General features: G+C 32.9%; 5 protein-coding genes across 6 annotated transcripts; 1 reads left to right on the top strand and 4 right to left on the bottom strand.

Annotated features, from left to right (window-relative positions):
• Window positions 1-2,910: 2,910 nt before the first annotated feature.
• On the bottom strand, window positions 2,911-4,034 carry LOC21399027 (protein EMBRYO DEFECTIVE 514). Its single transcript, XM_024162450.1, has 2 exons — window positions 3,500-4,034; window positions 2,911-3,185 (listed from the first exon to the last, which is right to left on the bottom strand). Exons 1-2 carry the CDS (start codon window positions 3,945-3,947, stop codon window positions 2,911-2,913), a joined length of 723 nt encoding a protein of 240 aa, XP_024018218.1. The 5' UTR covers window positions 3,948-4,034.
• Window positions 4,035-12,382: 8,348 nt separating this feature from the next.
• Window positions 12,383-16,830, top strand: LOC21399026. Of its 2 annotated transcripts, none has more exons than XM_024162442.1 (8): window positions 12,383-12,487; window positions 13,483-13,790; window positions 14,214-14,285; window positions 14,813-14,880; window positions 15,136-15,286; window positions 15,603-15,683; window positions 15,775-15,864; window positions 16,446-16,830. In XM_024162442.1, exons 2-8 carry the CDS (start codon window positions 13,512-13,514, stop codon window positions 16,566-16,568), a joined length of 864 nt encoding a protein of 287 aa, XP_024018210.1. In that variant the 5' UTR covers window positions 12,383-12,487; window positions 13,483-13,511; the 3' UTR covers window positions 16,569-16,830. The 2 variants fall into 2 exon arrangements, with proteins under 2 accessions (XP_024018210.1, XP_024018209.1); XM_024162441.1 differs by having other exon boundaries at window positions 13,479-13,790.
• A 6,104-nt stretch (window positions 16,831-22,934) lies between these two features.
• LOC21399024 (probable arabinosyltransferase ARAD1) lies at window positions 22,935-26,188 on the bottom strand. The gene is made up of 3 exons (XM_010093217.2): window positions 26,028-26,188; window positions 24,490-25,828; window positions 22,935-23,892 (listed from the first exon to the last, which is right to left on the bottom strand). The coding sequence occupies exons 2-3, from the start codon at window positions 25,447-25,449 to the stop codon at window positions 23,374-23,376; spliced, it is 1,479 nt and encodes a 492-aa protein (XP_010091519.1). The 5' UTR covers window positions 25,450-25,828; window positions 26,028-26,188; the 3' UTR covers window positions 22,935-23,373.
• A 10,564-nt stretch (window positions 26,189-36,752) lies between these two features.
• Window positions 36,753-38,045, bottom strand: LOC21399023 (gibberellin-regulated protein 6). Its single transcript, XM_024162445.1, has 4 exons — window positions 37,890-38,045; window positions 37,705-37,740; window positions 37,564-37,597; window positions 36,753-37,151 (listed from the first exon to the last, which is right to left on the bottom strand). The coding sequence occupies exons 1-4, from the start codon at window positions 37,950-37,952 to the stop codon at window positions 36,970-36,972; spliced, it is 315 nt and encodes a 104-aa protein (XP_024018213.1). The 5' UTR covers window positions 37,953-38,045; the 3' UTR covers window positions 36,753-36,969.
• Window positions 38,046-53,493: 15,448 nt separating this feature from the next.
• LOC21399022 (mini zinc finger protein 3) lies at window positions 53,494-53,941 on the bottom strand. Its single transcript, XM_010093215.2, has one exon. It carries the CDS (start codon window positions 53,836-53,838, stop codon window positions 53,554-53,556), a length of 285 nt encoding a protein of 94 aa, XP_010091517.1. The 5' UTR covers window positions 53,839-53,941; the 3' UTR covers window positions 53,494-53,553.
• Between the last annotated feature and the right edge of the window lie 18,148 nt (window positions 53,942-72,089).

Here is a 72,089-nt window from a genome sequence, read left to right as displayed (position 1 = left end):
TTTTAGTACCCCATTATTACACTAAATATTTTAATTATGATTAATTTTAATATAATAAGTACACAATATATTTTTTAAATTGAAAATATCAAATTGATTTAAAGGGTATATTAGTATTTTTACACTTTTTTATTCTGATTTTGGGTGTAAGTAAACGTATGAATGAGATTTAGAATGACTCCGATATTGAATCCTATCACTAAGTAAACAGCTTATTCTGACTCTGATTCCTCACTCCGAATCCTACTCACTCTGAATCTTGCCCACTCAAATTCATGCTCATTCCAATTACGCGTAGGTAAACATACCATTAGTGTTTAAAAATGGTTTGTAATAGTTAATAAAATCCGGACTGAGCGTTTATTAGACGCGGATTTGAATTTAGTTCACCACTTGGATAGAAAAATCTAGATTCTAGTTTCTAGTATGAATTAGTGAACCAGGGGCTAAGATCTTCTCATTTTAAAGGTCTTCACTCTGCAAGCTCTGAGCTAATAGGATAACTTTTTTTTCCCTTCTTGTTGTTGTGTTACACCCCAAATAGCAGAGGATGAGACTAATATCTAGGGATGAGCTTTTTACTCATAGAACGGGTTTGGGGGTTATTAATTTGACATCCCAACCCAGTCGGGGCCAACATCATCAATCACAAAAATAATTACTTGGATAGAAAAATCTAGATTCTAGTTTCTAGTATGAATTAGTGAACCAAACAGGGGCTAAGATCTTCTCATTTTAAAGGTCTTCACTCTGCAAGCTCTGAGCTAATAGGATAACTTTTTTTTCCCTTCATGTTGTTGTGTTACACCCCAAATAGCAGAGGATGAGACTAATAGCTAGGGATGAGCTTTTTACTCATAGAACGGGTTTGGGGGTTATTAATTTGACATCCCAACCCAGCCAGGGCCAACATCATCAATCACAAAAACAATTCTTCTAGTCACACTCAACTCCGAAATTTACAACAGTGATTTAAATCCTCTCTTAAACCAAAATGATTTTTTATCACTTAAAATTTTAATTTATTATTATTTACTTCAAATAGTTTTTAAAATTTGTTATTTACTTCATTAGCTAACATGGCCTAAGCCCTTTTGGTGTGAGGTTGTGACTTGTGAAAAGTTTACAAGTTTAATCACCATGTATAAAAAAGAGAAACTCTATTATTGTTTTTTCAAGTTTAACTATTGTTTTTTCCAACTCTATTATTTATGCAATTACACAAAATTTTAATGCCACTACGTAGGGGTGTTCATCCAATCCAATCCAAACTATTTTAGTCATAAAATCAAATCCAATCAAAGGTCGGTTTTTAGAAATTCCACCTAATCCAAATCAATTACTAGTGTATTATCCAATCCAATTGAGATCAGTTTGAATTGGATTGGACCAATTGGTTTTGGGCTTGAGTTTTTTGTACAATTTTTTAATTTTTATTTTCATATTTAACCTATTTGCAACATAGAAAAAAAAACATAGTCTAATAATATAATCTAAATGTGCACGTCTATTATTCTCTTTGATGATGATCCATAATAGAAAGAAAACATAATCCATTTTTTTTATAAAATATATAAAAATTTGGATTGGTAGGTATTTTGGAAGTAAAATTAACATTCAATCCAATCTAAATCGATTTTTGAAGAAATTACACTCAATATAATCCAATTGAGGTCGGTTATCCGTTGAAAGTAGATTAACTTGGATTGGATCGGTTGGTTTGATCGGTTGATTGGATCCTAGGAACACAACTTGTAGGATATGCAGTGATAAAACCGACCGATTGATTGGATCCTATGAACACAACTTGCAAGATACGCAGTGATAACCTACAAGATACAAAGTAATAACCTGCAGGTTACAAATGATAACCTAGACGTTATGAAAAATAACCTGCAGGTTATTAGTAGCATAAGATAAATTAACAACAATGGCTAAAATGAAATAGTATATAGTTTTAGTTTATTGGTGGTATTTTTGAAAATTTCCAAGGGCAACCAAGGTGTGACACAAGCACATTTGCTAAATTTGAAAACCAAGTTTGCGCTTCCTTTGAGCTTCCTTTGAGTTTTGTGCATGTGTTAAGGTGATCTAGGTCAAATCTACACCTTCTTCACCCTGATAACCACGAATTCCTCTCTGAAAAGGTGTCCAACCAATAAAAAACACCCCACACCATTTAAAGACTTTTACAACTTTAGCAGAATTAACAATAGAATATTTCTAGTCTTAGGTGCTTCTGAATAGACATTAAGCGAGTATAAAGCTTGTTTACACGGATAATGATGAGTGCTTTAGGTATTCTAATTCTTTTGAGATGCAACGAAAGGTTTGACAGCAATTTGAAGAGAGACCAATCACACAGTGAGCTGTGACAGAGGGAAACTGTGCTTGACGAACCACAACTCTGTCAACTCCCTTAAATTTTAGCTAAATATTGTGGCATATTTTGTATTGGCAATTTGACTCATGAACCCATTTACCCAATGGGGCCCAATCTAAAACGAGTTAAAATTTAACCCGTGATGGGTTACAGGACAGGGACGGATTTAGGGCTCCCTATCGGGCTTGGACATAGTTTGAGACAAAAAGTTTAGACAGAAATCAAATATGGTTAATCTCCCTCTCTGAAAATAGCTATTATGCCAGAATCAAGAGAATGATTACGTAACTATAGCTTATAGAAGACAACCATCAAAAAAAGAAATTCAGCAACATACAATTATAATTAATAGTTAAGCAAAAGAAATCAAGAGTCAAACTGTCAAAATTTTGCATACTACAGCAGTTTTCACTTGATGTGGAGAACGGAAACAGCTAGCCGAGATTTCTCTTCAAAAAACCTTTGATCACCCAAGGTAATCTCGCAGGCTCTCAGCCTATCAGCCTTGGTGAACTAGAGAAGATGCTTCAGTTCCTCGATTTCCTTCCCCTCCAACTGCCACGGCCACCACCTCTTGCACCGCGGCCCCTGCCATTACCACCACCACCACCTAATGCCCTATTGGCATCGGACTTCACTTTCATGTCTTCTGGCAGGGGCAGTATGCGATCCACACACTTCCTAAAGCTAAAATCATCATACGACTCGTCATTCCGGATGAGGAAGAAGCATCTACTCTTAAACATTGGGTGGTACCGAACTTGAAATGCACGGATCCCTCCACCAATCTTTTTATCTGGCTCTGCATGACGAGCAAAAAACAAAAACTTTAGTTTTTTTTTAAAAAAAAAAAAAAAAAAAAAAAAAAAAAAAAAAAAACCCTGAAGAAAATAAGGGCCAAAAGTTCAGAATTTACTAACAGAACAATCAACAATTGATTATTCAAAGCATAGGGGAAACAAGTAAAATCAATATTCAAAATAGCTGAATTTCTTTAATTACTGAAAATTCGATTATTGCGAATTCGCTAACAAAACAATTTTCACCATTCTTTTCCCCAAAAATCCCTAACTTTCCGAAACAACAACTTCAAAAAGTTTCCATCTTTATAATCACCCACCCTTACTTTCTCAGCAACCAAACAAAAATTGAGAGTCGTGAAAGAGCCAAAAGCCCTTACCTTGTTAACATTGAGATTTGGAGGCCAGTAATGGAGAAACTTGTAAAAGTAATCGAACATCTCCACCGACGACCCGAAGCTCTTCGGACCCAAGCTGACCCGACCCGATTCCTCATCTGCCAGTTTCTTCTCTAATCGCTCTTCTTCAACGGACTTCTCGTCTCCGACCTTCTGCTTCTTCGAAACGCCTTCGTTTTCCTCACTGGAGACGTCGTTTTCCTCGCTGGAGCCGTCGCCTTCCTCTCTGGCGCGCTTCGAGTTCGTTTCTCCGTTGTCGTTCGATTCCTGGACGGGTTCGGTGGCTTCGAGCTCCATGTCCTCCGTGACCGCGTTCTGTTGCTCCGAGTTGGCCTCGGAGAGTTCTGGCGCGTTCTGTTCCGCCATTGTTGAGTGCAGAAAAGTAAAATATTGAAGAAGAAGAATAAGAAGAGTGAGCTTAGTATAGAGAGAGAACCTCAAAACCCTAAAGAATTTTTGTCCCTTTGCTTTTAAACTGGGCCTTTACGCTGTCATTTTACTTGTAACGCCGTATCGTTTTGCTATCGCAAAACGACTTGTCGTTTTTCGTCCTTCCTTTCTTTTCCTTTCAAAAATATTATAGCAAATTATATTATTATTATTATTATTATTATTATTATTATTGTTATTATTATTATTATAGTAAATGATCCATTCAGTAAAACATAAATAGGGTTAGGGCTGTGCATGCTCCGGTTCAAACCGGACCACTAATTTTTTAGACCGTTGATCTAATGGTCTAATTTCACGTGAGAACTGTTAAAAAACGGTTTAACACTGGACTAGACCATTTTCTTAATGGTCTATTCCGGTTTGTAATTTTTTCTAATGGTTGGACCGGATTAGACTGTTAAGAATATATATTTAAAAAAATAAAATTGAAAAGAAAACTTTTTAGCATTTTTATAAAAACTACGTAGTTTTTACTCCTCTTTTTTGCTTAGGACTACACATTATTATTGTTTGTAACTTTTAGAATGCTAATTTTAGAGGATGATATACATTATGTAACATATAATTTTACTAATTTAAAAAAAAAACATGTACTAAGGTTCAAATCGCGATTTAACCAGACCGAACCATTAGTAAACCGTCTAGTTTGGTTCGATCTCATCTTACTAATGGTCTAGTCCAGTTTGAATTTTTAGAAACCGTTATTAATAGCATGGTCTAAAAACCTAATGGCTTGGGACCAAATCAAACCATGAACGTCCCTAGATACTATACACTAATGAGCTCGAATATTAATGAACTCTATAGAAAGAGTTATTTATCAGAATAATATTGTTATTGATTTATTAACAATAAGTAGATTTATGATAAGCGAATTTAGTAATGTGTCGCGAGAAATTAGTGAAGATGAGGAAGGAACGAAAGCAACTATTTTCTTTTTCACCAGGAACATACATGTCATATTGGTTTTAGAAAGTACTCTGATTTTTTATTCTTGTTGTTTGTGATATTTTTTAAGTTAATTCAAACTTTAGGGTCTGTTTGCTTGATGAGTTTAAACTATGGTTCATGATTCTGATTTTTGAAAATTAACTTTTTGGTGAGAGAAAATTTCTATAGCAGATTTAAGAATCATAGTTTGAACTAGTGACGAAGCCATGAATTTATGCCATGAGGCTAAATAACTACATCAAAATTAATTTATTACAACTACCCACGACAAGTTCTCATTCCTTAAAAATATTGCATAATAGTCTCATTATCAATGGCATTTAATAGAAATTGATGGAACTTAGATTGACAAGAACCATTATCAAGATAAGCTCATCGAACTTGATCACGAATGCTTAGATGATACTCTAATATGGGTCTTCACAATCCATGATCAATATCTAATTTTTTAGGATTGAAATCCACCTTACTTGATTTAGTACCACCATCATTTTTTCTAGTAAGACTTTGAAGACTCTTCTAACTTTCTTTTAAAATACTTTTCAATCATTCTTAATCGATTGCCACTTAAATATTAAAAAAAAAAAACTTTACAATCAACAATACATTCTTTTTTTTTTATTTAACAACATGTGAACATAATGATTATTGTTACACCACGGTCGAGGAATTGATCGTTCCTTTGACTGACAAGCGGCGAGGTATCCCAGTTGAGAGTCAGTCGCTGATGTCGAGGAAAAGGTCGTACCTAGGATGCCTTCAAGAAAGCGAGGATTCGTGCAGGAGGATACACATTGAGGACTCGAGAAATTAAACGAGATTAATTAAGGTAATTAAGATTTATTAGTGTGCCTAATCTGGTTGAATTAAATAATTATGTTCAATAAATATTTCTGACGTGTAAATTTAAATAATTACAAGGCACTTAAATGTTTTCAGTAATTATATTTTATTCAGAAGTTTGTGTAGACATATTTTTTGGACTGTCTATTTAAATATTTTGACACCTGTCTTTTAATTTTGTGACACCTGTTTTTCTTTTTCTTCTCTTTTCCTTCTCTTTTCCTTTTTCTTTTTCTTCTTTCCTTTTTCCTTCCCGTGCACCTCACTCTCTCTCTCTTCTCTGTCATTTTTCTCACTCTCACTCTCCCTTTCACTCTTGTTCTCTCTCTCTCTCTTTCTCTCTCTCTCTCTATCTCTCTCTCTCTCTCTCCCGTTTTTGCTTCAAATCAACTAGATTTTGAACCAAAGAAGAATTTTAAGAAGTTTTCAACGTCAAAAGAAGGATTTGAGGTAAGATTTCTGAAAAACCCTCTCTTGAATCTCGGATTTGTTTATTAGAAAACCTATTTTTGGTTCGAAATAGATTTTCATGGATTTTGAGTAAAATCATGGTAGAAATTGGGGATCTTTGGTTCTATAGACTTGATTTAGTAACTAAAACCTAGATTTGGTTGTTTCCCCCTGAAATGTTTTGGATTTGAACTTGAAATTGCAGGGTTTATGCTGATTTTCTTCGGATTGGCCACGTTGGCCATCCTGCACTGATCCCACCGGTCGACCTATGCAGTCGACCGGATTGCACTCCACCAGGTCGACCTATGCGGTTGACCGGATTGCACACCATCAGTCGACCGGTGGTGTTGCACATCTCTGTCACCGGTCGACTGGTGTACACGGGGTTTGACCCTGTTTTACTTGAAAACCTTGTTTTGACCCTGATTTTCGAAGAGAACCCAAATTAGCTTCATTTGGAGATCTAGAGTAAATGGATTAGCATCTTTAATCCATGTTTTGAGATTAAAACTCTTGGAATGATGATTTGAAACATGAAATGGTTTATGAAACTGGTAAATGAATTATGACACACTAATAGGAAATGAAAGAGTATAATTGAGATTGAATTGCTTTAGGAATGAGAATTGGATCCTAAAGTGTTATTTTATGTCAGTGCTAGCTGAGGAGTCGAATTGAAGGCTTTAAGGAAGCAAAAGCCGGAATGATGCAACGCTAGTCACAGGTTTGATGCTTGAGAGGTAGGATTCCTTACCCCTTTCTTTGTTAGCCTGATTTTAAAAGAGTTTTGGTCTTGTAAATGATTTAAAGAAATGGCATGTTTGCGAAAGAAAAACATTTTAAAAACAATAGCTTGATTTTGGCTATTGGAATTATAATGAACTATTTCAGAAAAATTAATGAATGATTTCTTAAGATAAGAGATCTTGCGAATCGGTAAACCAACTGATGGCCTAGATAGGATATGGAGAGTGTATCCTTGGGGGCATAACCCGAAACCCGGACCGGGCCACTATGGTGGTGATAAGGCTTATGCTTGTGGTTGTGTAAGTAATTTATCAGAGGATAAATTACTTGTTGATGCCTATAATATGGAATTTTCAGTTATATTTCCTTTCATAAAAAGGATGTGAGGTTCCGGTTGTTGTGTTGAAGCTTAATGTCTATGTTTATTTATTTATTTATCTATTTACTTGTTCATTAATTTATTTACTTGTTTATAAAGTTATTTCAAAATACATCCTATTGGGCATTTCGCTCACGTTTTCTTTGTTTTATAAATATTAAACCCCTCCCAGGCGACGCGAGGAGTAGTGCGAAGTAGCTGAGTTAGTTGATACCATCCGATTAAGAGAGGATTGTGTTCATCATCCTTGTGCATAAATGTAAGAATCGTAAACTTTGTAAACTCTGAACTTTAGATTTCTAGACTGTGGTTATGTCTGTAATGTTATTTACATGTTCATGTATGTACAATACTGCATATCCTGTGGGTGAAGTCCTGAACAATGTTATAGGCTTAAGTTTAACCTCTTGTAATCAGAAAGTGCGGGCGATCCCGTAACTTTCTTGTCGTTTATTTTCAGCTAAATGTGGGGCTCGTTTGGAAATTTCTTTAATATTTTACAATTCGGTGTACTTCCAATTGTTTAATTACTCTCCTAATCGCGTTTAACTTCTAAACGAGCCTCCACGTCACTAACCCCGGCTTCGGGACATGACAGGATGCCCTCAAGACGGCGAGGATTTGTGCAAGAGGATACACGTTGAGGACTCCGCCTGAGTTGTGAGGGTCACGACGTCGAGAGAGCAGCCCAGTCCAATCCAAACTAAATCTTGTCAACTCGAGGGAAGATACACTGTACCAACTGCCAGGGTTCAGGTCAAGAAATCATGTAACCGGTAAGGGTGGTTAGCCTGACTTGGAAGCTGAAATCATGGAAACGCAACTGCCAAATCCCAGAATTTATGGAAAAGAGATGATCTCCTCAGAAAATGTAGAGGAGGTCTCTCATATGTACAAGTCCTATAAATAGAGCCATGAAATTCATTAAGTTTTTTACACACTGTACTACTACTTCAGAAAGATTGTAATCAACAAAATATTAGTGCATCTACGTGTGGACGTAGGCAAAGAATTCTTGTCGAATCACTATAAATTTATGTCTTCTTTATCTTTTCATGCAACGATAATCCTTGATTAATCTATAAGAATTTACTGTAAGTGTTCCCGGAGAGTTAATCGAGTAAAATTAACCGTCAACAAGTATAATGTATTTAGCTAAGTAATTAGTCAAGCCCAATAGTCTATCATAAAATAAAATAAAAAAAGAAATACAAAAGTTAAAAAACACTAATCAAACCCAATTTATTTATACTCAAATCCCTTAAAAAATTCAACTATGATTCTATGAACTATGTGCTATTACAATGTAGTAAAAAACAGTACAAAACTAAATGAGAAAATAATTAAGATGAGAACAATAAGAATACCAATTGAAAAGAAGAGTCCAATGATTCTAAATATTTGTGATTGTTGTTGATAGGTGGTGGTTTTATTTTTATTTTTATTTTTATTTTTATTTTTATCAAACTCTCTCCCTGTGACTGTGCGTATTGCGTAGTTGAAGAAAGGGAAAGTGAAACGTAAAGGCTTATAAAACTAGGATATGGGGCTCAAGGATATTGGGCTTTTGGGCTTGTGTAGTAAATAACAAGTAGTATTTCTTAATTTGGGGGAGAAAGGAGAAAATAAATCAAGATTTGAGATGAATTAAAATTAATAAGTTAATAGTTTATATAAGTTAATAAATATGTTAAATTACTGTTTTTATCCATAATTAGACTAGTTATGAACCATAACTTGATAAATTATTGTCCATAATTGTCCATAACTTGTCTGACTATGAACTATAACTTGATAAGTTTATTCATAACTTATCTGGTTATAAACCATAACTTGACAAGTTATGGCCTATTAATTTCTATAACTAAAAATTGATCTTTATATTTTCTTAAACTTTTCATATTAGTCTATTTTCTACTATTTCCCTTAATTTAGTTGGTATAAGAAGTGATTTTAAGTTTTTACGGGGGCTTTATATATATTTCTACTTATATGCTTATTATATATTTATATATATACATATATATAAAATAAAAATAAAAAACATTCAGGGGGCTTTAGCCCCTGGGCCATAGTATCTTCGTCACTAGTTTAAATAATGTAAAACCCTTAAAACAAACAACGCACATTTAATTTCTTTTCTTCTTTAAATTTCATTACGGTTACATTTTGTTCTAAACTTGATATGGCTAGTAATTTAATCAATAATTAATTTTAGGTTCTACTTAGAAATTTTTGTGTAATGAAGATGATATGTAGTTTACGTCTACTAAGAACGATATTGTATTGTGCAAATAATTGTTGTTTATTGCTAATTATAACCCAACATACAATGCTAATTTTGGAGAGTGTAATAATAGATTTTGAATCTCTTATTTTAATACCATATTACTCTATCAATTCTTTTAAAAATTAATCTTTCAATTAGTTATTAACCACCAAGTCAATCAGTTAACCACTGATTCACTATTTCAATGTATAAAAGAAACTATCATGTTTATAACCCTTTTTTTTCAGCATATATTTATAACCCTTTTTTTTTTTTTTTAAAAAGCTTACTAGGTGAAATAAATATTAAATTTTTTTATAAGCAATAAAAGTGTTAGAACGAAAATTAGAAATGCATTAATTAAACTCTGATATAAATTTTAAAATTTATTAATGTGTTTTTTTTTAAAAAAAAAAACTTCATCTCTGATATAAATTTTAAAATTTATTAATGTGTTTTTTTTTAAAAAAAAACTTCATTTGTGACTTTATCGAATATTTTTTGACAAATCATTAGAGCATTTTTAGAAACACTACCAAATTAAGGCCCTCTCAAATTAGAATGGAGCTGGACTAAATGGTGTTTTCGTAAACTTGTGGTCACAACCACTACCAAATTAATGTTTCTTCCAACTAGGGGTCACAAAACTGGGAGCATAGCAGTGATAATATCATCATATGAAGATATTTATACGACTAAAAATAAATCTAGCCAAACACATGATATATGCATTGTTTTGACAATGATTGCTTTGCTGATAGATTAATTAGGTGAAGAAGAAACAATTATAGGGCCAGTTTAGTTCGCTGATTCGAGTTTTTAATTCGAGTTGAGATGTGACTTTATGTGAGAACTTTTTACTGTAGCAAAAAAGTTAGATGTGACTGTTTCTGAGAGCTTTTTACTGTAGCAAAACTCAAATTCTAAACTCGAATCGATGAAGTGAACGGGGCCTAATCTCTAAATAAGTACTCAACTTAGTCATACCCTTTAATCATAAAGTGGATCTACCAAGCCACCCACCTTCCAAACCTTAAAAACCCTCTTTGATATTTTGAAGAAAGCTCCATATTTACGTCATTATCCAACAAATACTTGGCATATAGATTTGGTACCCCCATCTTACTATAGACCATTACTTTATCTTTTTGTCATTAGTTAATAAGAGTCAAAGTCAAGCAAATGAAAAAAAAAAAAAAAAAAAAAAAGGGGGAATAACTTAAGGCCATGCCAAGTTGAATGCAATTTGCACACAAACTCCAATTCTTTTTGTCTTCCTAGTCTATTTTGGCTCCTTCTAGAAAAGGAAATTAAAGAAAATTTAATAGGAATAAAATAGGTAGAAGACTTGTGAAAAAGATCCAAATAGGTTTGAAAAATACTATATAGCATTTAAAGAAAGAAAATTTCTTCCCAACTCTTTTTTTTTTTTTTTTTTTAAAGAAAACTTAGGGTGGGATTGAGATTCCAATTTTGAACTTCAATATTGGAGACAAATGAAGATTCATCGTTAACTTAACCCACAATCACAAAATATTATTGTATTACAACTACTTGAACATCATAACATTGACAAATCTACACCTGTAATTTCATTTTTAGACATTCTTGTATGTTTTTTCCAAGCTCGTTATAATCAATATAATATAGGCATAGATAAATGTTAATTTTGAATGCAACTGTAGCCTAAAGAAAAAGAGCTATTCACAGTAACATATTCTTATTATGGACGTTCTCTGATATTTCATGTAAAAATAGAATATCAATAATCTCTTACTTTCTAGTCATCAGATTTGTATCAGAATCTGTGTTATGTATACTTTTTTAATTTGATGTGATTTTACGTAAATTCAACAATAAAAAACTGAGACTACCGGAAAAACCCCCTTCTTATTAACAATATATATTTCTCATATTAAAATAAAAAATATAAAAATATAAACAATAAATAATGATTTGGTGGTTCAAAATAGAATCTCACTCGTATTATCTTTTTCACACTGCACTATAGAAATTTTATAAAGGAAAATTTATCAAATGAAAAGCTTAATCAACTATAAATCCATTGCTTGATAAAGTTTGTAATTGTGAGATTTACTTATAAACTATGGTGTTACCTGTTTCGAAAATTCTTATTCGATCTGGCTATCATTTTTTGCGTGTTCTGCTTGTGTGCGTTTTATGAGAAAAAAATTGCAATATCAATTACAAAATGGAGCAAGCTATTTTGCTCCACTAGTGGAAACCGTGTTTTTACTGTTAGATTAATTTTTCAACGATCAAATTTACAGTGAAAATAGTTTTATGTGACGTATTTTAAATTTTTAATATAGACTTGTACAGATGTAATAATTAAAAACTAATGGAACGGTTCTGTTCTCACCGGTGGAACAAAAAAATTCCCATTTCAAAATGGGTAACAACTCATTTTACGATGTGGCCGAGCACATTGGATGGAAGAGAGTCAACTCCTTGAATTGAATGCATTCGTGTGGAAAACGGAGCGCAGCAGACCTTTTTCTCCTTTAACGTCTGTTACCGTTAAATCCCACTTTTCTTCTTTCTTTCTCTCTCTCTCTTTCTTTTTTTATTTTCTTAAGAAGAAAAAATAAAGCGTAAAATTGAGCTTGTCTAAGACGGACGTTACCGAGCCTAAGATTTAAAATCCGAACCCGAATTTTGTCCAAATTTTTGTTGTCATTTCGAAGGAAAAAACAAGAAAGCTAAAATAAATAGAACTGAAAGTTCTTCTCTGAAACCAAACCAAAAGTCAAGAAGAATTTCCATTTCCAAAATCACACAATTTCTCAGGTACTTTTCCTTCCAAACTTCTTTTATTTTTTCTTTTTTCGAGAGGTAATTTCGTTTTGTTTATTGATTTTTGAGTTCTTCTGTTTTTGCTTTGATGCATTGTTGTTTTTCAGGCTTCCAAATGTGTTTGTGGGGTTATTTTTTTTACTTTTAATTTAAATCATGGAATTGGGTTTTGCATTGGCTATTGAATTATACGAGAATTTTGTTTTCTATTTTGGGAAAAATTGTACTGATGATGGGTTTGAAGTTCGTTCTTTGAAAAACTTGGGAAATTTGGTAACGATTGGATATCCTGATATCGTTTGTTTTTGTTTGGTAGCTGAGAAAATGACGGAAAATAGTGGAAAATTGAGTTCTGTTAAGCTTGCCAAGGCATTCATGTCTGGCTTGAACAGTACAAAATCTTGACCTTGAAGCTTCTTCTTTTCATTTTATTCTTATTTTCTTTTTTTTAGGAAGTAAACTTTTTTTTTTTTAATTTTTAGGGCTAAACTTCAGGCTGAAATATTTGAATTTCGATATTTCATTTTCTGTTTCTCTACTCTCAGTTAAACACACAATAAAAAGTCTTATTTGGGGAATTGTTTTTAGCTCCTTGTTTTGTTAAAATGTTGCTTTTTCTAGTAATAGCTTAGACCTTCCGATGGTTTGGAAAAATAACAAAAGTGAAGATAAATGAAATATGAAGCCTTATGAATGTGACTATTTATTAACCTGCTTTAGAATTTCCAAACATTTCTTTGCTTTCTGTCTAGTTGCAAAAACTGAGGCAGATGATAGTGAAATGAAGATATAAATGTAATATTTTTGCGTTTTCCTCAACGTGGAATAACTTCACCAACGATTGACTTAGCGGGTCTCAGTCATTCCTCTATTGGATTCAGATCATGAAAGAACTAATATTTTTAGTGTCGTATTTATATATGATGGGATAAGTGTATTGTACTAAATGTTAAGTTTGTTTGAGTTTTAATGGCATTCTTGTTAGAAAGGGCGATCAGGAGCTTTGATTTGAGCAAGAATGGGTGATCATCTGGTCCTGTGTGCTGACCATCTTATAACAGCTCAAAGTTTGGAATCAATGCAAGGGAGTGATTCTTCGGGATCGTCCTTGGGGAGCCCTTGTTCTCAGAAAACTACTGAGGTGTCTACTTGTGTCGTCAATGTTGATGGTGTGGAAGAACAGGGTATGCCTGGAGAAGAAGAACCCCTGATACAGACATCAGAATGTCGTATTTGTCAGGAAGAGGACACCCTTAAAAATCTAGAGGTCCCTTGTGCTTGCAGTGGCAGCTTAAAGGTATTTTGCAAAGTTATGTCTCATTTTTATTTATATGCATAAATGGACACATTGCAACTTTTAGTCTCTCTTTTTGGTCCTTTCATTTTTTTTTCCTTGAAATTTATTGAAGGAATATGCAAAGGGTTTACAAAACCATTTCCATTCAAAAGTAGATCACTATGTTCCAGTGTTTCAAAACCTGTTAGTTTGCTTTTTACTTTTTCCTCCCTCGGAAAATTTCCCTGCTTAACCGGGTTTCTTGTCTTTCTAGCATTGAAGCCTATAATATGGAATCGATACATTTTTCTTTGGTCTTAATTTATACTAAGAGGCGGAACTTTAGAGTTTGATATTAAGTTCATTGTCTTTGTATACATAAGCAATAGTAATGCACACACAATATCATAGCTAATAACTAAAATTTCCCATCTTTGGGTTCAGTTTGCTCATAGGAAATGTGTCCAGCGATGGTGCAATGAGAAAGGAGATGTTACTTGTGAAATTTGCAACAAGGCAAGTCATTTAATCTTAGCATCTGAAATACTCACTTTCATAATGTCTAATGAGAAAGGAATTTGCTCGAATCATTTCTGTATTTGAACCTACTGCTTGGTGAACCTTTACATAAGTTGCTGCATCTTGAGCAATGATAGTTATCGTTGTTTTGATTGGAAACTAGAGCAGCATCATTGCAATGGATCTTGCTCTCTTTTCTATTGGAATATCATGTTAAGTAGTTTTCTCTTTTTTTTTTTTAAAAAAAAAAGATGAAGAAAAGTACAACTTCAAACAAACATGAAGGGATAGTAACTTAGAGAAGGAATTACAAGTGGGGAAAACAATGTTGCGGCTTAAATATGTGATGAGCAAGGCCTAAGCCATCCTCTTCCGTGTCCCTTGCCTTTTTTTCTTTTAATCTTTTTTTTTTTTAGTTTTTAAAGCAGATGCTAATATGCTTTCTTACTTTCAAAACTCTACTTTTTCCCCGATAAGTTGCAACCTCGATCTGGGTTTTCATGAAAAATTTTGTTTCTTGACAGCCTTACCAACCTGGTTATACTGCCCCACCACCTCTCCCTCACTCTGAAGAGACTACAATAGACATCAGGCAAGTTGAGATTTATATATGCTAATCTCGTTCTGAAATATTGGTCTTAATTTAGTCTGTGGATCATAATAAGCTTATATGTAAAAGAGTTGTCTAACTTCTTACATTTCTTTGTTGGGCACTGAAAGTCTAAAACAAATCCTATTCCTCTTTCATGTCCCAAAATTATTGTTGTTTCACAAATTCTATCTATTTTACAAACCTTGTAGATTAGATGCTCATCTGTTATATTCTATATATTTTTTGTTGTTACAGTGAGGATTGGACAATTTCTGGTGCCCCTATAGATTTGCATGACCCTCGACTATTGGCGGTGGCGGCATCAGAACGCCAGTTTCTGGAGGCTGAATATGATGCAGATACAAATGCTGGTGGTGCAGCTTTTTGCCGCTCGGCTGCTCTAATTGTGAGATGCTTCGATTGCTATTTTGCTTAATCAGAAATTATATAGTAGTGCCTTATCTGATGGTCTGTATTTTCTTCATGAATTCTATTATGATGCTTTTTTTTTTTTCACTTTCTTTTTGGTCCATACTTTTTCAGGGCTCAAGAGCCCCTATTTCACATGGTAGTTCTGAGTGGTCACTACTAAATAGCATCATAACTTGTTTGTCTAATCTGGTTCCAACTTGTTGGCTCTGCAGCATGTTTTCTTGGCTTTCTACTCTCTGTTGATGAGAAATAAAAAATATTTACAAATTTTATCTCTTATCTTTTGGCAGTTGATGGGTCTTCTATTCTTGAGGCATGCTTTAGCACTTCCTGATTCTGACGACGAGGATGATGCTTCCGCTTTTTTCTCTGTGAGTTAGATCTTGATGGATGTGCCTCGTGACAATTTGTATCTTAGTAGACTCTAGTTTTTGGCTAAATCGCTGGTGGATTTTGTGACAGCTTTTCTTACTACGGGCTGCTGGTTTTCTTCTCCCATGCTACATTATGGCCTGGGCCATCAGTATATTGCAGCGTCGACGGCAAAGACAGGTTAGTGCTGCTTTCTGCTTGTTTTCGATGATAGTCATCTAGGACTTGTGATTTCGGGTGATGGTAGCCTGTAGATTGGTCAGAAATGTAAAGCCTAATGGAATCTTTTATTCTAAAATGGCCAAGTGAAAGAATGCTGGAATCATGTTTTGAGCAACTTTTCTGTCTTTTGGAAGAACATATTTTTCACCTGATGAAATTGGACTTTGAAATTGTGAACCTCTTCAATTCTGCAATCCTCTTCTTTTAGTTTTCTAAGGAAAATCTTTTCGCTTCGAATTGATTGGATCACACCAAAAGGCTATGATTACTTGCTGATTTCCTTTTTAAACAAATGCACACTCGGACACAGAGACACACACAATATATATGATTATATTGTGTTTGTTATTGTTTCTGCTTCTCAGCAACATGAATTTGTGTAAATGCTCTTTGATTACCTATTAGCACGTAAATTATTTCTAGATTATTGGCTAAAAGCGTTGAATTTTAAGTGTTAACACAGAATTTCTTAATCACTTTATGCTGCACCTCGTTTACTCTTTAATGAATTTGCATTGCATATTTTCATGTTGGATCAGGAGGCCGCAGCACTCGCCGCAACCGAAGTTGCATTTATGATACAGGCAGGGCAGCATCGGGGCCTGCAGTTCAGAATAGCTCCAGGCCCTGCTGTGACTCCGCATCAAGGGCCACTTCAATGAGTCTTTCCTTAATCCTTATTGGCGGAAAAGACGAACCGCGCTTGAAAAATTCAAGCCTATTGTTGATCTTTTTTATTCTACTAGATTTTAAAGAAAGGGAACAGAAGGTTGTAATTTTCTGTTTCTGATGTGTGTGTTTATTATCAGATTATTTCAACTTAAAAGTTTCTCATTTTTGGTTTTTGTACATAATCATGGTTCTAATGCGGCATGAGAAACTTCTTAAAGAAAGGATGATCCACATATTGACATAATTGCGGACTATATAAGACTTGTGCTTATATGTTTCTTTCTTAAATCAACATTATTGGATTACAATATACTTGATGATCATGTACTGCTGCCAAATACCTCTTTTCCAGCCTATATATTGGAGTTTCCTCTTTGAGTCAGAAACAACAATATATCATCTCTACCTCTTTATTACGAGTGTGCATATATATATATATATATATTTATTTATTTATTTATGTATACACACACGAGTGTGGTTTTGATGTTTATTTCAATAATTAACTATCCATGCCTATTAATATTTTGACGGCAAGATATTAATTTAATTGTTATAATAAATTAGACAGCTGATAAAAAAATTTATGACAATTAATGAATTTAGATTCTTATCACGTTACATTATTAATTTTTTATATTTAATAGGTAATCACTGATGGAAACGTAGCTACTAAAAACTCATCCATATATATATATACATACATAGATTAGATATATGTATATATAGACGAGTTTTCTATAGTTACGTTTATATAAGGTTGCTATTAAATATAGTAATTTAATGATGTAAATGATGTTATCAATCTCATTAATTAGTATAAAGGTCAACTACCTAATTTATTACGATTGTCGAATAAAATATCTTACGTTAAAATAATAATATTCATTGATAGATAAATATTAGAATAACTATTAAAATCACACCCATATATATGGGTAAAATTTCATATTAGTACCATGTATTTTAGTATAATTATCTTTTAATACCTTGTGTTTTTATAACTTTAAATTGGTACCTCGACGTTTGAGAAAATTATTTTTTAGTACCTTAAGTCATTTTTTAGAATGTAAAATGTCAAAGTTACATTTCTCATTAATTAATCAAAAAACTAATAATAAATTTAGAAAAATTCTGAAAATATTTTAAACATTCAAAAAATAAAACTAAAAATAATGCTTTAAATTAAAAATAATTTTTTAGAGTTTTTTCTAAATTTATTAATTTTTGGTAAAGTAATGAAAATGGTAAATATTTGACATTTTACATCTTAAAAATGACCTTAAGGTACTAAAAAATGATTTTTTAAAGAGTTAATGTACCAATTTAAAATTATTAAAAACATAAGACACTAAAAGACAATTATGTTAAAACACAATATACCAATACGAAATTTTCTCATATATATTTCATTCTAGTGTACTCCGTTGATGTGGAAAGGAATACATTCACTGCTAATCTGCTATACTATTTTCGCAAGTGTTTAAAGCTCAAGTTCGAGCGTCAATTTGCCATATTCAAATTCATGCAAGTTTTTACGGAGGGCTTTTTTTTTATCATATTTTTTTTTCTAATAAAAAAAGTTTATACTTTATAGGGTTATAGGTTGATGTTTTCATACAATTCAATATTGTTTCAAAGATTCTGTCAACCCAATGAAAGTAACTAGACCATTAAGGTAGGACTTGGAATGTACAACCTTTGAATAGAATTCAGGTTAAGATGTGAAGCTTAATTATTGTCATGACATATTTTTTTCAGGACTAAAATAAAGGTCAGAAAAAACACAGTGAGTTTTAGAGGTATACGATTTCTCTTTTTAATTTTTTTTTTAAATTATTGTGACAGTTGAAAGTAAAAGTATTATGAATAACAAAAGTGAACGACTATAAATTTTGTGTGCGTTTTTGTTTGTTTACTTTTCTTTTATGATTTTATTGCTCTCCGTATAAAGAATAATAGTGTCTAATTCGTAATAATATAAGCCTTGTAAAAACTCATCAAATTATGCGACAATACGTGGGAATACTTTTGATAAAACACAGAGAAACATAACACATAAAATTTATAAACAGATCGATTACAAGAGTCATCAGGAGAATGTTATAGGACTCACTAAATAATCCTAATTCCTATCTAAATAATTTCCGACTAAAAGAACACCACGAGGCATCAATCTTTATAGGGTTGTTCCTGTTACTCGATTCTTGACTGTCTTTTCCTTCCTCACAATGGTCGTTTAATGCAGGTTATTTTATTGCTGCAATGTATTGTCATTGAACAGTCTTGAACAAACCAAAAAATCTGTTGAAACTTTGGTACTTTGTTCTTTGATTGTCCAACATTTCTCCACAAGCTTGTCCATCTATGTATTATGCAAGATCATACAAATTTGTTGAAACAATTAAAATATGTTATCCAACTTTGCAGTTAATTGAACAAAGCCAGTCCCCACTTAAGTTCTTTTTTTTTGATAAGGTACAAATGATTGGTATTCCCTTTATTGTTTGTGTCATTGGAATAAGATGCAAAAAAGGTGAAGAACTTGAGGTACTTGTGGTCATTTCCGTTGAATGATGCTAATCAAGTTTTGATAATTGTATTATCACAATTTACAAAAAAAGATATTTGCTTTACTATTTTCTAGTGAAAATTTTTATCTTATGGTCGACCCTTTTGACCAATTTGAAAGAAAATCATTGCCTTTTGGGATTGGTTACTCAACATTAGGCTTTGTTTATGAAACTGAAATTAGCAAATACTAAAGATCCACTTTTTAAGAGGAGTAATGATAACGTTACCTAATAAGTTTGCTCATTTGTTTTTGTAATCTTTATCTACTGTCTTCTTTTTTTCTTTTTTTCTTTTTTTTTTCCCCCTAAGATTGAACCGCATCTTTGGTCATGTTTGTTCAAGAAGGTACTTTGAAGATAAAATTCACTCCTAGAATTTCAGCACGTGATTTTTGACTCTATGATAAGCTGTTCAAAATCATAACAACCCGGTGGGCAAAAGGTTCACTGACCAAGTAAACAGGCAAAAAACATATTTAGTTCGTTGATTCGAGTTGAGATGTGATTTTATGTGAGAGTTTTTTATTATAGTAAAAAAAATTAGATGTGACTATTTCTGAGAGCTTTTTACTGTAACAAAACTTGAATTCTAAACTCGAATCGGTGAAATGAACGGGATAAAAGATTCTATTACTACTGTTTTATTCAATTAGAAATTTTTGTTTTGACAAAATACACAGAAACAAAGAATGCACAAAACTCACGAATAATTCGACCATAAGGGCTTTTAAGATGAGGTGATTCAATGACCCATAAGTGCATCATTTAGTAAATGAACCTATGATAACAATTTTGTTTTTTTCTTAAATTTGAACTTAGAAAGATGTAAATTTTACTGTGGACCGATACATACCAGTCTTTTTTTTTTTTTTCAGACCAGGAATTGGTAGTAGATGATACTCTTTTGTGAAAATAGATAAATAAGGTGCACAAAAAATGATACCAAAATTCAAGAAGCCCAGTGATTTTAGCTGTTAAAGTTGAATGTGATGGTGAAGGATGATTTTGGGAAAGAAACAGTCCGTTCATTTCTTTTTTGCTTTAACACAGCTACAAAGCAAAAGCCCCCACAACAATGAAAGTATCTAGGTTTATATTTGGCCCTTGGACCATGACTAGTCCCCTTCTTCCCTTAGACTTGCCTTTCTTCATCTCAAACCCAAGTTACAATTTTCGCTCTTTCCAAAAAAAAAAAAAAAAAAAAAAAAAAAATGGAGAAAGAGGGTCTTCATGGATAATAGAGAGAAAAAATTATTTATGTGTAAAAAAAAAAAAAAAAAACATAAAAGAATGTGAGGCCAAAACTAAAATGGGGTTTGCTTCGAAAATGTGAATAAGGGGTTCTAGAGCTTAGCAAAATCCAAAGAGAGTGCAAAGAAAAGCATAAAGGAGTTCCATTTAGCACAAGAAACCAAGACTGGAGTGTTTTTTTTTTTTTTTTTTTTTTTCTGGGTGCTGCATGGAGACGAGAGCTTGGAATTCTAAAGCTATCTAACTTAAAGCGGGAGTTTGTTCTTAAAGCTAGTGACTGTTTTTTTTTTTTTTTTTTAATTAATATGAAAAGGTTACTGCTAGTCTGTTCCTCACCCTTCATGCAATATCTATACTTTAACGGCTTTCTTTCTACAATTACTATAATACCAAAAAAAAAAAAAAAAAAAAAAAATGTAAGTTAGAAAAGGAAAAAAAAAGGGCCACCATCTAGTGCCTACTATTGTTTCTAGCAACACATTTCATAGTAGCTATCTAATGATAAACATCCATTTTGCAATTATCAAATGCTTAGTTACAAATATTTTTCTAGTATCAGTAACTTTCAATACAAGTAACACCACAATGTGAATCACTGAAGGAGTCATATTTTGGGCCTAGGGCAGCTGCCTCCACTGACCTAATTGGTAACTTTGTATTATAACCCTAAAATTATATATATATATATATATATATTTCTCTCTTCTTTTTTTTTTTTTTGCAATTTTCTTCTTACTTTGTCCCCACTGAAACTATTAATTTACAACATTTACACTTAAGTTTTAGAAAAAATTCCAATTATACTACTGAAATTTAACTTTTGAGTTTAATAATATACATATATTTCAAATTAAAAATACCAACTAAACTAAAAATAGACCACAATAATATGTAAATTCATAATATTTCGAACCAAAAATCACAAAAATTGAATTAAAATAATCATAACGTCATTTTAGTTGAAAGTTTTAATTTAATTCATGCCCTCACTGAACAAATTTTTTGGCTCCGCCACTGTATAATGTATTAGATTTTTTGGTGATGTATTGGATTTATGCCACGGTGGATATATTCACACCACAAAATTCTAGCTCACATACAATAGATGCAAGATTTATAGCCGTTTTCTTTCCTTCTTTTCACTTTTTTTTATGGGAAGAATATAACTTGATAAGCAAAACTAGCTGTATAGATTCTGCAAAGCCAAAACATAACCAAAAAAGCAATTTATCATATGTGTTTTGAGGATATGCTGAGTTACACGTCAGCAACATGATCTGACGTGGCAGGGGTTTGGTCTTTATTTGGTAAAAAAGAGCCTAATGCAAATGATGGAGATATGTGGGGGGAACCAAACCTAAAAGATACTTGGCTTCCCAAGGATAGCGTTCCAAAACCAACTTTTCATTCAAACCTGTCAGAAAGAGTCTTCTAAAACAGCCTTATATTGCTTCCATGGCAGGCTTATGATTGAGGTGAATCTGAAAGTTCCCTGCATGTTTTTTGTTGGGCCCTACCACCCTTATTGAATTTTGCTTTATTTATGCTTTTCTAGTCTTCCAAATCCCATAAAAGACATAAACTTGGCTTGTTCTCACAGGAATGGAACCACAAAACAAGAGGGAAACAAAGTTTTATCCATAGACAAAAACACGCACAAGACACAACAAAACTCATTCTCTCATCATTGCTTGAATGCACAAGAGTTATTGTACCTCTTAATTCTGTCATTCTGTCCCTCAAAAACACAAGAATGGGCCTTTTGGCTTATAGGGTATCACCTCTTCCTCTTCTTCTTTTTTGTGTTGTGGTTTTCGCTCTTCGACCGCAAAATGTGTCTGCCCTGAGAAGCAAAGATTTGGCCCTCAGATGGGACAAGGCCAAGTTACCATTTCTTGGTGATGTGCATTTCTTCAAGTCTGTTGCTCTAGAGGATTTGGAAAGGAAGCTGGATTTGGCGCCCGCACCTTCGATGACATTCGATCCAAATCAATCGAACAAGCGAAGAGTGCGAAGAGGGTCGGATCCAATTCACAACAGGTGCTGACATATCTAATGCAAGTTTAAATGGAGAGAAGAAAGAAAAGGAGTTTCAGGCAAAAGGAGGCTTGTTGTGGCTGTAGTTGATGCGTTAGAGCACTATGAAGGAGGCATGGCATTTCTCTGCTTCCTGATTGTTTCTTTAAAAAAGGGTTGGTTAGAGTTATATATAGTTTTTTTTAATTTTTTTTTTTTAAATTTTTAGTCAAAGGTTTTTGTTGAGCTGCTGAAAAAAAAAAAAAAATTCCATCTGTGAGCCTGGTGTTCATCATTATATATTGTATAAACTTTTAGGTCCTAACCAATAGCTGAATACTTTTGAGCATGATGAAGCTGGTCCTCACTTACAAATCATAGTTCTTTTCTTTTCTTCTCAGCAAATTGATGTTTTTTTTTTTTTTTTTTTTTTTTTTTTTTTTTTTTTTTTTTTGGTTTCTTTTTCCTCTTAAGAAAGAACTTGTCCGCTTTGTCTTACCTGTACTATGTCTGTTTTCCCATCTTTTGTTGTTATTTTGCATAGAAAGAGTGAACTCTAGAACAATTTGTCACCAGCTTGAAGGTTTTGCTTATTCAAACACATTTCTGATCAGAGTTCCAATTCTGTACTGCTTTAGCTTTTAAGGTGATAAAGGGGAATGTAAAGGCAGTTAATTGGTCCTTCATCCAACTTCCATATCAACTAAATCAGCAGAAACAAATAAATAAAAAAGAATTTAACAAAGAGAGATACAAAAAGGCTTAACAATGTAAACTAAATAGTACCACAAGTGGTCATGAATTCTTTGAAAAATCATATCAAAGCAAATCCATAATAGATCTCAACTTGGCTTGTATCTCTCTCTATATGCCTACCGTCAGCCAAAATGCTTGATGATATCCAAATGCCATGACTTCGAGAGATCTCATTGAGTCAAATCTTTTATGTGGGTGATTATACTAGTGTTCTTGGCCTAGATCTGTTGTATCTATTGTTCCTGTTACTATCGTACCGTATGGAAGAAACCTTACGGGAAACTGCCTCCCAAATCATATCTACAGCATCACCAGACTGGGATGGATACTGATATTCGAAGAGATGTGTGATTTCTTTTAACCTTTCCCACATCTTGGTCCACTTGTCTTGCTCAATTCCTCGAAGAAGATTCAATAGGTATCCCTTCTGAATAGCATCGGGTGCGGGAACGAATATGCAAAACTGTGTGTAGTCCAAGACATCTTCAAATGGTAGCTCAATGTCATCACTGATTATCACAGGAACACAGTGACTGGCAATGGCATCAAATAGCCTGTTCGAGGAAGGGGTGTCGCCAGCAATATGCAGGCAAAACTTTGAGGATGCCATTCCCTGGCCTGCCTGGTTGATACCATTCCCTCGAATGCTACCAAAATTAAAGTGTACATCTTTCTCATCCTTGAGAAGATAGAATAGTTCTTGGCGTATTACTCCTCCCTGAAAATAAAATTTAGTTCTTCTAGTGTATGGATGTCATCTGGTTTCTAGCACATTGTTGGCAGTGGAAAAGAAAGCAGCAAAGAGCAGCTTTTAACGAAAGAAACTCCAGCAAAAATGAATTATAAGACGTCAAAACCTTGAGAAAATTAACATATGGTGAATTATTGTGCAGCCATAATAATAACAGAAATAGAAGTTGTCTTTTCAACATATGATATTACACACTAAATTCTCAATTTTTATGCTTGTCCTACATTCATGTTTTTGGGATCAAGCACTATTAAATCAAAATGGTTTTGTTTCATCATCCAAATCTAATTTCATTCCTCATTTCTAAATCTTCCCAAGGTTATGACAAACAAATTGAAACTTAACTCCTAACATTCAATTGAGTACAGGATCAGATAATCACCACTAGTATCACCATAGATTCTTATCAACATCTTTCCCAAAACTATCAAGTGAAACAGGGCCATAGAGAAAAGTATGTGTAACAAATAAAGGCAAAAATAAAGACTTGTATTGGGATCCACAGTGCATTGAAAGAAAAACACTTGAATATTCATAATGCAAAAGAAAATCAAAGAAACTCACGTCTTTCCTGTATATTGCTCCCTTAAAGTAAGCCAATATAGGACGTTCCAGAAATGAGGCTGATTGATTGCTGCGAACAGTAGTGACTAGGTGCCTGTAAGGCGCAATTATATCCTTATCAAGATTTGCTATTTCAACTGGGTATCTTCCAAAATCTGCGAGAACAAACATAGCAGAACCCAACTTTCTTCTTGCGTCCAACATGCTATTTGGATGGTGAGCAACTATTACATGGTTTTTTCCATTATGTCTTTTCCATTCCTGGCGACTCGTCAAAAACTGCACCAATTGTTCCTGCAACCTCTTGTTCACACTAACTTTTTCCTTTCCACGAAGCTTAGAATGCCGGTTGTAACTCAAAGACGCGAAAAATGGCACAAAAATAATATCCGCCTGGCTCGAATTCTTCACCCTGATTGCAGTGCAAGGCCTGGAAATTTTCGGAACGTTCGATGACAGAAGATCAAGAGTGAGCCAATACTCAATACTATGCTGTAAATTCAGCCCGCCGGGATAAGCCGGGATCTGACTCGGGTCGTTCACACTTGGCCATGTTTGATTCCTCTTCCCCTTCCAACCCAATAATCCAAAGTGAAATTCGGGAGGCAAGTCATACATATACACTCTCAAGCGCGCCTGAGTTGGGTCACACGCCATCAGTTTCTGCCTTATGAAAGAACTTGCTTTCTTTGTCAAATTATTGGAAAGTGGAAAAGGTGGCTCTTTACTATTCGAGGGTCTTTCGGCAACAACTTGTGAAGTCTCAATATGCTCTTCTCCAACATTGGCGTTTGAGTAAAGTGAGGTGGTATTGACAAGAATTAGCTCAAACACTGATTTGGGTATCAAAGGAGCATTTCTGAATTGAAGAAGGAAAACCGAAGATAGGACTAAAAGGAACAAGGAAATGGTTATCAAATAGAAATGGAACCTTGAGGGAAGCCTGCTCTTTTCTGACATTGATAAATAAAACTAAGAGAAACCAAACTCTCTTTACTTTTGGCTACTTCAACAGATATAGCAAAAGGCTAAAAATATTTCTAGGTTATAGATTAAAGGGCAACATAAAAACCTATTAATGTACCTCCCCAAAATTGATAACAAAATCTGCATTCCTATTGAGTATTGAGAAACAATTCATGGTGGCTCTTTTACACAATGTCACCACTCCAACTTCCTAGAGAAATATAACAATCAATTCCAAAAGACATCCATATGGGTTATGATTTTCTGAAGATGCCGTACAAATAATCTTTGATTTTCTGGCAATCCGAAATCTATACAATAAAAAAGGCCCTCTCTTTACGAGTTAATCAATCCCCTAAGCAATTTGCAAAATCTGCAAAGAAATAAAACCAGAACACCCCAATGAAGTACGTCTTCCACAACATTAAGCCATGAAAAACAAATCCAGAAACTGTCTACGACAAGGAATGAACAAAACAAAGAACGATGAAAAACTGAAGAACAGGAAATTTCTCATCTGGGTTTTCAATAAAACGAACTGGGTAGAGACTAAAAACTTGGAAAAAGAGTACCTGAGAATGAGCTTAGAAAGCGATGCTGCAATGGCGTGCAGATATTCCCTTCAGAAATGCAGAGGGTGTACACAAAGTCTTTGGACTGAGTCACAACTTTACTCGTTTATTTTATTTTCAGCTTTCTCGTGGACTCTTTTTGGGTGAAAATTGTTGTATAATGTTTTTGCCTTTTGGTTGGCTGTATACGAAATGGAGAGCACAAGAAAAGAGAGAGAGACTTTGAGGCCCTTTCTCGTGTCCCTCTCTCTCTCTCTCTCTCTCTCTCTCTCTGTTTGGCTCTTGGGTCTTGCTACCGTGTGAGCTTCCTCACCTTAATGTAGTGTAACAATGAGCAACAAGAGTATTAGAGGACATTAGCACCATCCACCCACTAATAAAAAATAAGTCATGTTAATATTAAACAATATTATAGGATACTGATAATATTAAACAATATTATACGATACTAATAATATTAAGTATCACCCACTTATAAAAAGTAAGTCTCCTAATATAATACTCACAAATAAAATCTATTTTCTGTTAGTAATGAATTGATGTTACTTGACACTGATAATGTCTTTAAATATTTTTCATTAATATAAGACTCACAAATGAGTCTAATCTATATGAGTTGTGATACTCAACATCACTTATGACTCGCAATTAAGTCCCGCAAAATGTGGATCCGCATATGTGACTAAATTATATTGGGTATGGTGCTGTTCTAAAAATGAGGACTTTGAAGTTTTCAATAAACATGGTTGCTTACTATAATTTCACCATTTATTTGACTCTCACATTTAAACTTTGCAGCATTTTTAATGCAATATTATAACTAATGTATTAATTACAAAGTTAACATTTGAGTATAAAAAATAGTCTTCAATTAAATGCTATTTATTATGTTAAATATCTCATACTATATTTTGTGACAAATTTCTCATTAAAGTATAGCATATGAAAAATTTGACATTTAATTGTTATTAGTTGATATATTTACCTTTTCATACAATCATTGCAACCTTTATATTTTCTAATTATTTTAAAAATAAAAGTTTACTTTTACAACTTTTAAAACTTAATAATCATATCAAAAAGTAAATTTAACATTTCAAATAGCTTTATACACCAGAGAAAAAAATAAATATAACATACTATATCATACGTTTTGCTGTTAAATTTACAAACAATATTAACATTTACATTAGAGATGGTCTTAGAGAATTCTTCAGTCAGTCTAAAAAAATGTCAAAAACAAATCGAATAGGGATAAAATTGACCAAACACTGATTGAAAGAAAATGAGAAGAAAAAACTGTGTTTTTCCTATAATTTTAAGGGAATCTTTACGGTGGAGTAAGCTATTTTACTCTATTGGTAGGATAATTATTTTTAACTATTGAATTAATTTTTTAATGGTTAAATCTATGCATGCCCGTATTAAAATTTTACATCACGCCATACAAAATTGTTATTCTTGCGTATCTAGATGTTGAAACATTAATCTAACAGTAAAAATACACTCCCCAGCATTAGAGTAAAATAGCTTGCTAAAGTAGAAAAAATGGAGGCTGATTCTGTTCAGCTCCACAATTTCAAATTAACCACTAATTACCAATAAATCACGATTAAGTTGCTTTGTGATAGCATGATTCGGTCAATCAAACTATGCACCTCTTCAGGCGGTTTCAATTGGTCTGATATTTTTTTTTCTTGAACGTCTAGGATGAGTCAATTTTTTTTATTATAATATGATTTGATATTTAGAGAGACTTTTTTTTGTTAAGTTTTTTATTTATTACATCCGTATAAAATCACATAAAAATTTAAAAAATATGTAAATTTAACAATTAAAAAATCTAACATACTAGTACCAGAAAATCCCCCCATTTACGGACGCACACTAGAATTTATGGACGTGAGTACATAGGACGTCCCTCCCTTCAAATGATATGGTCCTTAACAGGCCTATATATGTTGTAGTATATATGAATGGGTCCTCCCCTGTGATTCTGTGAAGAAAAGAGTTGGGGGATGAAAACAACTTTTGCTAAATTAATTTGGAGTTTGGACCACATCATACCAAATTAATCCAAAGGTCAATTATTAGAGGGATTGGGGGATTGCTTGATGTATACTACTCATTAATGACAGTGAAGTTACAATTCTCTACGTCTCAAGCTTTATTAATTAGTTGCCATCTTTTATGAAAATGAAGAAGATTATCATTAGTTTTTTTTTTATGATATTTTAGTCACCGTTGATGTGACAATTAATTTAATTTTTCCTTTTGTAAGATTTATTTGTTGCCTTTATAACTTTTTTTTTCCTTTGGGAAACTTTACATGGTATCTCCTATTTGTGACCGAGCAAATATTTTTAACTATTAGATTAATGAGATGTTTGTTTCAAGAGTTCGTTTTTAGTTTTAAATTATGATTCTTGATTATCTACAATATTTTTCTCTCATAAAAAATTTAAATTTCAAAAATTAGAATCATTAATTATAGTTCTGAACTCATGAACCAAACGTCTCATTACTATTTAACAGTCATATCAGGCTCATATTAAAAATTTACAACGCACCATACAGAATTGTTTTTGCTGCAGATCTGATCGTTAAAAAATTAATATAACAGTAAAAACACTTACTCTATCAACGGATCGCAATTTTAAAATGTACCGTGAAAAAACGTTTTTTTTTTCGCTTGAAAATGTTGCCTTTTTTAACTTGAAAATAGGGAATTGAAACTCCACTCTTTACTGCTGAATGTATGTATGAATCATGATATGTTTCAAAGACTGTACAGTTAATATTCCCATTTCTATGTTCTTTTCACCGATTCGAGTTTAGAATTCAAATTTTGTTACAGTAAAAAACTCTCAGAAACAGTCATATTAAACTTTTTTGCTATAGTCTAAAGGGCCGTTTAGTTCGCTGATTTGAGTTTTTAATTCAAGTTGAGATGTGAGTTTATGTGAGAACTTTTTACTGTAGCAAAAAAATTATATGTGATTGCTTCTGAGAGCATTTTACTGTAACAAAACTCAAATTTTAAACTCGAATCGGTGAAATGAACGGGTTTTAAAGCTCTCACATAAAGTTATATCTCAACTCGAATTAAAAACTCAAATCAACGAACTAAAATAGCAAGAATAAAATTATAAAATATGTTATCCGAGAGAGGAAAAAAATAGATAAATAAAGATGAATTCTATCTTAACAAATGTTCACTTTACACTCAAAACAATAAGACCTTCATGTTTGAAAATAAAGAAATAATTACTCAAAAAATAACCTACTGGGAGGATTATATTTTTAAACCGTTGAATTTGTACCAAGAATGATTAGTTTTATGCAATTTTTTTATTTTAATTTGATTTTGATGAGATTTAATGTTTTGAAACATAGATTATCCATACAAATACCTAGTAGAAAGCTCCTTTTAATTTTAGGGTGCGTTTGGAATTAGTTCCAAAATGATTCTGATTTTTGCATGAAACTGAAAATGAAAACGTTTTCAATCTCAGACAAAAATGCGTTTGGTAGTTTTATTAAGAGATTATTTTTAGTATAAGAAAAAACTGAAACTCCATTTGGTTATATAATTTTTATTTTTAATTTTTTTAAGTCTACGGTCGTCAATATAGCATATTAGAGGAAGCCAACCATACAGTAATTTTAAGAGCAATTCGTTAGTCTATTTAAGCCCAAAGAAAAGGCATCAACCCAAAAAAAAAAAAGACTTAAATTTATTTTCAATTTTTAAGTCATTTTACACTAAACTAAAAACCTTTATTGTTTTCATTTTTTCACATTTTTTCCTCCAAACACGTTTTCCTCCAAAATAAAAAAAATAATAAGCGATTTAAATTCATTTTCAATTTTTAAGTTATTTTACACTAAACTGAAAACCGTTTTTATTTTTATTTTTTCATCATTTTTCCTCCAAACACGTTTTCCTCCTCAATCTTTACTTTTTGTCTTGCAAAACGTAAAAAATGAAAACAGACCAAATTCACCCAATGATCATCATCAATCAAAAGAAGTTTAGGGGGACTAATCATGAATAGACTTCACTTGGTAGCTTTTTTTTTTTTTTTTTTTTGATTTTTTCTGTAGACTAAACCTATTAATAGTGTAATTTTTAACTATTAAGTTAAATTAAATCACATCAAATTAAAAATATATATAAAATATATAATTTTAATATAATTTGACGGCTAAAAGGAGCTTGACATTAGGAAAAAAGCGAATGCCTATTTTGAAACTAGAAAAAAGGATAATTGATTTGCCACGGATAGATACTGGAAATTTGGTTCCTACAAAATCAATCAAATAAGAAAATTATGAGCGTGCAGATAGAGACATTATTGCGTGCGGTAGATTTAAACCCACCAAAAAAGCGAAGATAGAAAAAATGAATTTGGTAGATTATAACAATCATGATCTATAACTGCCTTTTCCATTATCAAGAAATTCAATTCGGTGAAAAAAATAGGTTCAACTAATTCACATGAAGTGTTTAACACATTTTTGTTGGGTCATGCAAAGGGTGAAAATACATTTCACCAATAAAAATGACAAGGAATAAATATTTTTATGTGGAAGCTGTCTTTTCCTCACTTTCTAATAAACTAACAATCCATGCATAACAAGGAAGTCAGAACCAATCAGTCAAACTTTTATATAAGAAACTTAACTGGATAATTTATAGTCAAAAATCTATTTTGAATGACTTAGGTCTCGTTCGTTTCGTGGATTTAAATTTTCAATTCGAGTTAAGATTTAATATTTTCTGAGAACTTTTAACTGTAGTAGAAAAAATTAAATGCGACATTTTCTGAGAGCTTTTAATTATAAAAACTTAGAACTAAAAACTCGAATCGGTGAAATGAACGAGACCTTAACAATGATGTTTTTTATGGCTTGTTTGGTTCATGTGTTTAAGTCAATAATTTTGATTTTAAATTCAAATTTTGTGAGAAAATTTGTAACTTTTTTTATTCAAATTTTTTGTGAGAGAGCATAATCAAAATTATGTTCAAGTCCTCAAACTAAATGAGCCCTTAGATTTGAATGATAAATCAAGAAAAAAATTCTTACTCATACACTTTTAAAAGATATTTGTCTCATTTCCCTTAAATTAAGAGAAATCTTGACATATATCCTTTAAAAGTGCATATGTCTTGATTTTTACCTCTAACTTTTAATTGATGCCCTTAACTATATTAACAAAAGAGTACTAATTAAGAACAATGAGTAAAAATTTAATACCACACACTTTTAAAGATAGATTCAATAATTTTCTCATAAAGAGTAAAAATCCTAGTACGATGAAAAAGAATTAGAAACTCCATAAATTCTGTCGATGTTCCATTATCTTTAAGGAAAAGTTAGACATATAACAATATTTTGCTAGTCATGCTAAAATATTAAAAAACATTTAAAATATTTTAAAAATAAAAAATAATATCATTAAAATAATTATTATATAACTTTGTATAAAAACGTGAATTGAATACCATTCAAATTCACTCTCATAAAGTTGTCGTGTTATGTAATTTTTGAAGGGTGTGGAATTGTGGATGAGCTGTTGGTTTTCAAAATTAGAACTGACCAACTCTCATTAGATTCTTAGAATGCCTTATAGAAACAGAATAAGTAGATTTTTTTAGCAAGGTAAAAAGAAAATTCTTGATGTTAACGGTTAGATTTTTATTAAAGTTTTATGTACGATTCATTTGATGCGATGCAATAGTTTAGAGTCGTATATAAATTGGTGGTAGTGTAATTTTTTTTAACCTATCATAGAACTCCTTTAAAATTATATAAAAAAAAAATTGTAGCAAAAAATTAATGAAAACTAATAGTATATTAACCTCCACCTATAGTCTTGACCTCTAGACTTTTGAATCTCCTTACTCTCAAATAGAATATAAAAAAAAGAGAGTTTCTTGATTGAAAAAAAAAAAAACTGCCGGTAGTTCTCTATTTTTTAACCGTTATATTTGTATTAAAACTGTATGTTCTACATATAATTTTAATTTGTTGTGATTTTGATAAGATTTAACAGTCATAATTGATCTTATGGGTAAGCCAGCTTACCGAAGAAGGTCTTTGTTAGACTTCTACATTTTTATTAAATTTTGTTAGTTATTTAGACTTGATTTTAATGTAATTTTATCATAAATACAAGAGAAAATTTCAAGTTTAATTATTATTTTTTCCAATTCTATTATTTATGTCACTATACAAAATTTTAATATTTGCAGGTTATGAAAAAATAACCTACAGATTATGAAAAATATTCAGGTTAAAAAAAATAACTTGCAGATTATGAAAGATAATTTGTAGGTTATTAAAAAATAACTTACATGATATTAGTAGTATGAGATAAATTTACAATAATAACAGAATAAAATAGTGTTATTTTGATTATGACATTTTTTATTTTCTCTCTAAATACAAACAATTTCGTAGCAAGATTGTTCTTGGGTGTAGCACCTTCTAGGCCCAACAAAAGAGTTAGTGATAACAGGTAGCCCTTTTTGATTCCGGGTGTACATTGGGCTGTATACTACATTTTAAAGAGAGAAGGAAGGAAATAGGCCGAATTAAGAGGAGAATTAAAATTAATAGGTTAAGGTTTAAATAATGTTAGTATATAGGTCATTTAAGTGCAAATTCAGATTTATATATCCACCTATCTCGACCATGTTCGGCCTTGTCCACGCAATCTAGCTCATGGGCACACCTATGCCAACTTTCCGCGGACATAGGCAGTCTATCCGCGCTACATCACTCTTACAACTCTGAATATCTCACCCATCAGTTGCTCGGCTGTCCATGCCCGTGCGTGGCCCATGCGTGTCTGAGATCCGTGCCCATCCACGTCCAATGCCGCCTGCCTCCCTCAGGCATCATGTTGTCATCACGTGCCCATGACTAAGTACGCCTTGTCTTGCCTTGTTCGCATGCTAGGCCCGCGCCTATGCCATCCTCGCATGTTGTCATGCTCAGTCGCCCAAGTGCCATGCTATGCTTTGGCTCGCCTATGCTTGGTCACCACCAACTTGACTAAAAATACCTCCGTCTCGAGTATAGTAACACTGCTCTTAATTAAGTACAACATATTCACACTTTTTATTTTTTCTTTCTCGTGCCAAAACAAATCTTAATACTCATTCTCTTCTCTTTCCTCCCTCTCTCTCTCTCTTTAAAAAACCAATCCATGCTTTCTCTCTCTCTCATCTTACTCTCTCACTCTCTCTCTTCCCTTCTCTCTCTTCAACTACTAATATGTACCACGATGCCTCATGATTGTGATTCCTCGCAACGGCGATCGACGACTGATGGTCTCGCAACGATGAAAAGTATCGAGTTTGTCTTCTCCGATGTACGGGTTCGCCTTCTCCGTCAGCGATTCTATCATCCCTAGCCGCTGCGCTGTCGATCCTACCACTCGTCGTTCACTTCGACCGTGCCATCTCTCGTGACAAAGATTGTTCCGATGAGAGAGCGTCTAGATCTTCAACGGCGAGAAGCCTCGTCGCAGGTTGAAGAGAGAGTTAGAAAGAGGTCGATGGAGGAGATATCAGAGAGAGACGAGAGAACCAGAGGAGAGAGAGAGAGAGAGAGAGAGTGGGGGAAAGAAAAGGTCGTCAGAAGGAGGGGAGTTCAGGAGAGAGAGAGAGAGAGAGAGAGAGAGAGAGAGAGAGATTGACAGGGAGAGACCGGAGAGAGAGAAGACGAATACTAGAGAGAGAAAGAGAGAAGAGAGAATATTCAACATAAAAGGAAAAAATAATAAAAAAGCTGACACTTATATTACACCTGCCTCCGGCCATAACCCGACAAGTTATGATCCATAACCTGACAAGTTACACTTACCGCCGACCATAACTTGACATGTTATGATCCATAACTTGACAGATTACACCGACCGTTGGTCGGTCTCCGGCTGGCTGCCGACCATAACCTAATAAGTTATTATCCATAACTTGACAGATTACACCGGCTGCGGGCCATAATCTATTGGGTTATGATCTATAACTTGACAGATTACACCGGCCCCGACCATAGTCTATCAAGTTATGATCCACAATCTAATAGATTACGCTGGTCATGGGTTGCCGGCGCCGGCTATAGTTTATCAGGTTATGATCCATAACATGACTAATTATGTCGGCCTCCAGTCATTGGCACCAGTCATAGTCTGACAAGTTATGATCCATAGAAGAAAATGGTGAATTTGAAAATGAAAAATACAAAATACAAAATGGCCTATTAATTTTTATAAGTTGGTAAATTAGTCAATTTACCTCCATAACTTTTAAATTTTAGCCTATTTCCTACAATTCCCCATTTTTAAATCTAGTTTTTTCTTGCTTTTTTCTTTTTTGAAGAAAAGAAATCTAGTTTTTCTTTTTTCCTTTTTAATATGAAAAAATAATGATTAAAATTTTCGGAAAATTGATATATTTGAGTTCCAACTCTCTAAAATATGGGATTGCAATATTCTCTGCCAGGTTGGGAATGCATAGGGATCCACTCAAATAGGGCAGGGACGAAGCACGAATGAAGAGTGTTGTTCTTGAATTGGGGTGGGAAGGAGACGGGGAAAGCAGTTCTCGCCCCTCCTCTGCCTAATAAATATATATATGTTGTAAATATCTTTTTAGTGCTTTAGTTCACACATTTTTTTTTTTAATGTTTTATGAGACCTTATGCAGTTGTACTAGATGAGAAATGTGGTAGGTCTAGAGAATACCAAACAAGAAATTTCTGATCCTAATCCCGATCCGTTTTTTCTCAGGTGAGTAGGGATGGATGAGGATAGAGATGATTTTTGGGGGTACGAATGGGGATGGGAAACCGTTCCTTAGAACCCACACATCCTGTTGTCATCTCTGTCTAGAAGCGGTATTCCTCTAATTTACCCCATTTTTGGGCTAAACTTATACGTGAGAAAGGAGACAATTTGTGTTTCAGTTACATTATGGACTAACACGGTGTCTACTAACCAATATTAAGGCCGAAAAGAGAGAAAAAATTGTTGAACGTCTCATTAGAGTGTATAAATATGAATTTTTACTCTTTATTTTTAATTAATATTCTTTTAATTAATATAATTATTTGACTAAAAAAGATATTAATTAAGAGTAGAAAGTAAAAATTCAAACACTCAAGGAAGTATATATCTCCTTTGGCCAAAAGTAAGTGTCCAAAAATGGCCGAGGAAAGCCTACTCCTAAGCATAAACATCGGCCAAATCCTGACTACACCAACAGACAGTAAAGATTTGACGCAGTATGAGGGACGTGCCTAATAAGTTTATTTTTACTTTTATACCTTTTTTTTTTTTGTAAGTTTGATTCAAAATTATAAGTATTGTTGACAATGTTTTCTAATTATTCGTTCTAGTTGTTTTTTATTATGAGAATACACAAATAAAAATGTAAAATTAAAATATAATTTAAGTTAAACTTGAACATGTATAGTCATTTAACTAACCTATAATTATTTTAAACTGAAAATAAGATCATAAACTTTTATAATAGTAGTGTAGGCATGTATTAGAAAAAAAAATGAAATTATATATAAAAAACAATATTGATTGAATAAAAATCAACAAAAAAAGGTTGACTAAACAAATGCATGTTCTCATGTACATATAGTATAGAGTAAAAAGATTTACAAGTTCAAATATCCGTGGAAATGAAAAAGAATAAATTCTAAAAAAAAATAAAAGCAAGCAAAATATTTGAATAGGGGTATCTTTGAGAAAAATAATATAAATTAGGGAAAAAAAGGTTTTAATGAGAAAGGTCTAAAAACACAGGATTTTTCTTCAAAAAAAAAAAAAAAAAAATCCAAGGTAGCTATCAAAAAGTTGAAGTGCAAAAAAAAGTGTAAAGCTATCATTCTCTCTCGTTTAAAAGATAAAATTAAGGAAAAAATATTTTGATACAATGGGTGCGTTTAGAACTCGTACCAAAATGATTTTATTTTTGTATGAAAATGAAAATGAAAACGTTTTCAATCTCAGACAGAAATTATTTTTAAAAATACATTTCGTAGTTTTGTCAAGAGATTGTTTTCAGTATAAAAAAACCAATTAATGTCTATTTCTCTGCTCGAGAGAGGAGAAAACGAAAATAAAAAATGAAAAATGATTAAAAGTCATTTTTCATTTCTCTCTCATTTTACACTAAAAGAAAATATCGTTTTCATTTTCATTTTTATCTTTAATTGTGCCAAATGCCATTTTAAAATCGTTTTCATTTTTGTTTCTCTTAAAATGTGAAAAATAAAAATAAGAACAATTCCAAACTCGACAATATTTCTAAAAAAAAAAAAAGGAAAAAAGTGCAAATCAGATTTATTAGCTAAATTTAAGATGAATGTTATGTGTGTGTAGAAATGAGATTTAAGTGTCAGTATATGTATATACATATATATAGTTTGGTTTAATTATGATTATCTCACTTAGATCGCAAAATTTGTTTCATGATATTGCTAGTAATTTGTGTAAAAGTGTGAGGCGTGAGAAGATAAATAAGTCAAATGGATTAAATTTAAACCATTAGACTTAAGCCAAGTGAAAAGTAGCATTGGATTCGTGAGGTAATAGTTTTGTCCCGTTGAAAATTGTATAGAGAGGTAATCCTTTTGCACTCCAAAGACATTGAATAGTTTCTTTCCGCTTAAGCATCATTTTAAGCCGACCCATTTGCATGACATAAATAGGATACCTTATATATTAGTTGAGTACAATCTCCAATTTTCTTCAAAAACTTAGGCCACAAAAGGGGAGACAAAAAAAAAAAAAAAAACAAATAGGATATGCCAGATAAAGCAAATAATAAGATTAACACTTAGTGTTAATTAATGGTAAATTAGGATAAAACCCCAGTATTAATAGGAATATATATATATATATATATATAGTAGTTCAAGGGCATTTTGGTCCTCCTCTCTTGGTCTTCCAGTTGTTGTAGCAGGGGCACACAGCTTTGTTGCCATAAAAGCCAGGAGGAACACAAAGGCACTTGTTGCAGCATTTTTGGCAGAAGAACATGCATGGCTTGTGGTATTGTGTCTTGCTGCATCTCCTTGTGCATTCTGATGGGCATTCTGTTCCACCCAATTCCAAAAAAAAAAAAAAAAAAAAATCAAATATTAAATAATAAGTAACTAGAAACATTTCAATCATGCCCGATTTTCATTTTTTGAAAAAAAAAAAAAATAAATAATAACGGTACATTAGTGTAACAAATTATGTACATCATTTTGTTGTCACATAAAAAGTGGTATATTAGTGGTCGTAGACCAGCCTAGCGGAAAATGCACACCCCACTGTAACCGGAGGTGTGAAGTTCAAAGCTCCCGCTCTCGTGTTTTAATCACGCATGGTGAATTGTAATAATTGCTAAGAAAAGCAGCAATTGACTGACAATTAAGGCACATATGGTGCAAAACAGGATTAATTGAGTAACTAGAGAGACAATTAAGGGCTTGATGAAGTGATAGAATAATGATTACTTACGGTAGCTCTTAAGACTTCCAGGTCCATATTTCCCCTGTTGACGAAAGATAGTACTTAAAAATCAGATAAATTAGATGATTGATCAACACATAAGAAATTCACTCTCACTTGTGTGTACAGAAAAAGAAACAAAGAACTTACACTCTCTAGATGGTATTCTGCTTCTTTTGCCCAAACCTATAAAGAAGCAAACTTGATTAGCTCATCAAGAAGAGACTAGCCATGGCTAAATTCAGACACTATATACTAGGAGGGAAAAAAAAAAAGGCGATTTTTTTCGATGTCGAATTTTCGGCGGTAAAAACGGATTGGAGGAGAAAACTTGCCTGAGTCGCAACCATGGAAATGGCAAGGAGTGCTAGAAGCATAACACAGAGAAGCTTAGCCATAGTTATTGCTAGCAAGCAAACCCAACTCTTAATTTAGAGAGAGAGAGAGAGAGAGAGAGAGAGAGATAAGAGGATTTGTTTTAGTTGGCTGTGTGTAGCTTGGGGCTTGATTCAAGAGTGCAAAGACAATGTCAGCTATAAATATATGTTTCTTAGAGTATGTGCTGTGGACAACATGGAATCATTGAGGTATCGTTTATTTCACCGATTCGAGTTTTCAGTTTTAGATTTTTACAGTAAAAAACTCTCAGAAAATGTCACATCTAACTTTTTCTGCTACAGTAAAAAATTCTCAGAAAATGTCACATCTCAACTCGAATTGAAAACTTAAATTTGCAAAATGAACGAGGCCTGAGTAGTCTATTTACCATGTACTAGTTTCAGGAAAAAGTAGGGGGCCATGATCCATGTTGAGATCATTTTCCCAAAATGTCCTTTTATATAACTTATGGTGTTAACATTGCATTAGTGTTCTTAGAACTTGTTAGCTTTGGTAATATGGTCTCAGAGCATTTAATTTTGATAAATAATATTTTGATTTTAAAAATATGGGACAAAAATTGTATAAGATTTTTACACAAGTACACCCAAAACTCTTCATTATTAATTAGATTGTATTGTCAATGATTATAAAATTTAAGGTCCTAAATGTCCATATCAAAAGCTTAGAATGTAACATACAAATGACGATAAGTTCAATATGTATCAGTTAATTTATCCATTTAATGAGACCCACTTTATATAAATAGTGGAATTTTAATCTCATAAAGAATAATAAGCGTGCTCTAATTAAATTCAACTGACACAAATCAGATAAGATACTATTGGATGGAATCCAAGTAAATTAGACAATCTGGTGGATAAAGAATTGGAACATCCAATAAAAACCGAGCTCATTAATTGAAATTATATACTAATTTATAATACGGTATTTACATATACTTTTTTTTTTGGTTCAAATATGTTCTTTATTTATGAAAAAAAAAAAAAAAAATGAACACAAAACATTATGTTACCTATTTATTAGACGCCTTAACAAAACAAATATATATATTTTTTAGCTAATCAACTTAACTAAACAAAATTACCCCCTAAAAAAATCAAACTTGATATTCTGTTATCTCAAATCAAAACAAGTTCTAAATCTTTTTTTTTCTTTCAAATCGATTAATGCAACTGATTCAATCATATTCTATATATGACTAGATCGTTTGATGTTAATAGATGATTGGATTTGTAAGTGTACATACAAATGTTAAATTGAATAATAAATAGTGACAAAACAGACCCTTGATAGAAACCACGTACAACAAATCTATGTTCACAAAAATAACAAAATTGAATGGGCTCACCAGTATTTTACCAAAGATACCACGAACTATACAAGTGCTGCTAGTAACATGGGTAGTTGTAGCTTGTAGGGCCCAAATAAACAGAAAAAGGTTGGCATGTGACATCAAACTTTTCAATCTTTCAATTCCAAAAACCAAAAGGGCAAATTTAAAAAAAAAAAAAAAAAAAAAAAAAACCAAAAGGGAAAAAAAACCCCCTCATCCAAAAAAAAAAAAAAAAATACAAGATTTATATAGTAGGACTTCAAAAGATTAGTAGGTTTCTGATCTTCAGTCGTCGAATTTATATCATAAATTGGCTATTTCACTATTTTTTTTTTCATTTTAATGTGATTTAATTAGATTTAAAGATTAAAAACGTGTACTACGAGCGTGAGACCGGACCCAGTAAAATCTCAAAAGACAAAATATAATACTTATAGGAAGTTCCACAAACACACGAAAACTTTACTATAAAAAAAAAAAGAGTGCACAAAAACAAAACTCACATATATAAATGCTTCAAAACAAGTGCCACACAGTTGGAGCATGAAGTCCAAGGGATGTGACAAAATCCTTTGAGGACTAAGCAAAGAAAATTTATGGAGCAGTAGGGAATATGGACAAATTAATGGGAAAGCAAAATAATGGAATGTGATAATTGATTGAGGACTTTGGGCATTGCCATGTGCCTTCTATGCCCTCAACATGTGCTTAAAAAAAAGAGCACCAAGCTCAGTTCCAAAGTCTTCGCTGTAACCCATCCCTTCTTGTCTATCTTGTACGTGTTTTTTTACTCATCACATGTTATATATATAACTAGGTAATACCGTCTTATAACTCCATCAGAAACATAGTAAATTAAACTCAGTTAACACGTATAGCTCGTAAAAAGTGAAAAATTAGAGTGCACAAGAATTTGAAATTAAAATCTCCGAGAATTTGAATTTGAATTTAATTCATCTCAAATCTTGACATATTTTTCTCTTTCTCCCATGTTTATACCGTAAGCTATTAGCAGGCGGGCCCTTTGATTGTATATGTTTCATGTAACATATGATTTAGAAGGAGAGTTGGTTTTGAGTTGTACTTCAACATTATTTGATTTCCTTAATACTTCTCTAGAAAAGGCCATCTATATCAAGCAAGAATTACATAATAGAAGAAGTGAGCTCGCTATGACAAAAGATTATCTATGCCCTAAATATAACCAGCTTTATATGATAGGAGGTTTTACGATAAATCTTGAAAAAAAAAAACAACTATTAGTAATTCTTATTTTTAATTATAGATCTTAATCAGAAATTGTCTATTCTTATTTAATGTGATTTTGATTAGATTTAACGGTCAGAAACACACTCCCGATAAGAGAACCCTCATCTATATAGATATAGTACTATGATGCTCTAAACAACAAGGTACGTATATCATCGAGGTTGGTCGTTAGCTCACGTGATTGGTTTTATATTTCTAAGTGAAATAGGGGGAAATAGTAGGAAATATGCCAATATGAAAAGCTTAAGAAAGTATATAGGCCAACTTTTAGTTATAGAAATTAATATGCCATAACTTGTTAAGTTATGGTTCATAACCAGATAAGTTATAGACAAACTTGTCAAGTCATGGTTCATAGTCAGACAAGTTATGGACAAAAACCGTAAATTATGAACAATAACTTGTTAAGTTATGGTTCATAATCAGACAAGTTATGAACAAAAACAGTAATTTGGTCTATTTATTAACTTATGTAAACTATTGACTTATTAATTTTAATTCATATCAAGTCTTGGCCTATTTTCCTCTTTCTCCTGGTGAAATAGTTGGCATGTGCATTTGGTAGTAGGCCCAATGGAGTGCCTCCAATATGTGTCCTCTTTGATCAAATCTTCATGAGTACTACCCGGGTTTCATGCAAATCATGACTAGAAAAGTAACTTGTGATTTTTCGAATACAAAGATTAAGGTTTATTGATATATTTATTAAAAGATTACCAAAAAAAAAAAGTTTTCCTTGTAAAACTATATTATAGGCACAGTAATTTGCATATAAGTAATAGTGATTATTATTGAGGCACTTTCATAAATTTCGTAAGAAAAATCATCGTTTGAATTTTTTCATGACGTAAGTCATATGATTATGGGGGGAAAGATTGGCTGGAAGTACTCCCGCCATTCCATTAAATTGGTGCGAGTCTTACAAGAAAAAAAAAAAAAAAAAAACTCATTTTTCTCTCTTGTAGTACTTGGGCAAATTGTTTTTGCTAGGGACATTTTGTAAGGAAAATAATTTCGAAATTTTGTAAATAATACACTTTGAGAGTTTGAGAAACTTCTTTGGGATTGCTCTTTGGTTTCATGTGAATATTGTAGATCGTAGAGAAATCAAGACCAAAAATCTTCTATTATAAGAGTTAAGATTGTGATTCTAGAAAAGATTCAACATCGTTATTTTCAAATTTACAAAAGTGCAAACAAATCAGTTTAACTCAAAAAGATAAAGAGAGTAGGAAGAAAAATCAGTTGGTTGGAATTTTGATCAATATCCGTAAAATTATTTTGTCATTCTGTATGTTTTCAATTATATAAATGGTAATATATAACGTCATGAGTTCGACAAAGAACATATGAAAAATCTTAAAACCTAATTTCGTTGTGTTCTAAAAAAGGTAGGGTTATTTTTCAATATGCAGTTTCTTAGTGATAAAAAGTCTCCTTGGACATTTTTGAGTGAAAAAGTGGCAATCTCAACACTTTCTACGAGAGAGACTTTGGCCATATGTGTGACAGTGGATCCAGCTCTCTTAATAGAGTGAGACAAAATTATATGGGAATTAACTGGATTATTATACGAATGCTCTAAACAAGCTGTATGCAAAGCTCTATTTTGTTGAGACTTTCTTGCAGTTTGCTGGTTTGTGTATATGCCTTGCAAGTTTGCATGGCTTTCCTTGGAGTTGAAAAGAGGTAGCTCATAACTTTTTCAAAATAGACAAAGATTAATGACTTGTGTAACTGTTTCCACCCCCCCCTCTCTTTTGCAGAAAGGCTAGTGGAGACATGTGCTCCTATTGAGAAACCCTGAATCATCGTTGGCCAGACAAGAGTCTAAAGTGGAGCTGTGAGGGTCGAACCCTGGCTGCATGGAGAAGAAAGAAAAATATTCTTATTACTACAATCTATAGGTGGTAATGACTGTAACTTAGATGAGTGGTTCAAAGTTTCTAATTAAATATATATGTAAATATATATATATATATATATATTATTCAATCTTTGATCGTCTATAGTCGATTCTTTTTATTTGCGGCTCAATCGTTATTCTTCTTTTGTTTGGTTTATAAAGTTTCCATTTGTTTCATAATTTGAATCACAACTAATTTTTTTTTACAATTTTTTTCTTATAAAAGTTTAAATTTAACTTTTTTATTATATTTTTTTCTCTTGCCAAAATTTAAATTCAACATTTTTATTTTATTATTTTTTCTCACATAAATTTATTTTTAAACTTAAATTTTTAATTCAAATCTGCAAAACGAATGAGTCCTTTAAAAAAACAAGAAAGAAAACTCTGGCTGTGTTTGGAGTAGTTTTTGTTTTTCACGTTTTTTGAGAAAAAAAAATAAAAACCAGAGAAAAATGACATTTGACACAATTAAAGATAAAAACGGAAATAAAAATAATTTTTTAATTTAGTGTAAAATAGAAGAGAAATAAAAAATGACTTTTAGTCGTTTTTCATTTTTTATTTGCATTTTTTACTCTCTCGAGCAGAGAGAGATATTAATAGATTTTTTTATACTGAAAATAATCTTTTAATAAAATTACTAAACACATTTTTAAAAATAATTTGTGTCTAAAATTAAAAACATTTTCATTTTTATTTTTATATAAAAATAAAATTATTTTATAATGAATTCCATACACACCCTCTATTTCCCAATCCGTACCTCTCTCCTCCACTTTCAATTCCTTCTAGTCCAACCAAAAATCCTTAAAAAGAAGCTCATTGGCAATCTCAAAATGATACTTACAAGTCTATGCTAGTCCTAGCCTTTTACGTCCATCAAACTAGGCCTTGAAAAACGAGATTATGGGCTTTGCCATACAACTAATACGGCCCATTTCATGGCCCCCACTTCACTTGACCCAAGAAGATGACCAACCCTACCAATGAAATATAGACGACATTTTCATCATCACATGATCACTTCCACTTGCTTGTTTGCCTAGTCCAATGCTCTCCTGCTAGCTTTTGGTTGTCTGTCTCTCTGTTTTTTATTTTTATTTTTTATTTTAATTATGATAAGAAGTTTTTTTTTTTTTAAATTAGAAAAAATAAATTCCCAATAATTTTTTATTTTCTCACCCGTTAATTCACTGTTAAAATTATCCGTTTTACATACTTTTTTAATCTAACATGATTTTAAAAAAATTTAACAGTAAAAAACTAATACTATCGATAAAAATAACTGCAGATATGCATATGTGCATACATATACACATGCATGCATATATATACATATATATATATATATATGTATATTTCATATATATGCATATGTGCATGCTTTAGTACGAGTCGGATACCCAACAAGACTGCCCCACATCTCTCACCAAGAACCTCCAAAAACCAAGTAGAGACAGCTGACAGCTGTGGGTATGGTTTTTTGAACAAATAAAAGGTGGTAATTAAAATGTGTCACGTTACAATTCACATTGCGTCGTCACGTGATTCACATCAGTGTTTTTTGTTTTTTTTTTTGTTTTTGTTTTTTTGAAAAAAAACCTTTTATAAGGGGGTTTAATCCAGACCCTATATTTTGAATCTCTTCACTAGTTACCAAATCCTTGGCCACGATTTAATGCCAAGAAGTGACAACTTTATAAAGCTAACTATATTGTAAGAAATTTTTCTTACGAGTTTTTTCTTTCTTCGCTTGTTACTCTATTTGTTGCAACTGTTGGCGCGCGGTATCATTTTTTTCGATTCAAAAAGCATTCATTTACAGAAAAGAAAAAAAAAGAGGTTATTTTTGAAACCCTTGAACCTCTGACCTGGTGGAATGAAAGCACACCAACCGGATAGGCTTACAGAGACGGCTCAACTTTCTTTCGGTTTGGAAATATTCAATGTGGAGTAATCAGGGCCCACTCTCGCATTCAATTCCATTAATCCCCGCCGTCGTCTCACTTCTTCTACGAGTACAAATTGTGTTGATTCTACTCCTCCACTGCCAAAGGGGAGGTCTTATATATGGCAGCAAAGAAGAAAGATTGAACACAAGAAGCTAATTAATGCCCGGAGATGCAAATGCGATGCAAGTTTTATAAGTTCAACTCTAATTTTATGTTGAACTAGTGTGTGTGTGTGTATGTATATATATATATATATATATATATGGTTAGATCCGTTTTTCGGTCAATGTCACAGAGAGTGTTATAACACTTTACTGTAACACTTTTTGTGACAGAGAATCTAAAATTAAACCAGCAAAACAGTAAAGCAGGAAACTAATGCAGAAACGTAAAGGACACCATAAAATGGCATCGCAGTTCGGTGCGCACACCTACTTTGCGGGGTCACGCCCAGACAATGATCAATCCACTAAGTTCAAAAGATTACAAAGGACCGAACGGTCTTACACACTCAACGACTCCCTCCTTGACGATGTCGCCGTTGCCTAGAATCTCCTTAGAAAGCTTGATCACCGAGCACCACTTGACTTGACGGTTTCCTCCCGAAACTAAAGAAATCTTCTCCCGAAGAACCAACTCGAAAGTGTTCTAACAATTCGTCGCAACACATCAAGCGACACTTAACATTACAATCTCATTTTCACATGAACAATCGCCAGTTTTCTGTATTCAGCACATATTCTTCATCTCACATTCTTCACCGAATCAAAACCCTCATGCCACTGTATATACCATCACAGAATCACACCCCTCAAGCATCCACGATAAGCACATCCTAATATCTCCTCCATTAACACCACAAATCAGGTCACTAGCCCCAATGACAGTAAGAAGACAATCATTCTCAATATTTTTCACGATTCTTTCCTTAGAAGAACCGGCCATAATGCTCCAGAAAGTCCACACTTGATTTTCAGCAATCAAGATCTTTGATTTGCAGCCAATAAACATGACAACCAAACTTTCCTTAAGAGGACTACCAATTTACAATGCCAACCAATCTTACAATTAATTTGCCAAAAATAAGCCAGCACAAAAAATGCACTAACAACTCCCCCTTTGGCTATTTTTGGCAAAACTAACATTACTAACAAAAAGAACATATTACAAGATAAAAGATAAAATCCAACTAACATTACTAAGAGTTCTCCCCCTTTTTGATAAAATACAGGCAAAGTTAAAAATAATACTAATAGAAAAACCTTTTAGAAGTTATTGTCACAGAAAGTGTTGCAACACCTGATATAACACTTTTCTGCAGATCATCTTTTAGGGTTATTGATCTCTGCAAAACGCTCCCCCTGAGTCCTGTACGAGTCTTACTCCCCCTGAATATAATATTCTTCCATGCATATTGCTTTTATCATCTATCAAAAGCTTGGAGTGACAATTACCACAATACTCAGAGTTAGAAGTACATGCTTTACAAGAATTATAAGGCTCATGAAACCTTAAATAAGATTTTCTTACCCACACACGTCTAGAAAATTTATTTTGCACATCAACCTTCATTTTAGGTGTCCTTCTTGCGGAATTTGGTGGATTAGGAAGCATACCTCTCTTCAAAGCATTCAAATACTTGTAGCATCTTGGTCTTATATGGCCAGTTAAACCGTAATAATGACATATGGGGACAAATCTTTTATGTCGAGGGGGTGAGATAATAACCTTCTTACTGAGGGTAGTCTGAGGTTCAGGAGTGGGTGTCTCCTTCACAAACACTCTCTTGGATGTTGAACATTCACCATCGTAGCCAAGTCCATGACAATTACAACTAGCTTTTCCCATAGAGAGAATATGATCAAGTTTGGTGGTGCTAGAATTCATCATCTTCAAATTTTTCTAAGTGCTCTCCAGTTCAGCCCTTGTTTCCTTCAATTTCTTTTCTCTCTCTACAGCAAGCAATTCATAATTATCAGCAGCTCTCTTCATCACATCATTCTCTTTGACAAGATCATCGACGCGCTCTCGTAGAGACTTATTTATTTCACACACTTTAACCCATTTGCTAAACATGGTCTTATAGGATTCTTGTATGGCATCAATAGTCAACTCCTCACTATCACTGTTACTCTCAGAATCTAAAAAATCTCCTTTGTTTTCACTGTTCACGGAATCTGTTACAGGCAGTGTTGCAACACTGTCTGCGACACCTTTTGTAACACTGTCTGCAAAAACACTTTGATCAGTATAAACATTGAAAGCAACATTGTTACTTACATGGTCTTCATCCTCCTGATTGCCTTCAGAGTCTTCATCACTCCATGTTGCATTAAACGACTTCTTCTTCTTCTTGAGGGTATTGGCACATTCGGATTGAATATGTCCATATCCGCCGCACTCTCGGCATTGAATACCTCTATTCTTTGTCTTCAATTCTGTGCTATTTGCTGCAGATTTACTCTTTTGAAAATTGCTGGAGTTGCCATTTCTTGAATTCTCATTCTTCCTATTGACCTTCTTCATCACCTTGTTGAATTTCTTTGACAACCTTGTTACGAACTTGGCCAAATCTTCTTCATCATTAGAATCAACTTTGGCTTGAAAGGCAATGCTTTTCTCCTTCTTTCATTCCCCGTTTTCATCCAGATTCATCTTAAAAGTGCTCAAAGAACCCATTAGCTCATCAAGTTTCATTGTTTGGACATCCTTGGCTTCATCGATAGCTATCACCTTATAAGCAAACCTCCATGGAAGAGACCTCAAGGCCTTCCTCACAAGCTTCTCCTCAGATATTTTCTCTCCAAGGGCAAATGCCTCATTATCAATATCACACAATTTTGAATTAAACTCATAAATTGTTTCATCTTCTTGCATTCGAAGATTCTCAAACCTTGTAGTAAGAATTTAAAGTTTAGAGAGTCTCACGACAGCCGTACCTTCATGTGTTGTTTGCAATGTCTCCCATGCATCGTTGGCTGTTTCACACGTTGAAATGAGCTTGAATTGATTCGTATATACCCTGTTGAAGAAAGCATTCAGCGCTTTAGAGTTGTTATTCGTCAACTTGTCCTCTTCGGTTGACCAAGTAATTTCAGGCTTCAATATCTCCTTCCCTTCAGAATCATTTGTAACTGGATGTTCCCAACCAGCCAAGATAGCTCTCCATGCCTTTTCATCAATAGCTTTGATGAACGCCTTCATACGCGCTTTCCAATACGAATTGTTGGAATCGTCTAGGAGGGGAGGTCGCAAAACTGAGCCACCTTCTCTCAAAAAATCCATACCTGCTGTAACAGACCAGTTCCCAAAATCTCACTAAGCAAATAGTTAGTGAACCTCTCTGATACCAATTGTTAGGTCTGTTTTTCAGTTGGTGTAACAGAGAGTGTTATAACACTTTACTGTAACACTTTTTATGACAGAGAATCTAAAATTAAACCAGCAAAATAGTAAAGCATGAAACTAATGCAGAATCGTAAAGGACACCAGAAAATGGTATCACAGTTCGGTGCGCACACCTACTCTGCGGGGCCACGCCCAGACAATGATTAATCCACTAAGTTCAAAAGATTACAAAGGACTGAACGGTCTTACACACTCAACGACTCCCTCCTTGACGATGTCACCGTTGCCTAGAATCTCCTTAGAAAGCTTGATCAGCGAGCACCACTCGACTTGACGGTTTCCTCCCAAAACCAAAGAAATCTTCTCTCGAAGAGCTAACTCGAAAGTGTTCTAACAATTCGTCGCAACACATCAAGCGACACTTAACATTACAATCTCATTTTCACATGAACAATCTCCAGTTTTCTGTATTCAGCACATATTCTTCATCTCACGTTCTTTACCGCATCAAAACCCTCATGCCACTGTATATACCATCACAGAATCACATCCCTCAATCATCCACGATAAGCACATCCAATCATGGTAATATCTCCTCCATTAACACCACAAATCAGGTCACCAGCCCCAATGACAGTAAGAAGACAATCATTCTCAATATTTTCCATGGTTCTTTCCTTAGAAGAACCAGCCATAATGCTTCAGAAAGTTTACTCTTGATTTTTAGCAATCAAGATCTTTGATTTCCAGCCAATAAACATGACAACCAAACTTTATATATATATATATATATATATATATATTCTAGTAGCAGTGATGGGGCCAAAAATTTATGGTAGTGGGGCTAATAACTAAAACAAAAATTGAATGGGGCTATAAGGTTAATACTTAAATTTTTAGTAGGGTTTATGTGTCTGTGAATATAATAAAATACACATTTAGATATATAGGATTTTTAAAAATAAAAAATTCAAGTGGGGGTTTGGCATTAAGTTGCCCGTTCATATCTCGTAGAATATAATTGATGGCAGAAATAAAATGGTGTTATCTTTTTGATAACACTCTTGAAAATATCCCTTTTTTATAATGAAATGGTCGGAAAAATAATTCTTTGTATCAAATTTTTTTTTAATTATTATACTTAATAATTTCATATGTAGTTTTTGTAAAATTTTGATATCTTTTTTTCAGTCCTGTTCAAAGTTTTCTTAATTCGGCCTTCAAAAAGAATACGAGCAAACAAGTTTACAGTTTATGGGTTGTTGGATTCTTCTCCATTTTGTATTTAATTTGGCAGTTCAGAAACACAATTATCTTTGAAGGCCAAAATTTCATTTTGGCACTGCATGCAGGAAGCGAATTCTATTGACACATGAGTGATGAATAATTCTGTTTTGGACAAGGTGATGTTTGGTAGATGGATTCGTTCCCTGATTCGAATCATGGTTCGTGATTCGCTACAGTATTTTTTCTCACAAAAAATACACGTAAATCAAAAATTGTTCTAATCACATGGTTCTAATCCATGAACCAAACGCACCCTAAAAATCTATAAAATATTGAGCGTTCCAAACAAAATTAGAAAAGCTTCTAGAGTTATATTGAATCCTAGGCTGAATTCCCCTAACCCGACCAGCTATTGGTGTTATATATTCAGGACTTATTGTGGCTTTTACAAAGGTTGTTTTGTTAGTCTTCTGGGCATTTTAAATGTCTTTGAAGCTTAATTAATAGGTGCTGTCAAAGCTAATGAATTTGCTAATTACCAATTCAATTAAATCAATTTCTTATGGTTTGAGTGTGTTTTTGACCTATGTTTTGTATGCTCTCTCATAGTACGTTAATCACATGAACGTTAAAATCTCGCTGGAGTGGGACCACGTCTTATCTGAGTTCCGTTATGTTTTGTGGTTAGCATATTTTCGAAGAAGTTAATTATAATCGTGCTGATGAAAAGCTTGCTTCACGCTCCTTTTTGGTGGTTTACAATTTCTGACTCCTAAAGTAAACTTGTATTAATTTTTCCCCGCCAATATGTGCATGCAATAATTTTGTAATTAGAGTGGAAGAGTCGAAAATTAACAAGGACAAGATCATTCAAAATTAACCACCATTCATTCATTAAAAAAAAAAAAAGAAAGAAAAAACAAAACAGGACAAGACGGCCATTCGACTGAATATATACAGAACTTCATATATTTATGGTATAGACTCTTGTATGACCCCAATAATGTTGCACATATATCATGCTAACATGCGAACTTGGTCTTCTAAAATACTAGCTCATGTATATATACGTACTACGCTATGAATATTTTTCATATACATATGTGTGTGTGTATGTGTGTGTGTGTCTATATATATATATATATATACATAACTAACTTGGGGTACTTAGGAGGTCATGTGCCCAGCTGTATTGAGTCTTTACTTGTTTGCACCTGACTTCAACTATATATCTTATCATATGTCTCTAATCTCTATTACTTTCTCGAAGTAAAGGCCATATGCATATTGTCTTTTCATTCGACAGTTCCTACAATATATATATATATATATATATATATATATCTTTAAAAGATATCATTTGGTGGACCACCAATATTTTCCCACGTAAAGTTATATTTATTCATATATAATATGGTCTATGATTACACAAAGTACTGTAGCTGGATAGGATATCCACCATCCAATTTGTTATCACGGGAAAAGCAAGCATAATATGACACATGGAATGACCAATATTGGAAGTGACTGTGTTAGGTTACCGCTCATAGTTATCATTGACTTGTGAAGCTTTTTTGTTTTTTTTTTTTGTTTCGTTTTTCTTACGTGTCTACGTAATTTTTTTTTTTTTTCACTTTTATAAAATAGCCGTTTTTTTTTTTTTTTTGATATTATAGTAGAGGAGTAATGATACAAGGAATGTATAGAAAGAAAAATAAAATAATTAGTTGAGAAGAGAAATTACTTGGTCACTTTAATTTGATCAATCCTATATGTGGAAGATAAATTAAGCCTCTTATGCTGAAATATGCTGAACGGGCAGACAATATTATATCTAATCAGCATTACGTAACTCATCATCTATCATTCAACTTACCATCTGAAAGAAGTTCCTTTGATATTTTTTATCGTCTTCTCTTCAACATTTACATAAAAACAAAATCCAAGAAATGATATTTTTTTTTCTATTATTTTTAAAAAAAAATATGTTCGTGACTTTGTCTCCAAGATGTACATATCTTTCAATTATACATCCACAATAATAAATGCTTAACAGCTTAAAATAAAATAAAAATGAATGAATGAATAAATAAATGCTTAACACTAATTACCTTCGTTTCTGCTATATGTTTGTACTTTGCTTAGTTTTTTGTATTAAAAAAATATATTTCTTTGTTGTTGAAAATATCACTAGTAGAAATTTAGGATTTAACGACCGTTAATAACCGTCGTTAAAAGATTAGACGACGGTTATAAGACAATTCAGGTAGTTTTTCTAGTACATAATCACCAAAATATAAATGCTAATCTTGGACTATGGTAATAATATTTGACAACACTCGACCAGTTATGAAACAATTCTATTTATATATGCATGTCATTGTAAGTAATACACATAATTAGGGAATTTTTTTCTCCTTTTGGAGGTAAATATACATGGTACTGGCCTTGCAATTCATCAAAAGGAGATGGGAAAAAAGAGATCTTCAAATATATCCTGAAAATGAACTTCAAAATAATGCTCCAATGAACATTAATAGCAAATATTTGGTGCAATCAGAGCTTAGTTGGATGTTCTCAGCTACTCTTGTATCTTCGATAAGCAATATACCTTCTCTCGTTTGTGTTCTATAACTAAACATAAATAATATTATATCACGGCAAGTATTATTATTTTTGTCACTTTCTACATTCATTGTCTGACACATGTACTCCACTATCTCATATTCTGATTAAATAATAATATATCACATTAGTGGAGTTCATGTGTGAGACAGTGAACGCTGAAAGTGATAAAGTGAGTTACAGAAAAAGTGATGCTAACATTTCTCTTGAGTTCACTTCAAAGCTTCGAAAGTGAAAAAAAAGGTGTTCTTTAGGTATATATGTCACGTGTGTGCTTCTTTTTTAATGATACTGAACAAACTATAGTGGATTTCTTTAATAAACGACGAGAGGGAAGATAACTAGCATAAGAAAAAGAAGTATAAAGGTTCCAAGAAAGTTGACATTGAAATCCTACTTTGATACTAAATCCCGACTCAAATATTGTTAAAAAAGAAAAAGGAAGAACAACAATAATGTTCAAGGACAATCACCAAAATAGTGTATAACTCACCACATCCTTTGAAAAATGAGAGCCTTTTGATTACAACGTACAAAGGCCAAAAAATCAAATCCGAGCATTGATCTTATGATGATCATGATCATCAAGAGTATTTGAGGAGTAAAGATGGCTCAAAGGAAATCTAGAAGTACTATATACATCCAACGCCAAATAATTTATCCATAAATACACACACACAGCCTGCTTTTCTATATTCATCCTTTTTTTTGTTAGGTTCTAACCAAACCCACTGACGACCAAAAGGAGAGGAGGGACATCTCTACAACCTTATCAGTTCTGTTTTTATAATGAGCTTAGTTGCCTTTTGTTTCGTGCAAGATGTTTTAAAATATGCCGATGACATGATTGGATATGTGTGGGCCTTTTTAAAATGTGATATTCTAAATGCTACATTATTGTAAGGAAGATAAACATACTTTGTTCTTTTCGTACTCATGAAATACGTACCTTAACCTATTTTCATTCCAAGAATACAGTAAGTTGCCCATTTTGGCTTCCATATTTTTGGTTTTCATATAAATTATAATTTAACTCTAATGTGAAACTGATAGGCATAGATAATGTTATATATATACATATAAATATAAATACAATATATATGTATGCAGTGTGTAATTAGTTCTTACTTTGTAAAAATGGATTAATGCCATACTCAAACAGAATTACAAGCTTTGGTACATATTATACAAGTATTTACATCTAAAAAAAACTTGATCAACCTAAATGGAGTCATTCTATTACTCTTACACAAGCTATATATATGCAATTACATTTTCATATACCAAAGTTTTGTTCATAAATAACATTATTGATCAAAGTGTTAACGGTAATTTGGTTTACTCAATAGTTAAAGCTCTCTGATGATCGTCAAGTGAGACCAAACTTGACATCCTCAATTTCACTGAATATAAAGAGTAATTTCACGTAGATGATATGAACTGATACATATATAAAAATTTCTCATTAGTTTTACTAGTTTGAATCACAATTTAAGTTTTTACTATAGTGTTTTCTCTCATAAAAATTTAAATATAACATTTTCCTCTATAATAATTCAAATTCTCAACTTGAATGGGTAAAATGAACGAGTTCAATAACTTCTCTAACTCTCCTAGAGAAGTAATTTAGAAAAAAAAGGTTAAGAATCACAAAATCAAAAATATACAATATTATATTCAAATTTGATATTTCTCTTCCGAGAGTATGAATCCCTTTGTTTTGTGCTGATCATACAAGAACGACTCCATCACAACCGCAACAAACAATAATCAGTTAAATTGTTCACACACAAACAAAGCCAAAAAAAAAAAAAAAAAAAAAAAAAAAAAAAAAAAAAAAAAACAAAAAAAAAAAAAAAAAAAAAAAAAAAAACCAATAAAAGAGAAGTTCCCTTTTGATTCACTATTCACATATGTAGGAAATTATAAAAGTACTACCGTCGAGAAGAGTTATAATTAGGCGGAGAGTACTCACAAACGACCTCAGTCTCCTCTTCCCTTCTGTGGAAATTCCGGTGGCAGCCGCAGGCGGCGCACGTGAGTGCCTCTCGCGTGCCCTCGTCGCCGCTCGCCATGAATTCCCTGCATCCGTCGACAGCGTAGCCTCCGATGTTGGCGGCGTGGTTCTTCTGGCACTCTCCGTACCTCACCGTACTTCTCACCACAGAAGTGCTTGTACTGGACTTGTCTCTTCTCACCACAACTTGCCGCTTCTTCATTATAATTATTTTGGAGTAGATTTCTATTTCCTTAATTGTCTAAGCTTGTATTGCCCTTGTAGATCACCCAAATTCTACAAAGGGGAATCTTTCGTTTAAAAAGGAAAAAAAGAAAAGGAAAAAGGGTTAGCTATATATGGCGATGGCTATATATATAGCTATTATATATATATATATATATATATAAATATAAGGTATGGAGTTAGTGCCTAATACGTAATAACCCTAACCCTAGAAGATATATTTATATATGCGGGGTTAGTGGCATTTCATTCCCAGTATCCCTAGAAGATGGAAATACAAATTAAAAAAAAAAAAAAAAGAGAAAAAAATAGAGGCTCTAGAGAGAGCCGATCATGAGCAGCCATATTTTACTAGTTGTTTTATTTTAATGTGCCGAGGATTGAACAAGGGGAACAAAATATGGACACAAAATTCATTGTGTCGACCAATGGTTGTGAAACACGTCAGCCAAAAATTTATCCTGCTCTAAAAGAATTTAGAAGAAAAAGTAAGGTAACTGTATCAGTCTGGCCATGATCTCTTTAGTTCTTTAGAAATGTATAATAATAGATATAAATAAACAAAAGTTTCCTCCATACTTCAACGTGGAGCCCTTGGATTATATATATACGGGGCTTAGTTTACAGGATTAACGTGAATCTCTAGTTGTAATGTGAACTTCTAATTGGTTTAACATTAGCCGTGATTTCCTTTCAAAAAATACGGATAATCCAGAGAATTGCATTTTTCTACAGTATAATTTGATTATAGACTACGGACATGTTGACCAAACCATAAAATGGGATTAGATGAAATAAAATAATACAATTATGATTAATATTTCTCTTTTAGTACGTATGGTTTACTTATCTAATAGATGGTGTCACAAAAAAGAATCTAACTTAGTTGTTATAAAAATCTAGCTATCGTAATTATTAAAATGATTTTATAAATAATTGAACAGTTATTAGCTTATAGCATGTGAGCTTCTTAAAGATAAGTAAATTTGACATTCATTGTCGGCTTTTTAACCGGAAATCATTATTAAGAGGTGCTTATTTTGTGTATTGTAAACTCTCGTTAATGATCATTTTGTAATGAAACACAAGGTTAAGTGTGAAAACTAATCACTCTTTTTTCTTTTCCTTTCGTGCGAAGTAAACGTGTCCTCGATAGTAAATCTTATTTTCTTTGAATGAGCCACAAAAATCAATCTTTGGAAATGATATCTCAACTGTCCTGCAAGACATTTGAACAAGATATTTAAATTTGTTACAAAAAAAATATTTTGTGCGTATGTGCTTGACTTATTTAATACGACGAACGAAAGTGAGTGGAACTACACTTAGTGGGGCAAAATCACACTTAGGAAAGTGTTAAACCAAAAGGACGATGACAAAAACTAGTTAACGCGTGGATTCTGTATATTTTTTTATTGTTGTTGTGGGACCAAATTGATACTTAATGCAGGCTGCTATGGCCCCATAAAAGTACCGTGACAACAAATCTTGTCTAATTACCCATGATTCTAATAATTAAGAACATTGCCCACCTTCTTTCATCCACAGTTGACGATCTTCTCTCCTTGCATCCAATCAAGGACAATCATATAACTTTCGAGTTTCAACATCAATGAGATGCTCTTCAACTCCATTCCACTTTAATCATATTGAAAGAAACTTGACCATCACGTTTTAGAGAATTATAATATTTTTAGGCTATGGCATTAAAAAACATGAGAAGATTTTGCCCCTGTTTAGCTCATGAGTTCGCCAAATTTGAACCCATGAGCGCCCGATTTTAAATTTGTGTTTAGATCCATAGTACTTGAGGAGGGGATCTAAACTCACGATTTTTAATTTCAAACTTCATTATCTATTTCAAACCTACAGTTCAATAAAAAAAATATACAAACACCAGTTCGGATTTCAAGTTCAAACTATATTTTTCAACTTTTTAATTTAAACCAAAAAAGTTCAAACCGCCATCAACAATTGAAGATGTGTGCGTACATTCGTTATGAGATGTGCATGGAAAAGCAGACCAAAAGAAGTGGATGCATGAAGATAAAATATATTTCGATTTATTGATATACGATCCTCATAAAAAAAAAAAACACCACTTTTTAATTTCTTGCAGACATTAATAAGTTGAGTTTGATATTGAAAGGAATTGTGTGGAGTTCTTCAATCAATCCATGAGTGCATATTTGTATGCACAAGCGGCCATTGGGGGAAAGTGAGAGAGAATCAAGCAAGATATAACCACAAAATGAGGCGGTAACACGTGCATCATAAACCACATTCTAAAAGTGAGTAGAAGGGTCGACAAACAAAAATGTGGTTGTCAATCAGGAATTTGCACAATACATCTATATCAAAACTGTACATTTTGCAAGATGTATATTTGGCAAACTCAAATCATGTTCCATTTGTGATATTGTATCAAAAGATAAGATCATGATTTTTACAAGAAACCCCACTAATTAAATTATGATTTCAATGTATAAAATTAGCTAGTTGGAATGTAATAGTCAGGTGACGCGACTTTGATTTATGCCATTTTTTTTTTTTTTTTTTTTACCGTTTATAAAAAAAGAGTCATAATAAATACACGATATATGTTTAAATGTGTGAAGTTGACACGTATATGATTAGTTGTAGTTATTTTACAAGTAGTGTTGATTTTTATGTACCTAATTAATTATTAGAGCCCATAGTTGGTGCATAATTAATGCTTTATGCACTAGAAAACAAATTTTCAAAGATAGAATAATCGGTGGTCCGGATATTTCAACAAATTTGATAAGAAAAATTGTTGGGACAAGTCAACCAAAAGGCTCTCTTTTCCACATAATCGTTCCACTTATGTGTGGAAATTGAGAAGTTGCTGGAGAAAGTACTATTTGAATCATGAAATTTGATCATATGCTGCCATTTAGTTTAGCATGGACCGAAGTGCATATTAATGGATATATTTGAATCATGATACATATATGAAATTTGCCAATTAAGTGAGTACTGCGACTGTATCCTCCATGAAATAAATAATTCATAAATCCCCCGAATTTTGTATCATGTTTCAGTACACTCTGAATTATGAAAAGAGTTTATTTCTCCTCCTGAAAATAGTTCTAAACAGCCCATATACTAATATTATTTCTTGCTCTTTAAACTATTAGTTTTCTCTCTATCTGCTCCTTTTTTTTTTTTTTTTTTCCGAAAATATCATAGGATAAATTGATTTAAAATCAATAATTTAAGAAGCATTTATAAATGTATAAGTTATTTCATATCATCATTATGTTAGTTTATAAATGAAAGAGCATTTTGAAGTAATGTACATAATTTAAGAGTCAAATTAACTGGTTTTAGAATTTGTAGACGTGTTGAAACAAAATACAAAATATGGAGACGTTTATGAAATTTGGTTTAGTCTTTAGTCCGGCGAGCACTGTTTGCCTGACCAATTAGCGTGACGAATTATTACTTAAAAATATATAGTAGCAGCTTTAAGAGACGTATGTAACACCTGTGAAATCAATGGCAAAGCACGTAATATGGAATAAGAAAACGAAAATGAAAGCTTTTCAAGAAATATTGCGAACCCATTGTAAATTATTTGTAGTAACAAGTTTACAAGGTGGTAATATCGCTGAAACGGCTTGAATTGAAATCAAGTCTGTTACAAGTGTAACACTTGTACTTTCGCGAATAAAGCAATAAGTATGTAAAAGATTGGTGCATTATTGTATATAACGATTTGTAAAACTAAATTCGTGAGGTTGTAACAGGTGTCAATATGTTGCATCCTGTCTTAAAATATATAGCAACATGATTGTAAGTAGATATTGTAAAACCTCATACCAATAAACTGACATTAAAGATTCATCTAAGCCGTTTTGGAGAAAAATTTAGTAAGCGATAGAGATATATAAACAAAATGTGTATGCATTCTAAGTCAATAAACATGGTTTCATGAAATGAAGAAAAAAATCACAGGATGTAGCAATAAAAAGTTTGATGTAAAATAATTTTATACAATAGGAGAATAATCCATTACAAGTGTGGTCTATATTAGTAGATGTATAATATGTTGCACTAAAGGTTTCAAGGACCCAGGAAAAAAGAAGAGTTCGAAAATAAGTGCAGTATTACAACACCGGCTAGGTAATTGATATAAATCACATACACCGTTGGAGTAAATGTTCTAATTAAAGTAATATTCACAAGAACATAGTTGTTTAAAATGGATTTTAGTTTTTTAATATATTTACATCTCGCTCATTTTATTGGTTTGAATCACAATTTAAGTTTTTGTTATAGTATTTTTTTTTTATAAAAATTTAAATTCAACTTTTTATGTTACACTTTTTCTCTCACATAAATTAATCCATTTTCAACTCAGTCCTTAACTCAAATATGCAAAATAAATAGAATTTTATTGTCCGAAACCTATTCACTTAATCCTGTTTATTATTGACAGTCTGCAAGTCTAAGCCATTTTAAAATTTCGTACCCTGCCCTTATTAATTTCTAACCCTCCATATATAATCAGACAGCTCAAATTCACGTGTTAGATCAATTAGACAAACAGTGTTTGCCGGATGAAAGACATTTTCTATGAAATTAATGTAATAAATATTAATTATGATCGTTATTTTTTTTTTGGAAGAAAAAAATCCTGATGCTGATGGATGACGTATGAAACAAATAATTTAAATAGTGACCGTTTTGGCAGTTGAGCTAATCTGTACTGGTAGGCTTAATTCTTCTGCCAAGGTGCAAAACAATCGTTGTATATTCTTCTGGCCTCAACTGCAAATTCAAAGGCCCATTTTGATAGTTAAGAAAAACTAGGTACCTAGCATCTAAAAGTGATAGGCTAGCTTTAGCAGGCAAAATACAGCAGTTTCTGATTCAGTATATAGAATATATAGCACTAACAATAATATTCGATATGACTTTTGCTAAATTTCAACACCATAATTTTGACACGATCGCCATTAGATACTACTGCTTCCTATTAGTGATGTCTATATGCTTTGAACCAACTAAGCCCTTTATTTTCTGGCATATACATTTTTTATTTATTGAATAAAAAAAAAGATTATGTCTTCATATTCTTCGTTCTCTTTTGTAGCTTTAAATTTTTAATTTAATAAATTTAAAATTTTAATTTAAATTGAGATATAATATTTTCTGATAGCTTTTATTATTCTAACTTGATTTGTTATATAAAAAAAAAAAAAAACTAAAAGAATATCATTCATCTTGTAAGCTACTGCCTATAGCCTATAGGTGCTATACACATATTTTCTAATAAAAAATGATAAAATGCAACCACTTATGAGAAAAATTTTAGGAACATGTCTTTGTCAGAATTTAAAAAGGACTTTTTACGATACGACATCATATTAATAAGTTAAATTTTTTAGCTGTTAAATTTATATAAAATTATGTAAAAGTAAAAAAATATTTAAACTTAACGTTTAAAAAAATTTGATATATTAATACGCCAGACGTATTAGAGAATCTCTCATTTTAAAAATAATTTTCATCTCAAAAATAAAACTCATAACCCATAAAATAGTGAATCTCACTAGATTGAGCTTCACTTACTCATTTAATGGGACCCGTCAGCAAAATTTTAACCCTGAAGTGCTCTTTCCAATTACATTATTATTATTTTTTTGGCGGGGAAATGCAGTTATCTTAATTGTCAACTGCTATCGTTTTATTTATTTTGATTGTATGTAAACATATAATATAACTTTTATCCGGTCTCCGTCGGTTTTTTGTTAAAATCAACTCAAATATTTTATATAATTTCAAAATTCAAAATATTTTTCAATATCTTGAATCATGAACTCGTACAATTCAATTTGTGTGTGGGATTTGAGGATTGAATAGTATAATTCATTTATTTTAAAAATCACCTATACAAATTTCATGTAACTAATAATGAATGTTTGGCATGTCATATTGTAATACATATACCTTGTATTTAAGTTAAGATTTTAACCACCGTAACATGTACATATCAACTCTTATATATTATTTAATGTGGCAATTGGATTTCCTAATATTTAATGGCATTCGTACCTAAATAAAATGTTCTTATCTTTTTTTTTTCTTTTAAGGAAACTTATCATCTCTTCTATATATCCATGTCTTACAATTAGTTATTTTCACTAGTTGGTGCTGTAAAAATATTGGCATAATTTAGTATATATGTGTACTACTTATAGTAGTAATTTCATCTCTCACACCAAAGCTCTCCATCCAATATTATAATTGAAAAAAGGAAAATTAAAAAAATAATATTCAACCAAAAGGTCAAACAGAAACAACAAAGGCGATAAAACAGGCAAAAAACCTAAATTGTTGAGGAGAAGTTTCCAATATGAGAGCTAGCCGAAACTAGCACTTTGTACACTCCTTGGCATATGCTTCATTAGAGAGCTTCAAGAAAAAACCATCCAAATGAAAAAAAAAAAAAAAAAAAAAATAGAAGAAGCCTATGAAAAATCAAACTATTAACAAGTTAGTGGATAATATGTAAACAATAATACTATTTCCATACAATCACGGTTCAAAAAGAAAATGAGCAAATAAATATGTGGATAAAAGAATGTGATATAAAAAATTGATGTGGACGTTGATAACATTCAATAATATGATTGATAAGGCAAATGCGATTAGACTGACTGCTTCTCACCAACCGTGCCCAGTTCGTGAGGCCTATATGCACCAAATATTCATGCTTTATACTCCAAAATTCATTTTGGTCCTCTATTATCCACTTGATCTTTCTACTATTTACAAAACATATGCATAAATATACATTCAAATAGCATTACGTTATTTGCTGAAATAACACAATAATTTATCACTATTTGTTTAAGCATGAATATTGTTAAAATATAAGAGTATAGTTAGCTTATTTCCTAACCATTTAAGTTTTTTAGAGAAATTGTGAACTAACGGGCCTGTTTGTTTGCGTTTTCATTTTCATTTTTTACGGTTTTCAAAGTAAAAAAATGAAAACGGGTGTTAAAAACGTGTTTGGTGCAATTTTTTTTAAAAAACAAAACCAAAAACGTTTTTGTCTTTTTGTGGAAATCAGAAAACGAAAAAAATGTGTTTTCATTTTCTCGTTTTCGTTTTCTGTTTTCTGAAAAACGGATTTCACTTTTTTTTTTTTTTTTTTCATTTTCTTCCATCTTTTCTGAAACCGTTTTTGTATTATATATGTTTATTTAATATATTTATTTAATATATTATTATTTAATATATTTAATAATATTATTTATATAATATATTTAATAATATTATTTATTTATTATTTAATATATTTAATAATATTATTTATTTAATATATTTAATAATATTATATATTTAATATATTTAATAATATTATATATTTAATATATTATTATTTAATATATTATTACATGTTTTCAAAAATTAAATCACCAAATGCAGTTTCAGTTTTTTTTAAAACTGAAATCAATATCTAAATAAAACTACCAAACGCATTTTTAGAAATAATTCAAAAATGAAACTAAAAACGTTTTCATTTTCATTTTCGTACAGAAAATAAAAACGTTTTGGAATCAATTCCAAATGCACCCAACATGTTATCAGAACAGATGGTTTATGAAATCAAACTATTGTAAATGCACTATGCACTATTATCATTACGTGTTGGTACCTACTAAAGAGTTTCGAGCTTATAATTAAAACATTGTGAAATTATAGTCAATAGACCAACTTTTGAACTTTTGGAAGTAAATAGTCTATTTACTAAAGATCAGAAATTAGTAAGCGATTTTCAATTTCAGATATTTATTTTCTAATTTATTTTTATTATTTTTTTCTCTCTTTGCGATCTTTATCTTCTCTCTCTCCCGTCTCGCTTTCTATTTCTCCGTTGCTCCTCTTTCTCTGGTTGTGCTCCTTTCCTCTTCTCTCTCTTTCTCTGTGATGAAGACGTTCATATCGAATAGAGGAGAGACAATCGACGTCGACGACCGTAATGAAGCTGCGACTTTGTCGTTGCGAAGATCGGCGAATTAGCTTGTCTCTGTATGTGGTAATGGATCGTTGTATCTCCAGCAAGGCGGTAATCTATCGTCACATGATTGAAATTCTCCCTATTCCTCGTCAGTCAGCTGTTGGCGGCAGTTTAGAGAGGAAGCAATGGTGAGGGATTTCATATGGTGGAGAGCTAGTGTGAGATTTTAAATTTGGGGCGAGAGAGGAAGACTAGGCAAGGAGAGAGAGAGCCGTGAGGGGAAAGAGGGAGGAATGGAAGTGAAAGTTTGAGCTGTCCGGCCCAATCTGTTGTGGGAATTTCGGGCCGATTCGGCCCAACTCGTTATTTTCACCGAGCCGCCCTTAAAGGGATGAAGGTTGGCCTAGCATGACCCTAAAGTCCACTGGGCCTAAGATCGGGTTGAGCTGACTTGAAATTATAAGGTATTTTAAGAAAAATTATAAAAAAAAGTGTTTGGGTTGGGTTGAATAAGGTTTCGGGTTCGAAACCTCGGCCCGAGGGTTTTTAATGGATCGGGCAGGCCCGAACACTTAAGTGGGATGGGATGGGACGAGATGAGACCGGACTAACAGTGTCGGGCCTCAGGTTAGCCCGTTTGGCCTGGCCCAAACTTTCACCTCTAGGGGAATAGGTGCTAAGATTTTTGCTGGGAATAATTTTGTATTTAAATAGGAATATCTTCAGAATTTTTATTATTTATGCCATTATAAATAAATGAGTGCCATTGAAACCTTCCATTTTCTCTTTATTAATTTATTGATAATTGTTTATTTTTTGAGTAGAGTAGTATAAATAATAATTTTAACCATCTTACATGATATTTTTATTTTTATTTTTTCCAATTCTTATTCCCCTTTTAATATGCCTTATCTCCCTCATTCTCACTTAAATATTTACGCGTTGGGTTTCTAATGACCCAAACATACTTATTGTTGATCGTAACAAGCTTAAGTTTTTAGAAGAAACTACAAACCAACAATGAACTCTTATTACGCTTAATAGCAATCTAGATTAATTAAAATCATGATTAAATGACCTAACTAAAAGGTTCATGTACTTTCTTCTAACTAGGATTCGCAATATTCTGATAATTCTTTTTCTATTTTCTGGTATTAAAGGTGATCCACAGTGATATAATTTAGTTCAATCCGAGTATGAGAGCATGGCAACTAATGTATAGTTGTAAAGATCAAACGGCATTTTCTTCCCGATTAAATTTCTTTCCGGTTTTGTTTTGCCTTTTTTATTTTTATTTTTATTTTTTTTCTTATTCCCGATTAAATTTCTTTCCCGTTTTGTTTTGCTCTTTTTTGTTGTTTTTTCTGTTTTTTGTGTTTATTATTGTTCTTGTTTGTTGTTAGTTTCTGATGATTAATTTCAAAGCATGAAATTGTACCTTTTCTACATTAGTGTTTAGATCAAGAAGGCATAACATAATGGATCAATTATATACTAGAATTTTATTCTCATACGCGTCCCCAATCTCTAATTATGATCTACCCATCAAGAAAAGCGAATATAATCCATAAAGAGAAGGGTTTGGAGTTCAAAGCTGTTTGAAGTGGCCAGTGATTAGCATCACTCATAACCACTTATGCCGAACTATATATGTGTATATATATGGAGAGAGTTTTTCCAATGTTCCCTCTTTTTTAGAACATCGGTATTTCCTATTTTTTTAGTTATTAAATTTAGTCAAAATAACACCAAATTAAAAAAATATACAGAACATACAGATCTAATACATATCTGACGATTTTAAAATAGAGAATACCATTGTTCCTAAAAAGGAGGGAACATCAGAGAACTTCTTATATATATATATATATATATATATTCTCTTTATAGAAAAAGGAATATCTTTTAATAATTCTCATTCACGTTAAACTTGAACATATCAATCGATTGTCGTCTTCTCCGTTCAATTTTCAATTTTTCCTCGTTGTTGTTGTTGTTCTGTTTTTGATGGTGAATTCCAAAGCTGATAATGGCAAGTCCACCATTGATGATCCTTCAAGTCCTTACTTCCTGCATCATTTGGATGGTCTAGGTTTGATTATGGTCTCTCAAGCTCTTACAGGAGACAATTATGTTTCGTGGAGTCGAGCTATGTTGATCGGTCTCTCTGTTAAGAACAAGTTAGGGTTTATTGACAGTTCTATAAGGAGACCAAATGGAGATGATTCTAATATGTTAACTTCCTGGATTAGGAACAATAACATAGTGATTTCATGGATCTTGAATTCGGTTTCTAAGGAGATATCTGCTAGTGTGATTTTTTCTGAATCAGCACATGAGATATGGTTGGATCTGAAAGATAGGTTTCAGCAAAGTAATGGTCCACGAATCTTCCAGCTACGTCGCGAGCTAGTGAATCTGGTGTAAGATCAGAATTCAATCAGTGTGTATTTTACGAAGTTAAAGACATTGTGGGATGAGCTAAGTAACTTTCGTCCTTCTTGTTCTTGCGGAAAGTGTACCTGTGGTGGAGTGCGAGATCTTAATGCACATTATCAGATGGAGTACATTATGTCATTTCTCATGGGATTGAATGAATCATATTGTCAGATTAAAGGTCAGTTGTTGCTCATGCATCAAATGCCTCATATTAATAAAGTTTTAGCAATTGCTGCTCAAGAGGAACGTCAAAGATCTATTGGTAGTACTGCTAGTCTTGACATAGCCAGTACTATGGCATTCGCTGCAAAGTCTGATGAACACAAGTCTGAGAAGTCTAGTGCTCAGGGTAATGGAGGCTCAAAGTTTTACAAGAAGGAGAGGCCGTTGTGCACTCACTGTAATTTTCATGGTCATACTATTGATAGGTGTTACAAGCTTCATGGTTATCCTCCAGGATTCAAGCCAAAACAACATTATGGTGAGCAGCAACACAATTCCGTGCATCAAGTTTCAGGCAATGAAGTCAAAATGAATACATAGAATTCTAGCAATCTGATTCAACAGTTGAGTCTTGTTCAATGTCATCAATTGCTGGCCTTGTTGTCCAATCAGTTGGCATAGTCCACTAAGGTGTCTAATGATTAGTTTAAAACTTCGAATGTCACTTATGTCACAGGTACTTATTCATCAGTAGCTTTGAATATAGTTTTATCCATTTCAAAGCATTGGATTGTTGATTCTAGAGCTTCACGACATATATGCTCAAAGGTTAAATTTTTTATGTTCCTGAAACCTATACAGAGTTCTAGTGTCATGCTGCCTAATCACACTAGTATTCTTGTTTCTATGTGTGGTGATGTGAAGATAAGTTCGAGGATAGTGCTTAAAGATGTGCTCTTTATGCCACAGTTTAGATTCAATTTAATTTTAGTAAGTGCATTGACCAAAGATACAAAGGTCACTTTGAACTTTATGTATGATTCCTTTGTGATTTAGGATATCAACACCACGAAGATGATTGGCAGGGGTGATGGGCTGGATGATCTATATGTTCTGGATGCTAATAACTATGGTTTGTTGCCTACATATTCCTATTATGGTTCTCATTTGTTTGTGAATAATGTCACTGTCAAGATTTGGCATGATAGACTTGGTCATTTGTCTTTTAAAAGACTTGTATTTTTGTAGTAACTATTAAATGTTGATGCTTCCAAGTGTAATAATCATGGTCCTTGCTATGTTTGTCTTCTAGCTAACAACACAGATTGTCTTTTGATTCTCATAATCATTTGTCTGCTTTTGCCTTTGATTTAGTGCACTGTGATATCTGGGGTGCTTATCATATTCCTTCTTATGCTGGTTATAGATATTTTTTAACCCTAGTTGATGATTGTACTCGGTTTACATGGGTCTATCTACTCAGACAAAAATATGATGTTCTTAGGTTTTGCAATATGGTACAAACTCAATTTAATGCTAAAATCAAGAAGTTCAGGACAAACAATGCTCGAGAGTTGGCATTTATTGAGTTATTTGACAAACTTGGGATCCTACATCAGTTTTCTTGTGTGGACACAACTCAACAGAATTCAGTTGTTGAAAGGAAACATCAACATCTGCTGAATGTTGCCCGAGCTCTATTCTTTCAGTCACGAGTTCCAATCTAGTTTTGGGGTGAGTGTATTCTTACTGCCACTTTTCTGATCAACAGAACCCCTTCACCCTTGTTACTTAATAGAACGCCTTATGAGTTATTGTATACTGATATGGTTGATTACTCTTTTTTTTTTTTTAAGTTTTTAGATGTTTGGTTTTTGCATCTACTCTTCTGGCTCATCGAACAAAATTTTAGCCTAGAGCATGAGCATGTATGTTCATAGGCTACCCTCCTAGTGTCAAAGGTTATAGACTACTGGATTTACAATCTAGGAAAATTTTTATCTCAAGGGATGTTGTTTTCCACGAGGAGATTTTTCCCTTTCACTCTATAGGATCCAATGATGTGTTCATTGATCCGTTTCCTGACTTGGTCTTACCAAATTCTTCTGTTACTAATCATCCTGAGATTTCTGTTGGCATTTCTTATTTTGGTTCCACTGATGTTACTCAGTTCCCAATTGTTTCTGATGTGCCTGATCTATCTTTTAAAAGACCTACTAGACCTGTTCGGTCTCCTTCTTATCTACAAGATTTTCATTGTAACAATTTGATGTTTGATTCTTCATCCACAGTTTTATATCCCTTGTCCAAGGTGCTTGACTATAGCATACTTTCCTCTTCTCATAGACAATTTGTTATGAATGTCTTTTCCACTATAGAACCTCAGTTTTATCATCAAGCAGTTAAGCATGCTAAATGGAGGGATGCCATGAAGGATGAATTAATGGCTATGGAGGCAAATAACACTTGGCAGATTGTTCCCTTGCCAAAGGGGAAACATTTTATTGGTTGTAAATGGGTGTACAAGATTAAGCACAAGGCTGATGGTTCAATTAACAGATTTAAGTCTCGTTTAGTGGCCAAAGGCTTTACACAACATGAGGGTGTTGATTTCTTTGAGACTTTCTCACCTGTGGCTAATTTAGTCACCGTTAAAGTTTTGTTGGCCTCAGCTGTGATTCAGAAGTGGCCCTTATTTCAAATGAATGTTAATAATGCTTTCCTTAATGGTGACTTGTTTGAGGAGGTTACATGGATCTTCCTCTTAGGTATAATCATCAGGGGGAGAGAATTTCTAATGGTGACATATTGGTTTGCAAACTTAATAAGTCCATATATGGCCTTAAACAAGCTTCGCGACAATGGAATTATAAGCTTGCACATGCCTTAGTCAAATTCGGTTATGTTCAATCTAAGTCTGACTATTCTCTATCTACTATGGGAGATGGTGATTCCATTCTTGCCTTACTGGTTTATATTGATGATATTATCATCACTGGACCAAACCTTGCGATCATTGATCACTTAAAATGATTTCTTCATTGCCAATTCAAGCTTAATGATTTAGGCCATATGAAGTTTTTCCTTGGCCTCGAAATAGCTCGATCTGCTGCTGGGATAGTTCTTTCTCAACGACATTATGCTTTACAGTTACTTAAAGATTTAGGTTATCTTGCCTGCAAACCAGCAATTAAGCCAATGGATGCCAAGATTCGGTTATATGCCGATGAGGGTGCTCTTTTGTCTGATGCTTCACAATATCGAAGATTGATTGGTCGTTTGTTATATCTCACTATCACTCGTCCTGATATTACATTTGCTGTCCACAAGTTAAGTCAATTTTTAACCAAGCCATGGGAGCCACATTTGCATGCAGTTAATCATTTACTCTGTTACATCAAAGCAAGTCCAGGACAAGGTCTCTTTTATTCTGCTAATTCATCCGTTCAATTGAAAGCATTTTCTGATGCTGATTGGAGTTCATGCACAGACTCTAGGAAGTCGGTGACTAGTTTTTGTGTGTTTGTGGGTGATTCTTTGGTCTCTTGGAAGTCAAAGAAGCAAACGACGGTTTCTCGTTCTTTTGCTAAAGCTGAGTACAGGGCTTTGGCATCCACAGTGAGTGAGTTGGTTTGGTTACGCCAACTTTTATCCGATTTTTGCCAAGGTTTGTCCTCTCTTACGGTTCTTTTTTGTGACAATCAGGCTGCAATTCATATTGCTTCCAATCCTATTTTTCATGAGAGGATTAAACATATTGAGGTGGATTGTCATTTTGTTTGTGATATGGTTACTAAAGGTCTAGTAAAACTCATGCCGATTCGTTCTCAGCATCAACTTGCTGATCATTTCACTAAAGCTTTGCCTTCATCGTTGCTTCATTCTTTCTTATGCAAGATGGCCATCAAGGATATTCATGGTCCATCTTGAGGGGGAGTATTACGTTTGTTAACTTAAGTATAATAAGTGTAATAACGTGTAAAAATAGTTTGTTAGCTTTACTGAGTTGTCATATAGTGGTCATATAGTTAGTTATACAAAACTGAATTTGTTTTCTTAGTTTATGAGCTTTTCTATTGTTCACAAGCTATATATCTAGCACTTCTGTAATCAGTTGGTGTATGAATGGGAATTATAATTTTTCTTAGCTTTTCATTATTTTCATCGTGATAATTAGCATTAGTATATACAAAAAGCCTCTGCGACCATAGGACAAGTATTTTTGTAGCCCTTTTCTAAAAAGAACTTATACATGGGTGGGTCTTTTAATCAAACATGTAGAACCAACCAATATCACGGTTCATACGTTCGTAAACAAATTGGCTAGGGGCACAAGTTTGCTTGAAATAACAATAAAAACATTATAGACTGTAACAAACAAAAGTTTTTGTGGTTCCTTTGAAATTCAAAAGTACACGGAACAAATTCTTATCTTAGCTTACTAATATGATATATATTTAGGGTTTCTCATGTTTTTAGTAGATAGATTGGTTTCTCATACTATTAGTCCTTTATAAAGTGCTTAATACTCTCCTTGTTTTTGGCTTTTTTTGTTATAATTGGTTCAAGATATGTAGTGTTTACCTCATTATAGATTTTGGTGATGGATACTCAACCATTATAGAGTTATTGGTGTTGTTACAAGGGAAAGATATTAGGATCAAAGTCTTGGAACTCTTTATTGTTGTTGAGGTTGGATTTCAAACCTCATCTCTCATCGTACATGTGGCTACCCAGGTTCTGAAAGGTTATTAAACGAGTCACCGTAACACCCCAAATAGGCAGGATCGACTGATTGACTAATCAACTCTACCGGTCGATCCCACGACTCAACGAACAACCTTGGACATGAAGTCACGAGATAATATCCTCAAGACATCCCTAATACAGATTTGGCAATTGAATCAACCAAAAAAATAAAAGAAATCAACTGCTCCACTAGAAGAATTAATGAGAAAAAAGGTCAACAGTTGACTTAAACCGCAAGCAACCTTTTTATTGGATGAAATTGATTATCTTCCACATAAGGAAACTATATCTCTAGCAATCAGGTATTAAGGAGGCCAGATTAACTCAAAATGGGCAAGAAACTATAGTTGACTGGTCGATTATGGACATAACCAGTTAAGGAAAGTCATTACGTGCCCAAAAGGAAGGAAATGTCACAAATTATAGACCATATCATGAAGAGAATTATGAAACAACTCATGGAGCCTCATCAACTATAAATACAAAGCAATTAGACATAGTTCCGCATGCTTCCACAGCACATAAAAGCTCTCACGCTCATTTCCAGAAGACTTTTTCATTTCTTACTGTATTTTCTAGAATATATTTATCTCTCTCATCTTGTTCTTCATAGAACGACTCATTATAACGCTTTTCTAGGGCCGACAATATGGGTCATGACATGACAACACGAATCGAAAACGACACGAACTTCACGGGTTAGGGTTGAGAAAAAATAGGTTCAGGTCAGAACTGGGTCGACCTGAAATTGACACGAAAAACACAGGTCAATTTTGGGTTGGACCCACCTAACCCAAACACGACACGAAACTCGTAAAAAACTAAAAAATACATATATTTTTTTATTTTATTATGAACTTGTGATATCATGATGGTTATACTCAAAATCTTATACTATTATTTGCTTAATTTCAATGGATGCTATTGTATTTTAGCGTGTTATAAATTTTTAGTTATTTCTAATATGTAAAAAACTAAATAAAAGTATACAATTTTTGTGTCAATTTCGGGTTCACAGGACAATTCGTGTCACGTGTCATTTTGTGTCGTGTCATGTCAACTCATAAAGTGGTCGTGTCGTGTTCATGTTGCGGTTTTTAAAAATTTCGTGTCACGAGTCGTGTTCTGGTTGACTGTAAATTTAGAAAGAAATGATTAAAACACGACACGTGACATGTGACACGAATTTCTATCCCTACGCTTTTCAGCAGTCATAGGGAAACCATCAGAGCCCTAGAGTGTGATATGAACCCCACCAACAACGTGACGAAACCCGTAGCCAAATATGGGATATGATTCAAGATCTTCAAAAATTGATGAAAACCGCGACCCGTTGCTTAGCAAAGTAAGAACCTTGGTATGGTGAAGATGCCACAAATGAATATGGAAAATCCGTTTGATAAGTCAAGGGTGAACGCCACAAGGAAACCTTGATAAGTTCGGAATAATTTCTTCAAGAACACAAGAAGAATATTTCACAATGTGAATAAAATATCAAAAGTGTTTATTAATTTTGGGTTTCAGCATTAAATAGCCGAACATAAGGTAAAAAGGTTTAAAAATTGAAAAGTCATATCCTATCCTTAATGAGGTAGGCACCTAATTGAAGCTAAACTCCTAAAGATAAGATAAAATCGCCCAAAAATAACTCCTAGGGAAGGAATCCGAATTTAAGTCTAATTCCTTCCTTTGAAAATGTCTAAACTTATCCTAGGGGAAGAATCCAAATTTGAATCTAATTCCTTCCTTAAATCGCCTAATATGAAATTTAAATGTTTAAAACCTAACCCTTAAACACCTAACTTAATTCCCTTGCTAGAATGTGCGCCTAACTTAATCCTCTTGCTGGAATGTTCGCCTAACTTGATCCTCTTGGTCTTGCCCTTGCACGTGTGTCTTGGAAGGACATGCGAATTGGCCATTTAATGGCTTAATGGGCGTGTATGTCTGAATGGAATTCTTCCGGATTGACTTCGATTGAGTATTCCTTGTATCCCTGATGTTCTCATCAGAGTGGACGTACCCTGTATTATCAGGGGAACCACTATAATTCCTTATGTCTTTTTACTGCTTTCATTTACTTTCACGTTTACTAATGCTTTCGTTCTCTCAGGGGGTTAATTTCATCTATCGAAAACTCCTAACTCAGTCATTGGTCCTTGATTTCATCAATTGTAGATTTTACCCTCTACAATTGTATGTGGAATTTCTCCTATTGGGTTTGCCCATTTAAGGTTTTAACGATTTCTCATTTAGTAGGGAGATATACGTCAGCCTTGCCCCCCAAGTCTACGAGCCCTAGAATCACCTTTCACACATTAGGTATCAATTGCCTAACCGTGATGTGGTAATTCCCCAAAACACTCGACGCAAAGGCTGGAATAGGAAATCTCAGTCCCAAGCGTAAGAAGACTTCATAGACCGCGAACCACCCATCGCATGGAGAATCAGCTCTCTCATCCGAGTGCGGCATTCAAACTTTGAAATCATCAGAAAAGCCATAGAGGTCCTTCCACTTCTAAACTTCTTCTTTCGTCAAAGCTGAATGAGGGTTATGTCCAAGGTACCACAAGCCGAAATCCTTATCCTCAAAATCAGAAATCGACCTTTCGAATTGAGGGACCGATGGCTCGCGAGGAGAAACATCACGCAATCCACCAGCTAACCACCATTCGATTGACCTACCGATTTCGAGTTTGGCCAAAGAACCGAAGGAATTCAAGAACTTATCCATGGTGAAGGTAATGAAATTTTGAGGTACTAGAAAACGCAAGCAAAAAAGAAAAATCTAAGGTTCGTGTCGAAAATCATCTACATAATTCCTATATTCCAAAATCGGTTCGAAGATTCTTTTCTCAAAACCCACGAGTTCAACTCGAAAAAGTCAAACAAAAATGAGAGGGAAACGAGAAACTAATTTTGGGAAGATGACGACAAAGATGACATCGATAACAACAGAAAGCGGTGGCAACGTCGGGGTTAGCGGCGGAGCAACGGTAATCTCGCGGAGGACGAATGGCCGAAGGGGAAAAATGAGAAAAAAGAAAAACTTAGAGAGGAAGTTTTTTGCACGGTTTTGGGAATAAGTAAAAGGATTC

The sequence above is a fragment of the Morus notabilis genome, unplaced genomic scaffold (assembly GCF_000414095.1).
Source record: "Morus notabilis unplaced genomic scaffold, ASM41409v2 Scaffold226, whole genome shotgun sequence".
Taxonomy (NCBI): domain Eukaryota; kingdom Viridiplantae; phylum Streptophyta; class Magnoliopsida; order Rosales; family Moraceae; genus Morus; species Morus notabilis.
This window is presented reverse-complemented; position numbering and strand designations above follow the sequence as displayed.

Bases quoted from the DNA above. Each gene is read 5' to 3' on its own strand.
- LOC21399027 (XM_024162450.1), bottom strand. From the start codon at position 3,947: ATGGCGGAACAGAACGCGCCAGAACTCTCCGAGGCCAACTCGGAGCAA. The intron at 3,186-3,499 runs GTGATTATAAAG...CTCGTCATGCAG, and splicing joins TGCTGAGAAAGTAAGGGTGG to AGCCAGATAAAAAGATTGGT.
- LOC21399026 (XM_024162442.1), top strand. From the start codon at position 13,512: ATGGGTGATCATCTGGTCCTGTGTGCTGACCATCTTATAACAGCTCAA. The intron at 14,286-14,812 runs GCAAGTCATTTA...GTTTCTTGACAG, and splicing joins CTTGTGAAATTTGCAACAAG to CCTTACCAACCTGGTTATAC. The intron at 15,287-15,602 runs GTGAGATGCTTC...ATCTTTTGGCAG, and splicing joins GCCGCTCGGCTGCTCTAATT to TTGATGGGTCTTCTATTCTT.
- LOC21399024 (XM_010093217.2), bottom strand. From the start codon at position 25,449: ATGTCAGAAAAGAGCAGGCTTCCCTCAAGGTTCCATTTCTATTTGATA. The intron at 23,893-24,489 runs GTGAGTTTCTTT...TTTTATTTTCAG, and splicing joins GAGCAATATACAGGAAAGAC to GGAGGAGTAATACGCCAAGA.
- LOC21399023 (XM_024162445.1), bottom strand. From the start codon at position 37,952: ATGGCTAAGCTTCTCTGTGTTATGCTTCTAGCACTCCTTGCCATTTCC. The intron at 37,598-37,704 runs GTAAGTTCTTTG...TTTCGTCAACAG, and splicing joins CAGAATACCATCTAGAGAGT to GGGAAATATGGACCTGGAAG. The intron at 37,152-37,563 runs GTAAGTAATCAT...TGGGTGGAACAG, and splicing joins TGGAAGTCTTAAGAGCTACC to AATGCCCATCAGAATGCACA.
- LOC21399022 (XM_010093215.2), bottom strand. From the start codon at position 53,838: ATGAAGAAGCGGCAAGTTGTGGTGAGAAGAGACAAGTCCAGTACAAGC.